General features: G+C 39.0%; 3 protein-coding genes across 4 annotated transcripts; 2 read left to right on the top strand and 1 right to left on the bottom strand.

The window, feature by feature from the left end:
• Positions 1 to 420: 420 nt before the first annotated feature.
• PIP4P2 (phosphatidylinositol-4,5-bisphosphate 4-phosphatase 2) lies at positions 421 to 20,633 on the bottom strand. Of its 2 annotated transcripts, XM_053467241.1 has the most exons (8): positions 20,493 to 20,633; positions 11,069 to 11,217; positions 9,840 to 9,946; positions 8,818 to 8,941; positions 6,976 to 7,028; positions 3,290 to 3,380; positions 1,823 to 1,936; positions 421 to 820 (listed from the first exon to the last, which is right to left on the bottom strand). In XM_053467241.1, exons 1-8 carry the CDS (start codon positions 20,593 to 20,595, stop codon positions 815 to 817), a joined length of 747 nt encoding a protein of 248 aa, XP_053323216.1. In that variant the 5' UTR covers positions 20,596 to 20,633; the 3' UTR covers positions 421 to 814. The 2 variants fall into 2 exon arrangements, with proteins under 2 accessions (XP_053323216.1, XP_053323215.1); XM_053467240.1 differs by lacking the exon at positions 421 to 820 and having other exon boundaries at positions 1,596 to 1,936.
• Positions 20,634 to 23,560: 2,927 nt separating this feature from the next.
• Positions 23,561 to 27,964, top strand: OTUD6B (OTU deubiquitinase 6B). Its single transcript, XM_053467278.1, has 7 exons — positions 23,561 to 23,719; positions 24,437 to 24,591; positions 25,578 to 25,670; positions 25,914 to 26,226; positions 26,611 to 26,672; positions 27,091 to 27,197; positions 27,612 to 27,964. The coding sequence occupies exons 1-7, from the start codon at positions 23,644 to 23,646 to the stop codon at positions 27,691 to 27,693; spliced, it is 888 nt and encodes a 295-aa protein (XP_053323253.1). The 5' UTR covers positions 23,561 to 23,643; the 3' UTR covers positions 27,694 to 27,964.
• A 2,043-nt stretch (positions 27,965 to 30,007) lies between these two features.
• On the top strand, positions 30,008 to 40,142 carry LRRC69 (leucine rich repeat containing 69). Its single transcript, XM_053467276.1, has 8 exons — positions 30,008 to 30,210; positions 31,319 to 31,445; positions 32,364 to 32,436; positions 34,826 to 35,021; positions 35,259 to 35,330; positions 36,617 to 36,718; positions 39,101 to 39,280; positions 39,839 to 40,142. The coding sequence occupies exons 1-8, from the start codon at positions 30,034 to 30,036 to the stop codon at positions 39,947 to 39,949; spliced, it is 1,038 nt and encodes a 345-aa protein (XP_053323251.1). The 5' UTR covers positions 30,008 to 30,033; the 3' UTR covers positions 39,950 to 40,142.
• Positions 40,143 to 58,143: the final 18,001 nt, after the last annotated feature.

A 58,143-nucleotide genomic window follows, 5' to 3' on the forward strand; every position in this document is an offset into this window, starting at 1 on the left:
GCTGATCAAGAAGACTACAGAACATTAATGCATGCTTGTCAGACTACATCCTAATTGGCATAAAATGCTCTGGTATAATATAAGTATAGGACACATTTTGGTCTATTCACTAAAGGGAGGGTTGGCCAGAGAGTTGTGGTTTCAACTTTGCTACATTTCCTGAAAGTGAATGTTTCTGCAGGAAGAGCCTAGCTGTTCTAGTATAATGTACAGTATAAGATGGATTAAGATTTCCACACCCAATCAATCATGCATTATCCAGGGCCAGCTCAGCCCTTCCGTCACAACGAATACAGAAGTGAGGTAGTCGAAACCAAAACTCTTTGGACTCACTTTTCTGCCAACGATCCCTTTAATGAATAAACCCCCTTTTGCCACGTTATTTTGGATACAGGTATAACAGATTTCACTCTTAAAAGTGTCCTAAGCTAAAGGAAATGTATTCTACAAGATTTACCAGTAAAGATTCCCGCACACCAGAATGGTAAAAATGCCACCCAGTGTCCAAACACCACCACAGAAGACATAAAAAAACATTTCGCCCTCCCCCTCCCCAAAATCCTCCATATGAAACCATACAAATTGTAATCAGTACATTCCACGCATTGAGAAGAATGGCTTTTAATACTAGTAGAAAAAGAAAATTAAGACCCGTGAGTAATTATCGACTCATTTCTACAGTTGATCCCTGTTGTAGTGACGAAAAACACGGCGGTGCGCCTTAAAACAACGTTCTTACAATAATCTGGTTCAGGTCCTACATGCGGGTAGGAGAGTTTCTTCTGTGCTGATGGAAGTACTGTTGAAACAGGTTTCATACCTAAAAATTTGAAATGTTAAATTACAGAAAAGTACACTATTTTACATTGAATTTCCTGAAAGGGTCCTATCTAGGGTTTTAGGTAAAACAGAGCTAGGTGTATGTCAAGCAGATGCTTATTGCTCAGGGCTCAAAAAGGTGCATTCAACCTACTTTGACATTTTAGAGAAAACGAGACTTTACATCAACTGAAAAAATGAATACAGCTATTAGAGGATACTTTACATGGACTTTTCTTAAGGTTAGGGCAATACCTTCAACTTCTGCCCATAGCTGGATCATTTCTACACATTGGGAAAACATTTTAGACTATGCTAGTATATGGTATACTATGCCACCGGGTCACACTGCCTTGAATATGACGTTCCATTCAAAATGTTTTGAAGTAGATCAATTTCACTAAACATTATATCACAAAAAAAGAATATTTATGATCTCTAAAAATGGGGTATTCATTGGGATTTGATTATGACGCACCTCAGAAGCAAGCCATTAAAATATCAAGTAAAACATGAACACAAAACTAAAGCTGCGGTAAGTAATACACAAATATGAATACTGATTGCTGTTTTACAACACTTACAGAATGGCACAGATGGAAGATAAAATGCAAAAAAAAAAAGCGCAAGTGTTAAATATAACACACCGGAATTCCTGTAACGATGCACCGGACAGTTGTCTGAACATGTAAACATATATTATATATTCAGAGCTTTGAAAATAGCAGCAAAAATGAAAAATAACTTTGCATATAATGTAGTGCAATGGGTATTAAAAGTGTCCATTCCCCAGCCTTACACCTACTAGAAATGGATTGGAATCTCTAAAGAAAGAGGTTTAAGCTGCTACGGGCTGGAGAAGCCTGCAGTTTTCTGTCCTGAGGAAAATCCAACCATGTAGGGTTTAAACCCAATGAGTTATATGCCCAGAATCACCAGACCTTATCACCCGCTATATCCATTATAGACAAGTCTATGCAAAGCTGTGCTCTGGATAACTAACTTTTATGGCTCCCCAGTAACAAGCCCGGATGAGACACACTAATCCTAAAAGATAAGCAACTGCCCAGGACACGTATGTAGCGTGGAAACGTCGGGCAAAATCCTGTGTGCCAACCTGAAAAAGAACACAAGAAATAACCGACCATCACTATATATTTTCAACAAGAGTACGTTTTATAAAGCTATATAAGTTGCACTTTTAAATGCATACACAGGAGATCCCAGGAAATCAGGCATCCTTTTTTAACGTGGCCTTTACGTTGACAGCAAGTAAATAGTAATAACCCAAACCACAAACCCGTATCATGTTTATACACTCGGTTCCACCTTTAATGGGGAGAAGTACACTAACGTTCAAAAGTTTGGGGTCACTTAGCTGTTTTCATGGAAAACAAGGACATTTATAGCTAATAGCTATATTGAAGGGATTTTGGAATGATCAATTAGCCTTTTAAACGTTAACTTGGATTAGCGAACACAAGGTGCCATTGGAGCACAGGAGTGATAGGAGTGATAAAGGGCCTCTGTACGCCGATGTATATACCATATAAAAAAAATCAGCCGTTTCCAACTACAATAGTCATTTACAACATTAACAGTGTCTGCACTATATTCTTAATGGAAAAATTGTGCTTTCATTTTAAAACAAGAACATTTCTAAGCGGCCCCAATCTTTAAAACAGTAGAGAATATGAAAACATTGTTCCTCTGGTATACATGGATGAAGCACACTCGCCCCTGTGCTGCGCTATAGAAATAAGAGATACAGCTGCCACAGATTCTTCTGCCATATGTCACTCTTTACAAAGCAAATGCGACATTTATGTGCAGCACAGGGGATCCAAAAATGTAAAAACTAAACACGCAACATAACATAACATAGTTAAAAAGGCAAACATATATACATAATATGAATACTGTATATCATCATGGCAGCAGGAACTGCTTCACTACTTTAAGCGAAGGTAGGATATTCTTAATTTTCTCATCTTATCTGTCCAGCTTGGCAATGCAAATACAGACTGGATCTCATTTTCTTGGGTTTGCAAACTGGAGAAGTGAATTGGCATAGCAAAAAAAACCTACCGGCACAAAACACAACTATCGTATGCAGTTTCTACCTGAAATGTACTTTGTACGATAACAGTTATTGTGGAGGAAAAACCTGCTGTAATTCCTGTTGTGTCCAGCAGAGGTCACTTTTCTAAGCTCCGTTGCTCTTGTACAGCAACAAGGAAACACAAGCATCTGGTTTGTTAAAAATTTGTCTTTATTTTTACGCACATTTTTGGTTTTACCAAACTTGGAAAATAAGCCACTTCAAAATGTCCTCAAATGCCGTCAGCAGAAAAAAAAGACAGCTACATTTCCAAATGACCACACTGGGAATACTTCCTAAACATGTCTCCTAGACTTCAGAGTAGAAATAAACTATAACCGTGATCCTCTTGGAATCAGTGCTACTTACCGTCAGACCAACCCCAATAAAGATACAGATCATTCCCATAGTAATATACGCACAGCAGCGTCTGCGTGGGAGCGCACTGCCAACGGAGGAGCTGCAAAAAAATTAAAAAAAAAAAAAAAGAGCAAAATGTTGTTTGGTTGATCATTTCCACAGTTGTTCAAATAACAGAAAACCTTAACTGGATGTCAGCCAGTGAGCTATACATTCATAAGTTCATTTAACAGCATTCTCCTGAAATGGAATGTGAATCCTAATTATATGAGTGGTAAAACACAAAGCACTTTCTAGGCACCATTTGGGAAGCACAAGAATCTGCAACAGATTGTTAATTTATTGTTACAGACAATTCAGAGACTTTATCAAGTGTATACCTGCTTTCTAAACCATATTCTGCCCTACGGACAGTCAAAAAAGTGTGCCTAGGCAAAGCTTCTAATTATTTGTGAAACGTAGACATCCAGCTCAAATTGAGAGTCTACTGCATAAATCATAGGATTAAAAAGTTACTATATTATGTCATTCTTAATCCCAAGAAAATATAGGTAAAGAAATAAAGGTTTCATAACTACATAACTGTTTTAGGAGTATATCGCGGGATGTACACATGTACTACTCCATACTAATCTAACACCCACCCATAATCTTAAATGATCAGTGGCCCAAGATTAACAGAGATAAGAAGAATTTTATTGTGATACATGCAAACATGAAAAGATGTTGCCAAAACCTAACAAATTGCACAAAGGAAGTGGCTAGAGAGCCAGGAAAAAACAATTACGAAATGATACAAGCAGACGAACATGTTTCAAAGAGCGGTGCTGGGATGGAGAATCATGCTTTGATGCATAACAGAAGACACAAAGATACAAAATAACCTGAGAATGTCGAGGAAGAAATTAATTGCAAATGTAGCAACATGGGACATGATTTAAAAAATAATACATTTAAAAAAAATTTAGTTGAACATTATTTAGAATTTTTTGCAAAAAATATATGAATTTAATTATTCCCCCTTCAATAGGTTTGGTGATCTTTTAAAAGAAACTAAATATATTTTTTCATAAACTGATCCTCTTGAAATAAACACAAGTATTGTGTGTGAGCCATCAAACTAAGCTCGAAAATACACTTAACACAAGTTACAGAGGGATGGGAGTGGTGCTGGCGAAACAGGACAATTGGTGAGGATTTGTGCTGCTGCGGATGAACCGTGTGGGAGTTGGAGGTGTTAGTACGATTGTTTGTGGAAGTATGAATTGCCTACGGTGGCGCGTGTACCTCTGGAGCTTCCGGGAAGTCGCCATGTTAGTTCACGCTGCTGTAAGTTAGGGAAGGCCTTCAGAAAAGATGTGTGAACAGGAAAACCAAAGAAACTTAGAACATGCAAATGTCGGGAAGGATTTAATGCAATTATTTTACCATATAAAATAGATTATTATTCTGAAAATATGTACTACTTTGTGACTGATAATAAAACATGTTCTCCATAAAATAATGGACGTTAACCACTCTTGGAAAATAAAATCTAAACTACGGATAATTGAAATGTTCATAAATACTTAACAATGAAATAGTGATATTTAAGTGGACCCAATTTCCAATGAGTGTATTACAGAGTTAACCATACAGAAGAACGTGGGTTCACACTTCCAAATTGATCAGCTGCTGTGCCCTGCGTGATGTGATGTCACCTCAAGATCGTTCCCATGATTGATCACGAGGATAGGATTAGAGCTCATGGCTAAGCGGCTCGCATAAAACGCTGTAGTGTTAGAGTTAAACAGCCCTGGCATTTATCAAAGCACTCTAGTGATAAAAAATGTAATTAAAACATTACGACTAAATGAATACATGACCATAGTTAGTGCTTCAAACTCTTCACATGATTTCTGCATGATCGCTGAAGCATATTTAAGACCCGGTGAACTTGAACAGCTAACGTCTGATTTACAAAGCACCGCTACATGACACATTGCAAGGGATTCCAGTAGAATCCATTCAAGATTTGGATGGGTTCGTCTAGATGACTTTATTAAAATCTACATACATTTCAAAGGCAGAAGACTGGTACACAAAAGACATGATTATTTTTTATTTTAAAGTCATGTCATATGCCTTTCATATTTTGGATAAGGAAATCTGGAGAAACATTTCATAGAAACATACACACCATGAAGTAGGGTAACTAGTCAGACTCTATGGAGAGCCGATTTACGTGTATATGTTTCAATAAGCTGTGGTCTGCTTCACCTCACTTCAAACCATCATCTACCTTTAAGGCTGGAACTCGGTGGTTGAGATGGAGTTATGCTCCTGGCTTTTGGGGACTATTACATTTTTACATTGAAAAGTAACAGCTAAATTATAAAGTACGCAGCACTGGTACAGATGGAGTAGAGGGTCCTGCCCTTTCCATCTTACAACCTATTAGACTGTAAATAAGACTGAGCTGGCCAGAATGTATCCTCCAAACATTTTTCATTAATATATATTCGGATTTGTATGTTAGCTATGCATAACATGTCATAATGCATGCTTGGAAGGAAAAAGAACCTGAAATAGTGTGTCCCTCACAGGCATCAGGGGAATACTAACCAGTCTTAGATATTGCATTGCTTATCCACCAATGACACAAGAAATACTGTACATGCACACAGAGGAAGCGGGGTGTGCGCCCCCAACGCCGAGTCAAAGGGGAAGCCAATACTGCCGCTACATATATTCTGTGCGAATGGCATGCGAGCCTACTGAACAGGCCCAAATGCCATATAACAGTGAATGAGTTGGAGACAAATGGCTATAAGAGTGTTTCACGAAGAAAACACACAGACTTATGGCCCTTCATTAAAAGAAAATCTAAAACGCAACTTAGTCTCTAAGACCAAAAAACAATATATATATTTTTACAAAGTTGCTTTCAGTTTGGTGCCGTAACCCTCGGCACTTCTTTTGTGGCATTATTGCGATTGGAAAGTTTGGCGTGTTTGGCGACTTCCTGTGGCCAAGACGTTATTATGATTGGCTAAATAGCAGCTATTTAACCCCTTAATGACAAAGCCCGTACATGTACGGGCTCAAAATGCATTGTTTTCAATGGGTTTAGGGACCGCCCATTGTCCTTAAGGGGTTAAGGACCTTCCCGAATACAAATACCGGCCTTCCATCTACATTACGAATCAGCAAAGGAAACCACTGAGCCTGGCTATGTCACGACTCTAAACTCAGGGGCTCATACATAAGGGTACATTTTATATTAATACATATTATATCTATCTATATATAATGTGTGTGTGTATTAGAACACCTAATGAAATGCTGGAAATTATAAAATATGCATATTTTAAGTTTCTTATTCTGCTGGATCTCTTTAAAATGTAAAACTTAGTTCTTCAAACTGTGTATGAGAAAAAAAAATGACACTGCATAATGTAGGTAAACAAAGTAGAATAAAACACTAACTTTCCCAGGGAATACAAAAACTGGGAGGGTGCGGGAGAGGGCATCCTAACAACACAACTTGGAGATCCTAAAACTACAGATCTTAAATATTTATCACAGCAATCGATAATTTGTTGAAGGTCTAAAGCAGCTGCTTTCTAGGAGAAATGACTAATTATGGCGGAAACAAATGTATTTTTCACATACTGAAAGTTATGTTACTTAACACGATGTCGATGTCTACTTACATTTTTTTGCAATGCGGGCACTTTGCCAATGTGTTAAACCTCAACTCCATCCACTGCAGGAGAGGAAAGAAAACATGGATATAGATTCAATTACCTAGAATCAGCTGACGACAAGTTCATACTGTTAGGCGAAACTGACAAACACCCAAGTGACTGTATGTCCCCAGGAAGAGCATTATCTAGACATTTCATAAATTGGAATTCCCAAAAGGGGGAACTTCCCAGGCTCTGGTAAAAGCAAGTCTTCAGCTGACGTAAAACAGATACCGATAACATGTATTATTTAGCAAAGTTTATTGCAATTAAAGCACGAGTATTGCAACAAGAGAACATACTAATATTTAAAATAATATCAACGGCACACATATCTGAAACCGCATGTACTCAAATTCCAACGCATATCACAAAGACAGGGGAAAAAAAACAGATAGAATCATACCTAAAATAAAAAAAATATATATAATAAATATAAATATATATAATATATATAAAAAAAAAACCATAAAGCGTATAGTGTACCAGAAAGCCTGGAGCATTATATTCTTTATAGACATATGTTTTAAATTTTTTGTGTACCATTACAATTTATCTTGCTTTTTCTATACACACACACATATATATATCTATATATATATATATATATATCTATATATATATATTGTGAGATAGGTCAGGGATCGCCCATCTTCATTCAAACCAGGCAAACAGCAGTAAGTTCGTGCAATTAGAAAGGTTTATTAGAAAGGTTGCAAAGACAAAAGAAAGAACAACGCAGCAACAAATTTCCCAAGCCTGGTGCTAGTAACCAGCAGTTTCCATATAAAGCACTTTCAAAAGATGGTCAGCACTCCAGGTCTTTAAATTAACAATTTCAAAGTCAAGTTGACGTTTCAGTGATTGCTGACTTTCCTCAGGACATATATACACACACACGTGTAGGTTGCACAGCTCATGTAAATAACGGTACATAAGACAGGGTTAAACACCATAAATATAATACAGAAACACAATCTAGGGGGAAAATACACATTTCTGCAAAATCCCTGTCCATTTTTTAATTTCAAGAAGAAAAAAATATATATATATTTACACATACAAACACGTATGTGTGTGTTTTTATTATTAATTTGTAATTATTTATTGAGACAGGAGGGGGGTTTGAAAGGGGAGGCTTGTAGAACATTCACGCAATCATGCAGGATTCGAAGGCACAGTAGGAAGAACCCAAACTTCCAGGAAATCTCGCCTTTACATGTAATCATGCAAGGCGTCCAACCTTGGTGCTCAGTGAGGTCCCCCAGGTGTGAGGCTGTTCCCTGCACTGGGGACCATGGTGGTTTTTAAGTGCTTTTCTCCCCCATACTGTGTACCATGTCATCATAAAGGTTTAAAGCCCTCTCTTTTCATGATATCATGGTAGGCCATGGAGTGTAAGGGGGCAAACAACAGGCACTTATATATACTTTTCTCCCAGTGGGACTCAAAGCGCTTTACAGGGGTGTAATATATATATATATATTTATTAACTTATTGTAGTTACGTAATTGGACATTAATGTGTAACAAAAAAAGAGAATTAGTTGAATGCTTAGGAGAAGAGATGAGGTTTTTTTTTTTTTTTTTTTTTTTTTTTAAGGTCTCTAAAGATGAGGCCGCCCTGACCGAATGTAGCAAAGTTCCAGAGTGTAGAAGCAGCATGGCAGACCGCATTGGCGCCTAATTTTGTAAGAACTCTGGGCAGAGATAGATGTGTAGATAGAAGGGGGTGACTTAGTATGTAGGGCGATAACACTTTCAGGTAACAGGTGGTGGGTAACAAAAGAATAAAAAAATGTACACTTACTAAAAATGTATTCCCGCAATGGCCACAAACTACTCTGGTACCCTCTGGCTGAACTGGAATTGCAGGCTGAGCTGGCTGTTCTTCGGGAATTAGCATCACTGGACCAAGATTAATAATACGTCTACTGCGGAGAGAGAAAGACATTAATACAAAAGATGTATTTATCAAAGATTTCTTCTAACTTTCAGCATCAGAGGTGATTCAAGGTACAAGTCATCTAATAAAACTCTAGTTGAGTCAATGCCTGCCATGTACAAAAAGCTACATATGATGGCCAAGTAAATTTTTTTTTTTAAAGAAGACATAAATCCCACTGCCTGAATAGCAAGATGTGGTAGTAATTCCACCTGGCACCGACTACAGTCGCCTATAATCCATAAAGAGATAGTCTGGTGTCTATGTTTATTTCCCGGAGTCAATCATTTTCAGTCTCTGCATCCAGAAGGTTACAAGTTGTGTTGAGGAACATGAACGATCAGTGATATAGATCTGTATGGACGGTGGCATTATTCTCTGCTGCCTCACACTGAGAGAGGACCACGTGTGGTCTCCTACACCAATAACCCTCTAAATGCCACAAGTCTCAAATTACCATCCATACGCGACTTAAACCCGGGTGACTCTAGACAGGGTGGGGGGGATATGAGAGAAGGCTGGTGAATAAGAGTGGGGACAGTTAGGAAGCGGCCGAGATATCAAAACAGTGATGGAAGATGGATAAGGTTGGGGGCATGGGGGGAAAACATTCACAGTCTCTTCTAAATTTAATAATAATTAATCTATACCTCTTGGCAACAACTGCATATGTCAGTGTCTGGTTTCTCTCTCTGTTGTTAAAGACACCTTATCCCTGTTTAACCACTGAGAGGAGTCTTTTTTTTGTCTGTAATTTGGAAATGTCTCAATATGTCCTAGAAAACCTTTAACAGATCTACATTCTACTATTAAAAAGACAATAGCGCAGGTTTCTCCATTAAAATATCTAGCGAGCATCTGTTAATAAGTGTTAACATGCAACATACCAGTTGGGCCTTGGACATCCTATTCGCCGAGATGAATCCTTACATATGAGAAGGCAGTTACATGGACACCTAACATACTTCTTCCCTGGAGGAGGAGTTTTGATTGGCTTAAATAAAATAAAACACAAAATATTACCATATAACATGACAATAAAGAATAGTTTTATTTCTAATTTATTGCAGATTGTGATTTATAAAGTCTAAAGGCCATGACCCTAGGCTTGGGACAGTACCTTACCTAGACTTATCTATGTAAGCTACATTATATGAACAAAAGTACTGGAATATTGAGACATTACTATGAAGTTGGTCCCCCCTTTGCTGCTATAACAGCTTCCACTCTTCTGGGAAGACTTTCCACAACATTTTGGAGTGTTTCTGTGGGAATTTTTGCCCATTCATCCAGTAGAGCATTTGTGAGGTCAGACACTGATGTTGGACAATCTCTGTTCCAGTTCATCCCAAAGGTGTTTGATGGGGTTGAGGTCAGGGCTCTGTGCGGCCGGTCAAGTTCTTCAACACCAAACGTATCCAATCATGTCTTTATGGACCTTGCTTTGTGCACTGGGGGCACAGTCATGCTGTTCCCACAAAGTTAGAAGCATAGCATTGTCCAAAATGTCTTGGTATGCTGAATGGGACATACCAAGACACTTTTGACAATGCTATGCTTCCAACTTTGTGGGAACAGTTTGTGAAGACCCATTGCCATTGCAAAAGTCCCTGTGGGTGTAATGGTCAGGTGTCCCAATACTTTTGTCCATGTAGTGTAGCTTTGCCTACTAAAACTGAAATGTAACTAGAGGTTAACTTAATACAAATAAGAAGGTTTGGGTAGCTCAGCGGCAAATTGCAGCACTAGATCCCGATGAATGTACAATTACACTCACATCTTATAGTAATACCCCACTAGGCTGAATATAAGCCCTATTACTTAACTAAACATATCTAACTTAATATCTATATGCAGTTTGTAGTAAGTGGTGGGCTACACCGAAGCCAACAAGGTAATTGCTTAACATCAAAAAAATCTGTTGAAGAACATAAAAAACTAAGCTTCCTTCACTCAGCAGCCGAACTGAAAAGGTATGGAGCAGGGTTAAGACAGAAAGTGCTCAGAAATACCTAATGGCTGTTTAACATCATCTTTTATCTTATATGATTATTTGGATATATGTGGCATTGCAATGCTAGGTAATAGCATCACTCCATGAGGCTGTTCCCTTTACCGTTGCTTCATTGCAGACTGTGCATTTCACTACGTGCTGATGTAGCTTGCCATCCAAATTAATAAGAGACTGGCACACGCGGCAGTTTATAACAGGGACTCCGCTGGCATCTGGGCTGGCAATGGCTGTATACGGAGGCGGTAATTCAGCTGCAAAGAGACAATGTTTCACGCAAGCAGGCAGTCAGTGTTTGCTATAAACAATAAAAAGCCTCAAAACATAACACTGGCATATGATAAAGACAATAACTGTGAGCAATTGACTCAATTTGTTTGAAATTACATTTTATTTCTAGTCAAGATCTGTTTATTAATGATCAACACACAACAATCTCAGCCGTTCCAGATTATTGTTATACGCATTAGCTATAGCGACTGATCCAGAAAGCTCAGAATTAAGACTACTGCAACTCAATGGGACGTACTGCAATTGGATACAAATCTATTAAAATATTACATACAGATAACTGGAATAAACCAATCTATATAGTCACAATTAGCACACAAAGTTGCTGGATATACATTTCTTCCCTAAGGATTTGCATGATCTGGGATAATAGGCAAAGAGGAAAGGCAATCAGTTTGTGAACCCTAAAGGAATGTGGTTAGTTTTAGAGAACAGATTTCATTAACTATATTAAGACAGATTTATAATTAGTTAAAATCGATACAAACATTGAATCTAATTACTCACAAACATTAGAATTACAAACTATCACTATAAAAAATAAATAAAACTAGCATGTAAATGATATAAATATTATTAAAAAAATCAAAGTTGAGAAAGGTGCAAATCCCTCAGATTTTCCTCAATACGAGCCAATATCACACATAATAACACTATATTAGGACTGCACCCAAAAATTGTAATAAATATTTGTTATTACAATTTAAGAGCAATCACAAGTGCTTTGTTGCATTAAGGTAACGCCACTCTTTTTTCTCCGATGCCTCTGTTTTTTGCTATCCTTCCTCTCTTTTTTCTCCTCTGAATTTTGTTTTATCTTTCTTCTCCTTTCTCACTTTCTTGTACATCCATTTTTTTCTTATTTCCTTTCTCTCTACTACACCAAGTCCATGCCCAGTCACAGCTTCAGGCATAACCGCTCAAAGAGTGTCCTAAGGGTAGTGACCCTATTCACAATAGCGTTTCCTGGTGCCCAATTTATATAAGCACTCTTAGGGTTTCACCGTGAGGCTCTGAAAATTAGAACAGACTATCAAGCCTCCTGGTCTGTGATTAAACTCAAATCGAGAGGTCCCACTCCCCACCCATGTTTCAAGTTTCTTTGGAGCTACTGAAAATCCTAATCTCAGCCATTGTTCTCTCCCTCCCTACTGTATGGAGGAGGACAGGGAATGTTTGGTGGAAGCAGTAATGGGAAGTTCAAATAATCACATTATACAAAACCACTGCTTGAACATACTTCCCACTACATAAAAAATACGCACAATGTTTGAATATTAGGACCAATTGCGAGCGTTAAGGGTTTTTTTTCTTGATTCATTCTGGATAAAGTCGTAGCATTTCAAAAATCACACGGTTCACTGTCCATTGGACTGACACAACCTCACAAGATATTAACGTCAGCACAGGGGGAAGAGGCGACAGCAGGGGATTTAGGCAATAAACTGTTGAAATTATTTTGTTCTTCAGTGACATGCACGTCAAAAGCAAAGCGGCCACAAGCTCAGGGAAAGAGACTATTTCACAAAATTACAGAATTCCATAGGGGAAAAAAAATGCAACGCAAGCTCGCAGACATCTGATTTGCATACAAACTGTATTTTATTAAATATCTACACAGTATAACTGCTGGACACGCAGAATACATATTAACAGGCAGTTGTAATTCTGCAAGCAAAAAAAAAGCTATGGTAAGCACACAGATATTTTAGTAGTTTGATCACTTCACAAAAACGATAACATACATTGTATAGAGGGATTCCTCGATCATCTCCATACATTTAGTGGCCCCAACACAAGCGTCCTGGAGAAGATACGTTTGGCCAAACATATCCCCTACTCAGACCTGCCCAACTGCTCCATTATTGACCTCCAGTTGTTCCAGTGTTCATTCATGTGAGATATCAAGGGGGTCTAATGAGGCCTCCCACATGTATGTGGATTTGACACTCAGGAATTTCAATATTCCATTTCTGGATCAACAGCAAGAATTACTTTGATACATTTGTATATTTTTCAACCTAAGGTCATGGTAATTTTACAATGGTTTAGTAATTTTGTCATGGTTTACTACGTTATAAGAAATAAGGTATCTTAGAGTGGGGTATAAGTTGCAGCATTTTCAGAAGCTATATGTTTTTTTTCTCACCAAAATTACACATTTTTATTAAAATTACTTATCATTTATCAGTTGAGATAACAGCTAGAGGAGACCCTAGTTCTCTAAAGTGGAAACATTAAGATTGTTCTATGTTTCTATGAGTTTTGATGTTGAAGTTCAACATCATATTTTTAATTGTTCCTTTTATCAATAGTGTAGGAAATTAGTGACTTTGCGCGCTTTTTGCGCACTTGGCCTTACCTTTTCCAGAGTGTGTAACGGTTTATGGATAGATATTTGTACCTTTTGTATTTTGTATTATCGTTCCATCATTGCATATTATGAATTTTAATGTTATTGGTAATTTTGTATTCTCTCTTAGTGCTACAGAATCTGCTGGCATTCCAGAAACAGTTGACTCCCACTGACTGGCTGTTTCAAGCAGCCAATCATTGATGAGAATTGACACATTATGGAGGAGGCGGGGAGCCGCAGCTGTAGAGCACTTTCTACCTTTTTAAAAGAATCTATATTATTATGTTATCAAAAAAATAAGCATTATTTTTTGGTGAGGCTGTCAGGGGCAGTTTAATGTCCCACTCAGCTTGTAATATATTTGAGTCATTGGCCCTCTAGGAGGGGAATGAAAGCAATAGTCATTGAATAATTTCTACTTTTGTAAGCCATTATTAAAGATTTGTGTGTGTATATGTATATTTATCCATTTGGCTTCACATCGAAAGGTCATTTACATTTTATAATATCCAATGCATCACATCAAAGCCTTCAGCAGATATGGGTTTCCCTAGTTAAGTATTCGTGAGCAGAAACTCCTCTATCTGGTTTATGAAACCTGAATGTGCAATTTGGTTTCCAGGCTTCTTCCGACACACAGCTATCCTGGAACTAGAGAGGAATGGATAGTCAAACCTGTTCATAAACCCTTCTCTGGAATTCCCTTCCTTGTTCTGTCAGACTTTCTCCCGTGTAAGCGACTTTCAAAAGCTCTCCGACACAGTTTGGGGCAGACACAGTTTGGGGCAGACACAGTTTGGGGCAGACACAGTTTGGGGCAGACACAGTCTGTAAAAGACTGATTCTGTGAGTATTTACCCCGAGAGTTTGCCTCTAGTGAGGGGGAAGAGGATATTGGGAGAGAGAGGATTCTACCAAGGCCTATGGAGAAGTCCCACAGACAGAGCTCAGATAAACTCCATCCCCTCAGATAACTCTTGAGTATTGCTCATTGATGTTATTGTTTGTGTTATAGTTATTGTATTCGTTTATTGAAACTGTAAGGCTGTTACATTGGGCTAATTTAATATACACTTGCGTATGTGTTTTGTTCCGTCATATGTTCCCTAAATAACAAACCTCCAAAGAAGAATGCTTAAGTAATTTAAAGTAAAAATCAGTGACCTCCAGAGCGGCACGTAAACCTCTTCTGCTGTGCACTTTAGCCAATCACTGACAGCAAATGCTAGTCGGGCACAACTCTTGCGCAATACAATGCAGAAGCTGGCTGATATCGAGTATATCGCGCATGCACATTGGTAAACAAGAGACGTCTTTGGCCAAATCTCATGCAACTCAAGCAGCTGGAAGGTGGAGAAAGAGGGCTAAATGCATGGAGGAGGGAATCAGATGAATCCCTCCACACATTTGTAAGGGGAAAATGTGAATTTAAACGGGACATTCAGCTAACCCTTTAACCCTTTGAAAACCAGTGCTATTTTACACTACTGGACCAAAGAATTTCTTCAATCATTATTTCGCTCCTTCTCGTTTAGTGTACCCACACAAATTACGGTATATGTACATTTTTGAGAACCACTGTATATATATATATATATATATATATATATATATATATATATATATATATATATATCACATTTTTTAAAAGGTTTTTATTTATTTTTAACCCCCCATTTAACCCTACCGAATGCTTCACTAACTTTAAAATATAAACGTAAACCTTTATAAACAAATAAATAAATCAACCTGGATCTTGGGACCAAGTGAATCACTTTTACTTAGTGTTCTTCACCTCTCTCCAACTCACAATCACAGCGAGAAGGAGAGAGGCAGAAAGCAGAGACATTTGTCATTTGACATGCGATTGGCTGTAGACTGACCAACAGTGGTGATTACGGATGATGCAACAGGTACAAGCGTTCCTGTAATCTTCTAGGTTCCGGCTACCAGAGACTGATAAAGTAGATGGGTTAGGGTTAAACCCCAAATTCTTTAACTTTGTAGGAGGTAGGAGGGGAAATTGGTGGGGGGTGTCTAAATGCCGATCCCATGATGCAGATAAGAGGAGCAAAACCCAGAGTTTCCAGGTATGGTCACTGGTCCTCTAGGGGCATCTTTTTATGACGTACCTGGTATGTCATTGGTCACTAAGGGCTAATGGGCACATTAAAAGAAACACACTGGGAAAAGCTTGTGTAGAAGGTCTTTACAAAACATTTTTTAGATAAGTGAATTAAACCTAACAGTATTTTTCTCTTTTTCAGGCATTGGCTGTTAAGGAAGACTAATTTAATTAGTTAATGAGTCTCTAATTTCCTTGAATCCTAAGTGTAACCAAATTTTTGATAACTGTGAAAAGCTAATTACCAGTAACAAGATGAAAGGCAGCAAATGTCTCTCAGCGAGATTGCCTTGAGCTCCCATATGCCATGTCAAAAGCAGTGTCAAGTGCTCATTTTTGGAGAAAAATAATGGCTCCAAATCTAGAGAAATCTTATTAAAAAACTAACATACTCTGTGGCAATGAACAAAAAAATATTTAATAATAAAATATGAACACTGTGGTGGGAGTAAAAACAAGCAAATTACCCACGTACAAATACTAGAATTACCAGAGGTGATTGAACACTCCAAGCACTTGTAAAAAGCTGTAATAGTCGCCACCATGCAGGCCATTCATAGGGCTTCCATAACGAGAAAGGCACCAATTTTGTGGGACTTGCTGCATGTACCAATCCCGTATGGGAGTTAAAAACAGAAGGATCAATTCACTAAACGGAGAGTTGATTGAGTTCCTTTACTATAAGGCCAATTCCAAAGAAGCATACCTGGGAACTCTCCCCGGTTTGAAGCGCCGCTTCTCCAGGTCAACACCTGAATCCTCAGGGTCGGAGAAAGCGGGGTCATGACATGACCCACTCCCCACCCATTTCTCCTTTAAATGGGTTTTTTCCCTGCAATGTCACGGCGTCAGTACAAGGGTAGGCTCCGAGTAGCCAGAGCCCACAAGTTCCCAGGCATTCAAATAAGCTATTGCAGCAGGTACAGCTGGACTAGCTCTATATAATGTATGGTCAAGCCAGTGAGATTTCTTCAGTTTCCCTACACATTGATTTATGCATTATACAGGGGAGCTCAGCCCTTCATGCTGGAGGAACATGCCAGTGTGGGTCCTTCATAATGAATAATGATGCGAGAGGTCAAATAAAAGTATTCAACAAAACACAGCAGCTTCTGCAGTAAAACAGGGACATGTAGCATTATACGAATATAATGTGGCAGTTTGGGTTAGAATTACATGAAGCTGGATTGTTAGGAATAGGAATGAGATACCTCTGGCCATATAGCCGTGAGGGAATCACCCCCATGATGTTCAGTCAGCTACATGGTTAATTGCACATCATAGCAGCTGGAACGCTGGATCCATGTGTTGAAATCCGTGCTGCCCTATATATCCGTCTGGGTCTGACACGTGCAGTGATGCTGAAAACTTGCCCACAGTTGGACCTCAGTTAATGTCAGCAATGTTTGTTTCAGAAGCCACACGTGTGAAAGGGCTCCCCGAACAACATTTCAAAGAAAGCACAAAGGCCAGTGCACAAGCAAAAGGCCGCTAGACATATTTCCCCAGAGGCATGATCACCTTGCCAAACCCAACATTTTACAATAGTTTGTACTGTAGTGAAAACATAAATGATAACGCTAAGGAAAAAAGATACCTTATAGCTATATGAAGAGGAATCTCTTAAACTGAGAGCCCCGAGAAGTTGCTTAATCTGATTAAAAAGTTGAGTCATTGCTGAGTATCCACATAAACATTATCTGTACGGCTTTGGCAGCAGAACACTTACAATGGAAATGTCATCCACCAACTGCTGTCACATGTATGTTTAAGCTTGATATATGTAGCGGTGATCATGGAGAGCATGTATGACGTGTGTAGCTGAGAGTGATGTGTATGTTTGAGTGCATGTAGTCTGAGAGCAGTGTGTGTGTGTTTAAGTGCATGTCAGGAGGATTGATAGCGGTCAGTATGTTTGATTTTACACTAATATGGCTGAGAGTGGTCAGTGTGTTTAGATCGGTGTGTTAGCTGAGAGTAATCAGTGGGGCTCAGTATAAGTCAGTGGGGGTCCTACTCTAAGCTGTTGATTGAAGGTTGTCCTGAAAGGCATTTATTCTCAAGAGATCATTGAATGATTCACTGTGATCACAGAACAGGAATGTGAAAGCAAAGCTGTACTGAATTGGGAAAAACATCTACATTGTCAGCTTGTGTTAGCGTAATACAATTTATTTGCACCGTTAAACAGACCAATTATAGGAACCAACCAAGGATCAAAGAAAAAAAAATACTGACTCAGGAGACTAAATTCCTTTACTTTTAAAAATATTTTTATCTGCATCAAAAAGTGCCCATTAACAGGAATACAACAAAAACTGATTGTGTGTCAATGAAAGGGTTAAACTCCAACAATTACACAATTTTGCTCTGGGAGCATTATCTGGCATGCAGGGGGGAAATCATTATCAAGAGAGCGGCTGTGTGATGTCTGAGTGAAACATGGAGCTGTAATGACAGTGCTTGCAGAGAGATAATCTGGTCACCTTGCTTCCTCTCAACATCTTTCTTCCCTTTGCACTGGTCTAATGATGGGAAGAATGCATTCACAAAAAACACTGAAATGTAAAATACTTCCATCAACCTTACATGTTTTTTAACCAACGTACAGAAACACAACTGGACAGTAGATAACAACCAGCTAGTCTGCCCATTTTTTGTGACGTAAAGACAAACCTAAACCAACCCTTGTCTCATCTTATATTCAGGACAGCTTAATGCTGTCCTGAATATAAGGACAGCATAAGCTTAATGCCATGTTTAAATTCCTTCGCTGTATTAACCTATACAACTTCAGCTGGGAGGCTGTTCCACTTATCTACCACTGTCTCAGTAAATTACAAGTTAGCCTTTGACCCTCTTTTTAAGCTTCTCCTTCTCTTTGTGGGAATGGGCCTTCAGCTTATCTGAATAGCTTTACACATGGTGTTATATTTTGTTTCTAAACGCCATTATTATTATTATTATTATTATTATTATTATTATTATTATTATTATTATATATTAGTATGTTTACATTGGAATTCGAAAAAGGCAACAAAATTAACTTATTAAAACACTCACAGAACTCGCTACATTACAGGAGTTCATCAACAGTTGCCTTTCCTGAAGGTCTGAGGCTATTGGCTGATGCTAAACTATGAGTGCAATGCATTGCTTAAAGGTGCTGTTCCACTCAAACGTCCTATTGCATGAAAAGTCCTCTTAAGAGGCACTGCTAGACCTTCCTTTACCTTTTTCACATGGATAAGGCTATACTCAACATACCAAATATGTTTTTACAGCAAGGGGTAGAGCAACCATTATTATATGATCAAATTCTATTTTTCAATCCTTTGTTATTATACCTTTTTCTGATATATAATGTGATGAAAGATAACGTAGGGAAATTAAACCTTATATTTGGGACTAAATCTATAAGTGTCCTATACAACTATTGGCATCTTTAGTGTAAGTTGATAACTTTTATTTGGTCAACACAGAAAAAAGATGTAAAGTTACATAAACTTTCAGGACCTCAGTGGTCTCTTTATCATGTACAACTATTGTACTACCATCCCTGGAACAATGCAATTCAATGATAATATATATAATACATCTCAAAACATTTACATTTCAGGCTTTTTGTTATGTCCCCATTGCATATGCATTTGGCCCTTTCATCAGCTATGTGCAGGAGATGGATTCTAATTTCAAAGGGAGCCCTTTTCTGACTGGCTGCTTGAAGTAGGCATTCAGCGGCCCTGCAGCTGCAACTTCTACCAAAGGTAAGTGAATTTTATTTTTATAAAAATCCATATTAAAGTACATTTTTCAGCATTACTCCACTAAAATACACTATCCTTCTGCCAGTTCCATATATGCAAGAATATGAAATCCCCCCCCCCCCCCAAAAGGGTGAAAAAAAGACACAACATGCAAATAATTGTTTACTGGCAATGCAGGGGCTTTACTGCTGCAGTTCAAATCTAACAAAGACATCTCTGATGTATACATCCAAGTACAAGGAGTAACAGACCATCAATTAACCATCTGGATCTGTAAATTAAGGCACTTAACAGCTTTTAAACAAGCACCTTGATTTAATAGTCAGGAGTGTCAGAGGGGTGTGTTCGTTCAAGGTAACCCCCTTGATCTATTTGGGGTTAACCTAGACACAGGAATAGTCACTCCAGGTATTTATACTTATTCTGAATATTTCCTATTTCATATAATCAGATCTGATTAAGATCTTAATCAAAGAAGCTTACCAGGGCTAAGCAGTACTCACCAAGCAACCAATCCCTGAATATATTCTACCCAGTTTGTTCCATACACCAGTTTAGCGGCTGGATCTTAAATACAGAATGTTTATAATCTGGTTTGCAAGTGCTAATCCTCAAATCAGATCTGAGCATTCCCTGGACCACAAGGCCCACATTAAGTGGACACATGTGCTCCAAGAAGTGCTTTAATACAGATCCCTTTACAGATGACATTGTTTTAAACTGGATCATTCATGTTAAATCATCTGCAGATCATACAAAGAATGCAGGGTGTTGTTTCTTGTTCATCACATACGGGCACTGTGTACTTTTCCTTGTTAATAGCATGAACACAACAAAGCAATAGGGTCTTACAATAGCCCAAACCTCTGCAGTGTATCACATATCAGTATGATTCAGCCACTCTGCAGAACTATCTCCTCCCTCCAATGAGTTTGAATTGCTGGAACACATGCACACAAACACACACTGCTTGGCTGGGTGATCCCTTACCTCGCAGGTTACTCTCCTGGGTGTAAGGGGGAGCAGTGGGGGTAACATTGCCAGAAGTGGGGGAGATCAGAGGGGAGCGTTCATCAATCCCATCAGCAGCCATGACTGCAGAAGCTGCAGCTAAACCAGAGGGGAGGGAAGGAAGCTTCTCACAATGTGCATGTCACAGGGCTGGGAATCACAAGGAGAAGGGAGGAGACTGCCCAAGATACAGCCTCCCAGCAGACCCCCCCTGCGTGCAGAGTGGAGACAGACAATCACATGCATTCCCATGTACATGATCTTATGGACACATGCCTCATACACTTTTTTTTAAAAAAAAGGGCATTGAAAGAACAATTGTATGTCTTACTATAGCACAAGATGAGCATATGAATATTTATATAATATCCCATATTTATATATATATATATATATATATATATATTTATATAAATCAAGCATAATAAAATACATTTTGGACAATATGGGTATGTTCTGTATTCCAAGCTTTGTGTTAAGTAGCAGGCATATACAAATAAGAGAGCATATGTAGCATTGGGGAAGGAATCAATAAGGGACATACTAGGCATAGAATTCAAGAAATATACATTGTATCTTTATTATTATCTTTATATAGCGCCAACAATTTACGCAGAGCTTCAGCTACATGTTTGTGAATAAAATTCCTAGAGCGCTTTGGAAACTGCACTTTTATGAACTGAGAACAAAATAGTTTGCAGACATTCTATTATTGATATGTGTTTTATGTTGCTTGCTGCACATATATATATATATATATATATATATACAGCTCGTGTTAAATATAGGAAAGTTGTATACTTGAATTTTGTCATGGGCATTTGTGTTTTTATCATAAGTGCAATTGATTTTTAGGTAGCAGTTGTTGCCTCCAATAGCAATAGCCTCCTATTTTTACATTAAAAATCCTAGTGCCTGACCGAATCTATTATAATCACACAATGTCTACACTATATTCTTCATAAAGGGCAAAATGATGTTAGCTGCAGCACAAGGCATGCATTAGATGAGGGGGGAGGGAGTGAAACCACCTGAATCACAATATGGTCTCCAGCTTCCCATGTCTGCCGACACATTTGGAGTTTAACATTTGTCAGGGTGTTTAAAATAAGATTCCAGTGCGAGGCATGCATTGATATAGTTTGCCAATACATTTCATAGTTGAGTTGAAAAGGACATTTCCTTGTAACCATGTTCAGTCTGTGGGTGCAGGTCAGACCCGGGCTAGTGTGAATTAAAAAGCTTCAGGACTGCTAATCTTATACACTCAATGTAATACATCTAATTTTATCATATATCAGAGCAGCGCCGACCTTCCCCTACTGTCTGATCGCCTCATTCGGCGATTGTGCCGAATTAACCCCCTCAATGCTGTGATTAAAGTATACATTATGTAGGGCCAGCTCAGCACTTTTTTGCTGTAGAAACCTACCAGTGTTGGCCCTTCATAATGAATGAATAAAACCCTTTGGTTTTCAAGTGAGACAAGTGCTTCAACATCCATAAAGACACCGTGATGTCACTATCATACCTTTTACCCCTGGCGAATAGGGTTGCTGGGGGAGCAGAGCTTGGGAGGTAGCGTGACTGGCAGCGCTACTGTGTGTGCACACAATTCTGCGCATGCACACAATGCATTCTTTAGTGACTGCATTCTCTAGTGTCCCGATAAAACAGGACAGAGTAAGAGCTTGCAGGGACAGTGGAATATAGAGGCAAAATTGGGACTGTCCAAGACTGTCAAAGTGGCACAGTTGAGAGGCATACACTATGGCTACGGTTATTCCCAAGAACTCCAAAACCAAATTTGGAAATATCTCAATATCTCAATTATAATGCCTGGGAACTCTTGGATTTGCCCCACTCCCCGCCCATTTTCCCTTTAAATGGGGTGTGTTACACAACGTCAGCAGGACCACCGATGCCAGCGGGTAATCTTGGCCGTATCCCGCAAGGGGGGCTCCAGGTAGCCAGAGCCTAAAAGTTCCCATGTATTATGTTTATATTAAACCCAGGCAGAAATTCCAGGAGCCTAATTTTCAAACTCAAGTGCTTGTAAGAAAAAACACACAACCTTATCACAAACAACCCCAAATCTTAAGACCCACCTCCTGCTGTCTGACTCTAAATAAACGCCTAAAGCAGTTTAGGAATGAGCTTGAGGCCACACTGTACTTGGGAACAATTCAGTTTATGTGGGCTAATGAACTTCAATCCTATTATAAATGAAGACAGAGACTAAGATGACCAGATGTCTACTTTAACTGGAAAGAAGTCTATAAAATGCATACTATGGGGCTGCATCAAAACAGGCACCAGATGACTGAGCCATATAGCCTGCCTAGACGATATCCATATGATTAACCCGGAATTTGAAAGCGAGAATAATGGGTCATATACAAAGGAAGAATGATGTCACATCATTTATGTCATATGCAGCTCTCTGGAAGGGGCCGGTGTTTGAAGCGGTTTGCTAAATATTTCTGATAAAATCAGGCACTACTTCCTTGGACACACTTCTAATAGTTTTTTCATAGTTGTTCGACAGCCCTGAATGCTGAACCAACTGTTTCTTTCTCTTACTATATGAAATATATACTTTTTCTTTCTCTTACTATATATATAATATATATATATACTGTTTGTTTCTCTTACTATATATAATATATATATATATATATATATATACTGTTTCCTTCTCTTACTATAAATATATACTGTTTCTTTCTCTTACTATATTACCATTGCTCGCTTATAATTCTCCAGATTTCAGTTGTCATACTGTCTTCTGTCCTGTAAGATTATTATTATTATTTTTTTTAATGCTCCTTATTCAGACGAAGGCTTTATTATAAATTAAGTACTATGTTTTAACAACGGTACGTTCCAGGCGCGGTATGATGACGTCAGCTGATCGCTTAGCCAATCGTTATACAGAGGGAGCGTCAGCGAGTCAAAGGTGAATAATAGACCAATAAGACGCTGACAAGCTTAGACGTAACCAGTAGAGAGTTCAGAGGATTTTTATGCTCGATCCCGCTGATTGGCTCCTTCTCGCCAAAATGTTGAGGTCACAGTCGGTTCGGTCTGTCAGTGTGGGGATGTGTGGAAGGTGACGCGCCCTGCAAGCATGGACGGGGAGGAAGATACTACCGGCGAGGCGGCGCTGCTGAAACGGCACCGGAATGAGAAGAAGGAGCTGCAGGGTGAGTGGGGATTGGCGGCCGAGGCTGTGATTCCCTGCTTTATCTGCAGAAATAGCGAATGGGTGGAAGGAAGATAAATGCTTAGCCCTGTGCGAGCCATATAATATATGATACAGCCATATAATATGTGATGCAGCCCTGTGTGAGCCATATAATATGTGATGCAGCCCTGTGTGAGCCATATAATATGTGATGCAGCCCTGTGTGAGCCATATAATATGTGATGCAGCCCTGTGTGAGCCATATAATATGTGATGCAGCCCTGTGTGAGCCATATAATATGTGATGCAGCCCTGTGTGAGCCATATAATATGTGATGCAGCCCTGTGTGACTGAGATAGTATAATCTCTTTCTCTCCCCCCCCCCCAACATTTGAATGGTAGGGTTTGTTCGTGTGTGTAATTGTATATGTGGGCTCCCCTCTATTGAGTGCACAGAGGAGTCGATTTCCTAGGGATCCTTTTATCTCACTGTGAAATATAGAGGGCTGGGTATGATGCGTTCGCCCAGTATGCTGAATAAATAAATTGGTGAGATTAACTAACATTAACTTAAAAAGTTCTTAGTCACTCCAGTATGGAGTTTTTTTTTTTGTTTTTGTTTTTTGCTCCTCCTAAACCAGGAAGTAAATTTTCTATAGCGGAACAAATTTTTTTTTGTAGAGCTTAAAGATTTGTGACATTTTATTATCTTTTTATATATATTTATACATGCAGCTAAAATCCAGAGCATGAAAAACTCTGTGCCTAAAAATGACAAAAAGCGGAGGAAACAGTTGACTGAAGATATTGCTAAATTGGAGTCTGAAATGGATGAGAAACACAAAAGGGAACTGGAGGAATTGGCAGCGAGCCAACGTGCGCAAACACAGGTAACTTTTTGTTTGTTTTTCTTGTCATATATTTATTTTTCCTCCTTTCCTTTCATTTTTTTTCAGTCTGCAAACTGAATAAAATACAAGATTGGCATGTCTAAGGCCCTTCATTTGCATAAGCCTGATTTAGACACATCTTCTGAGCGCAGCACAGGGTTTGGAATCACGAGCAAGCATTCCATCTACAGTCTTCAAGTCTGCACAGGGAGTGATTACACTAGCTAGATGGATATGTGACCCCTTCTTGCCTTCCCTGAAGAAAGCCTGGATCTTTTTGGTCCCCCATCCGAAGTCTTTAGAAGGAGATGGCGGCCAAAGGGCCAGCCTACCACCCCAACAAAAAGCTAGATCTTCAGCGACCTGAATATCCAGTGTTCACAACCACATACATTAGGGAATGCACAGATGGACAGTAATATGATATTGGAATAAAGTGTGTTCAATCAAAAATACAAACATCTTGGTCACATGTGCACAAACAAAGCGTGGCCAATGATTCTAGATTTATTAACATTTTCTTCCATGCACCAGCCACAAGGTAAGCCAAGTGAAATAAAGTGTAGATGAAAGGCTCCAGAACCACATCTCAGTAACATTCCCACATGCAATGACTGATGTACCCTCACCAAACCAAAACAGTGGAGCTGTCCCAGGTTGGACCTCGCTGGGCACTCTGAAGCCAAGAAGCGTTGGGAACACAAAACACGTTACATGGGCATATGCAAAGGAAGAATTGATGTAATTTTAGCATTACTGATTTGTTGAACAATTTCATAGGCTCTAGATTTTCCAGGAATTTCATAAACTGGGCTCTCCGTAGGCCTTTAGAATTGGGGAAAATCACCTTCACGACAACTGATTAAAGTTCGTTCCTAATTTTAGCACATTCGGTTTTTTTTTTTGTCCTTATATAGTAGTATTAGGATGCATACTGTACTATATTAGCCGCTTTTTATAATGACCGCTATGTTTCTTTTTTTCAGACAGAAAGCGTTCTTAATGGTATCATAAGTTTAGACCTGGAAAACACAGAGCCTGTCCAACAACCACGTGTCACCAAAGCTCAAAAGAGGCGGGTAGGACTTCTCCTTTTGCAATATAAATTTGAGTATCTATGAATGAAGTCCACAATAACTATACATAGAACACAGTTGTTGTGACTCACGCTTTAATTGTAAAAGTTTGTTTACATGCTCATAATTTTTAGTGTTTCATACACGGCTCTAGAAGCTATATAAGATCGGAGCTTTCAATGCTATTTTACCAAGTGTCACATTGGTTTGCCTAGGCTAATTATATCCGTTTTCCGATCCCTTTAGGAGAAAAAGGCTGCCTTGGAGAAAGAGAGAGATGAGCGCATAGCTGAGGCTGAAATAGAAAATTTATCTGGAGCCAGGCACCTGGAAAGTGAAAAACTCACGAGCCTCTTGGCAGACCGCCAGCTGCAGATTAAACAGATCCCATCAGACGGTCACTGTATGTACAGAGCTATCGAGCACCAGCTGAAAGAGCAAGATAATGTCCTTACGCTTTCAAACCTCAGAAGCCAAACGGCAGACTACATGCGAAATCACGCAGATGAATTTCTCCCGTTCTTAACAAATTCTGCCACAGGGGAAATGTATACCCAGGGTAACTAACATTACACTTTTTGTGTATATTGTTTACATATTTCATTAACCCTTATAATTGTCCTTTATTGATTCTGGGCATAGTGAGCTAATGTGGGTGGAAGATTGTATGGAACAGAGAAAAGTATTAAGTGGCTATGCCCACAAATAGAATTTCTCAGAGCTGTGTCTGCACACCAGGTTTTAATGATACAAGTCATGTTAGAGCAAAAAAGGGCATCTAATCTTTATGATCCGAATTATTGCCCAGGATAGAAATAAAAAGTACCAAATGATAGCTGTGTGAATTCCCGATGCAGGTGCGTATGCCCATAATTGTTTTTGCTATGTCACAGAATGTCGTGAGTGCATTTAACATATGCCCCCCCCCCATTGTTTTATACAGAGGAGTTCGAGAAATACTGTACTGAGATAGAAAGCACTCCAGCATGGGGGGGTCAATTAGAGGTAAGTATTTTATCTATTTGGTCTTTTATCTATTTTTTTTTTTCCCTCACCAAATGAACATATCGGGCGGCCACTTAATAGCCTGCGTTACAGTGCATCCCCACCCGGGAGCGTCTCAATTATTTGTTCAATTCTGCCATTACAGAGGAAAAATCTTCATGCACATATCCATCTGATCCTGCCACAAGGGCAGTCTAGAACTGAAATTCTAGATACATATATATTATATAATTTAAAACTTGTATACATTTCTGTAGAACATAAATATTTAAATGGCACTTGCTTTTTTTTATAACATGTTCGCTTGTTAGAGAGATAGGTATGATTTTTGCAGTTTGTCTTTAATTCATTTATTAACAGAAGCATCTCACAGGTTGACATTACAGTTTCTTACAATCTATATTTTCCCTCCCAACAGCTCAGAGCCCTGTCTCACATACTGCAAACTCCTATTGAGGTTATCCAAGCAGAGTCCTCCCCCATTTACATTGGTGAGGAATATTCAAGCAAGCCTATAACCTTAGTGTAAGTAATTATTCTTCTGGCATAAAAAAAACTAAGTTTTCTTTTTTTTGTTTTCTTTTTCTCTCTATTGACTACAAAGCAATACCAAAAGTTTGCGATTATCCCAATAACATTATATATGTAAACTTCTAATTTGTGGAGACCTCCGACTTTTATACCTATGACCTTTAAAAAAAAAAAAAAAAAAAAAAAAAATGTATGGTTTGTTTAAATCACACCTCTCATTATAATGTTTTTTATTTTATTATTCAAGCATTTTGTTGCATTTACCTGCTCAATTGTTTGGATCCTACCTTAACTCATTTCTGATATGCAATATTTGCTAATAAATCTGAATTGTTATGGATACAAAAAAGCTGTAATAGTTCTATCATTAAAAAAAAAATGATCTCTATACTTTTTTGTTTCTTTTAGATATATGCGCCACGCTTACGGACTGGGAGAGCATTATAACTCAGTTGAACAACTAAAGGTGGCATCTCTGGAAAGCAGCTAGGGGACCCTGTTACAAGTGGCCATTACTATTGTTATTGTCAAATACTTTACAAAACTGTTAGCCACATTAGAAGTGATACCCAAAAAGAATGTTGCCATATTTTTGAGAGGGTTTGGAATAGTTCTCACTTGTGGGCAGTAAATTGTATGACTTTAGTGCTACAAACAAAGTAAAAAAAAAAAAAAAAAAAAACCCTCCATACTTTCAACAGTACAATGTTCTGTCAAAAATACACAGTTTGCTGTTTAAAGATAAATTGTAAGTCCTCTAAGCTTCTTGCATGTTTTCTTTTGTGTCTTTGCTTCTTTTACTCTTTAATGTGTGTTTTTTTTGTTTTTTTTTTGCATTTTGATGTTTAATGAGTGTTTCCTTTTTAAATTAGCCATTTAGCCAAATAAATATTCTGCTTAACAGCACACGTTATACTCGTAGCTACAGTGCTGGCTCGCGGAAGAGTTCAAGACGTAAGTGCTTTCCGGGCACATCAGATGGGGTTCCCCCATATAATATTACCTACAACACTGTCTCTTAGATCCCAAAGATGCAAACATGGTTAACAATAATCACAAAAGGTACACACCTACCTCGAATGTGTTGCAGTTGTGGCAGCACTACAAGATTTCTGGGGGAAAACATGTCTTCTGGCCTGTCTGGTTGGTGTAGACTAATGTTTAATATTGCCTCTGTACGCTGTTAATTTTAAGTGGATTGGTTTTCCATCACCTTTACCCCCCACCATAACCTTTGTTATGCACATGTTAAGCGTACATGTATTAAATGCTGAAATTAGTAGAGTGACAAGGCAAAGAAGAGTTTAAAAGATGATGAAAGCAGATGTATGCTTCGTTGATGTTCAAAGAGCATTCTCCCTTTCCTGAGGGAAATTCCCCTTTTTGATATTTTCTGTTTAAAGTAGAAAAATGTGATGTGTTTTCTGTTTGGCTATATGCAACTTTTTTTTTTATGTTCTAAATTGGTGCCATTTATACAGGAACAGCGTGGCTATAAATACTCTAATGAACCAATACAATTCTTTGCTTATTTGCATCGTTTTTCTTGAAGTACACACATGTAGAATATGATGCGATATAAATCAAGAAATCAAACAAACAAAATGTGAAAAGGATTCTGTTAACCCCTTCCTTACCCTAAAGACCATACCCTTTTGCCATTTTTACCATATGTTGGTTTAATCAAGATTCCTATTTTCTGTGTTTGATGTTCCCACACAAATTAGATATGTTTTTTTTTTTTTTTTTCAGGACACATAAGGCTTTCTTTTTGAAATCATAGAAACACACAAAACATAATAATTGAGTGCTAATATGTAAACAATTTATGTTCGGCAACATCAGCGGGGGGAGAGATCCTTTGGAGTCTGTCTTGTACCTCCTGTAAATTTCATTAAAAGAAAAAAAAAATACTTTAACCGGTTCACCCCTTTTACTTCCTTGGACCATTTGTGATAGGTACTATAGGTGTGTGTGTTTTTTTTTTTTTTTTTTTTTTTTTTTTTTTTATTATGGAGAACTGTATGAATGGATGGGGTTCTGCAGGTCAGTGACACGTAGGACAATCTTCATAACTTATTCTTCAGCTGTTCTTCAACTAAACTGCGCTGTGGAAACTGCTCAGAAGTGGTAGATGGTGCACCAGTGCTTATTTATAGGGATTGTAAGTCCAGGTCGCGGACCGTAACAACGCTTTGCATTCAGTGGTGTATTCTGGCCAACCAGGGTGGCAGCTCCTAGGGAAAACCCAAGGGCTTGTCGCCCACTTGGGCACCGCAGCGCTATGTGTTTAGCACGCAACAGCGTAAGGGTGGGCTAGTCAGTAAACAATAACACTGCAGTGCCCACTGTAGTGCATAATACCATGTTCTCCCCATATTCATAAAGGATAACGGCCTTCACCTAAGCACTGCTGGCTCAGACCCGGGTTATGTATCAAAGTAGTTCAGGTGCAACGTTTAAAGACTTGTCAACACTATCAAACTGGGAGCGTGAAGCCCTGCTGTTGGCAACACAAATATGTAGGTTGGTTTTCAAGCTGGTTTCCCTCCATCCCCCAATATAAGCAGATATGCAGCCCTCAGGTTTTTTATGCTCTTTAGTGGAAATCCTATAATGTTCCCCTGATCTCAAAACAGTTGATTTTTGGAACAGCGTTCCTATTGAATGTTTCAATAAAGTTTATTGCTTTAGCCCATAATAAAAATGGCCGCTAACCAGCCGACTATACTTGCGTGCGGTCGTTGCTATGGTAACGGGTGGCTGGCGTCCATGCACTAAACACTTACACGGCTGTGGCACCCTGTGCCGGTTATAGAGCATCGTGCCCATGGCTGACCTCCTGGTACTCAGGGCCGTTAGGGGAAAAGCCAGAACTCTGAATCTGAACGGCAAGAGACTGCAGCGGGTTCCCGGGGCCGTGGGCAGCCTTCATTTACTGACCGCGCTGCAGCTGAAGAACAACCAGCTGCGCCAACTCCCGGAGGAGATGGTAGCGCTACGCAATGTGAGGACCCGGGCTGTGTGTAAATTCTATGATAATAAACTCCGCAGGCTCCCTGCGTGTAAATCCTACGATAATAGTCGTACCTACATACCGGGGATGTGCTGCCACCAAAGCAGCTCGTCGTAAAGTTTGCAACATGTACAGGGCCTTTCTCTGGCAACATACAGATCATACAGAAACTAAATTATATATATATATATATATATATATATATATATATATATATATATATATATATATATATATATATATATATATTGTATATATTATGTGTATATATAGAATATACTGTGTATGTATATATTATGTGTATTTATAATATGATATATATATATATATATATATATATTAAAATAAAGGATTCTGATCAGAGGAGTCTATATAAAGATTAAACTCACACATAGAATGAAGCTGCTGATTCCATACTTTGGATTCTGTGTCCTCGCTGCCTTGGTGAAGGTCAAAGTGATCCTAAATACTGACTTCAGATTCACTTGTTGGGAGTCAGCACTGGCCACGACAAATATTAAATAGCCACAAACAAAGCGGATCTGTACTTATTAATATTTTTATCATTATTATTTTAGAAACATTATTATTTAAGAGGCATAGAAATTGAGGGCAGGTAACAACCATTTGGCTCATCTACTCAGCCCATTTGAACTTACCGTATGTATAGGCTCAGGCCTTAATCACCTTCTCAATAAAGTAAAACCTTACATTATATAAAAGCTCATAAATTCACAATTTAATCTCCCGAGTAACTGGTTGCTCTGCAGTCCAAATTCATATAAATGTTTTCCTGTATATTACATGTAAAGTGAAAATTGGAGGTTTACCAGTTCATTTTAAATGTCATCGACCTGCGTACTCTCTAATATAGATTGATTAGAGTTTGGCCTGCTAGATGATGTCATAACCCATCAAATGATAGCCCGATAGTAACCCGTGGGTTTAACTTATGGAGAACAGATGCGAGACCCCCCCTTGCAATTGCACAGACTTTAAATGAATGGGAAGAATGTTAAATATATGTAAAGAAAACAAGAGCTAAAGATTGTCTGAAGACGCAAGATTGCCGGAAAAATATTTTATGTCCCTTTTATAGCTAAGAGTCTTACATTTGGGAAATAACCTGTTTGAAAAAGTCCCAGAAGAAATACAATACCTCCAGTCTTTGCAAAGACTTCATCTGTTTGGGAACAGGATTACTGAAATGCCACCAACCGTATGCGGTAAGTATGAGCAATGAATGTTACCTTAACCTTTAAACAAAATCTTATTTTATCTTATAAATCTTTCTGCCAAATTTTAGGACATAGGGCCCGTTAGCCTTTACTCGCCCCTCTAGGCACTTTATATATTGCATGAGCAAATCATTTTCACAAGTTTCCCACAAGGGGGCGCTGTAACCACACATAACATACCTGTCCAGGTTAGACTCCTGCATTGGTAGATGATATGATTGAGTCATATCATGCAATAATGGAATTATAATCTCTAAACTGATATATAACAATCTGTATTACATAGAAGGATATCTGTTACTTGCAATGACACAGCAATTGTGTCCTTAAAAAAAATCCCAGTTAAAATATAAATGCAGCGCTTTGACATACACATGTTCAATGGGTTTACCCATCTAAAGCTACTGTGCACATCGTATAATATGTGCATATTAATATATTTTACTTTACTGAGAGTTTGATAGATAAGTGGAACAGGCTCCCAGCAAAGGTGGTAGAGGCTAGTATAATGAGGGAGTTTAAAAATACCTGGGATAGGCATATGTCTATCCTGAATCTAAGACAGGACCAAGGACTGGTTAAAGTTCTTTATATCAGGAAGAACAACTAGGTGGGCTGAATTAATCTGATCTGCCTTCAGTGTTTATGCTTCTGTCTCTGATGCATGAATCCTCCCTCCTGAGGTCACTGCTGCTTGATCTACAAAAATAACATTACATCTACTGTCTGTTTGTTCAGCTCTCCAAAAAGCATTGACATGTATTGACATAACGTTTTTACAGTAAATTTAACCTTTTAAGGAAAAGTTACTTTTACGTTTGTAAAAAGTAAAGCATATAATCATAAATTTGGAAGTTTTCAATCTAAAAAAAACCAAACATAATTTGGGCTTAACCTTTTTTTCAGATGGGCTAGAAAATCTGGTATCTCTTAATCTGAACAACAACCTCATTGAACATATTCCTGGTGAAATGCACAAGTAGGTATCCTCAATCTGAAGTCCTGCCTTAGTCTCTTTTACTTTCCTCCTGCATAACATGTAGAAGTATTGTTCATACATGGCTATGGCATAGTCATCATGATAAAAAAAAGAGTGAAATACCTAAATACTTTGGGTGTCTACATTCGCCATTTTTCCCGGATATATAGACATTTGACATATGGCGGACCAGCACCTGTAATGTTCTGCCATACAATATGTTGGATGTGTAACTGAGTAACCCTTCTTTAGGTTTATACCTCCCTCATACTGCCGGGGACAGCACTGATGGGCAAAATGTCAAATGTAAATGTATCTTGGAAAAAAGTGAATTCCGAGACCCTACGCTTTCCTGCGGGGGAATATACTGTATACTGTTGTCTTGATCAGTGTGTGTATGTGTAAATGTATAGTGCTGCAGTCAGTGTGTGTGTAAATGTATAGTGCTGCAGTCAGTGTGTGTGTAAGTGTATAGTGCTGCAGTCAGTGTGTGTATGTGTAAATGTATAGTGCTGCAGTCAGTGTGTGTATGTGTAAATGTATAGTGCTGCAGTCAGTGTGTGTGTAAATGTATAGTGCTGCAGTCAGTGTGTGTATGTGTAAATGTATAGTGCTGCAGTCAGTGTGTGTATGTGTAAATGTATAGTGCCGGAGTCAGTGTGTGTATGTGTAAATGTATAGTGTTGCAGTCAGTGTGTGTATGTGTAAATGTATAGTGCTGCAGTCAGTGTGTGTGTGTGTAAATGTATAGTGTTGCAGTCAGTGTGTGTATGTGTAAATGTATAGTGCTGCAGTCAGTGTGTGTATGTGTAAATGTATAGTGCTGCAGTCAGTGTGTGTATGTGTAAATGTATAGTGCTGCAGTCAGTGTGTGTGTAAATGTATAGTGCTGCAGTCAGTGTGTGTATATGTGTAAATGTATAGTGCTGCAGTCAGTGTGTGTATGTGTAAATGTATAGTGCTGCCGTCAGTGTGTGTGTAAATGTATAGTGCTGCCGTCAGTGTGTGTGTAAATGTATAGTGCTGCAGTCAGTGTGTGTATGTGTAAATGTATAGTGCTGCAGTCAGTGTGTGTATGTGTAAATGTATAGTGCTGCAGTCAGTGTGTGTATGTGTAAATGTATAGTGCTGCAGTCAGTGTGTGTGTAAATGTATAGTGCCGGAGTCAGTGTGTGTGTAAATGTATAGTGCCGGAGTCAGTGTGTGTATGTGTAAATGTATAGTGCTGCAGTCAGAGTGTGTATGTGTAAATGTATAGTGCTGCAGTCAGTGTGTGTATGTGTAAATGTATAGTGCTGCAGTCAGAGTGTGTATGTGTAAATGTATAGTGCTGCAGTCAGTGTGTGTATGTGTAAATGTATAGTGCTGCAGTCAGTGTGTGTGTAAATGTATAGTGCTGCAGTCAGAGTGTGTATGTGTAAATGTATAGTGCTGGAGTCAGTGTGTGTATGTGTGTAAATGTATAGTGCTGCAGTCAGTGTGTGTGTAAATGTATAGTGCTGCAGTCAGTGTGTGTATGTGTAAATGTATAGTGCTGCAGTCAGTGTGTGTATATGTGTAAATGTATAGTGCTGCAGTCAGTGTGTGTATGTGTAAATGTATAGTGCCAGAGTCAGTGTGTATGTGGGTATAGTGTTAGAGTGTGTATTTTTATACGTGTATAATGTTACCCAGTGTGTGTATGTTGTTGGATAGTGTGTACATGTGTATAAGAGTGTGGTGTTTATATGGTGTTGTGTATGGTATAATATGGCATTGTCATGAGTGTGTTTCAGCATATAATGTGTGTGTTAGTGTATGGTGTTACCGTGTGTGTACGTGAGTGTACAATGATAGTGTGTGTGTTACTGTAAGGTGTTAGTCAGCATAAGATGTTAGGATATGTCTGTTACTGTATAGTGTTAGTGTGTGTAAGTGTAAGAATAATGCTTAAACACACAAGCTTGAGTCTTTATGGTACGCTAAGCTTGTTGTGTACACGCAGTATCGAGCTCCTCATATGCCACGTGAAACCATTGCGCTGAGTGTGTGAGATTTGCTGATCCAAGAACCAAGGGAAAAAAATAAATCTAACTGCTAGGGACTAATGCTTTCCCTGGTGAAATAGAGCGGGAGAGATGGCAGTGAACAGATCTTCTCTTGAAACCCGCTCTAGCATAGTCTCTCTGTATTTTCTTCTTTTCTAAAAAAGGAAATATCCAGAACCCTTTTTGAAGGCATCTATTGTATTTCATAGAACCACCTCTCTGCAGCGAATTCCATAACTTTATTGCCCTTACTGTAAAGAAAACGTGGGTTTATCGAAACAAAAGGTCCCCACTCAAGCCAGTTTATAATCTAGATGCTCAGAATACATTCAATTACACATTCCACTATTTCATTTGTCTAGGATGAAACGCCTCGAGAGCCTTAGCATAAACCATAATCGCTTGAAAGCCTTTCCAAGAGAACTGTGTCTTTTGCAAAATCTTCGCGAGCTCCACCTTGCAAACAACCAAATAGAGGCCTTACCCGAGCAGATGAGCTACATGATTAATCTGACCGAGCTGCGGATCTCTAGGAATAAGCTGAGTAGTCTCCCAGAGGTAAGCAAAAGGGACAGTTGACTAGTCTTCAAGAAGCAAGCAAAAAGCCTCTGAAATCCAGATAATGCCGGCCAGAAACGTTTTATTGGACCAGGTTAAATCTTAAGATTTACATAAAAAGCGTGGTTATACAGAGTGTCTGACTACATGTTAAAATAGATGTCTTGAATAGATGAATTTCATTGCTTTGTGTTAAATTTGTCGTTATTATTTATTATTTTTATTTATTTTAACCAGGGACTTTGCAAACTTAAAAAGTTAAGAATTCTAGATGTGGCAGGAAACCAGATTCAAGTGTTTCCATCTACAGTAAGTATGCATTATATTACATTACACTTACTCATAGCATGCCAGCAGATTCCGTAGCTCGATTACAACAAGGGGACAGTTAACAATAACACAAAAATTCACAATACACAACTTGACAATAAGATTAACACATATTAAGGACAACCCTGCTCTTGCAAGCTAACACCGCATTGCGTATTTATCTTTTGGTCGTAGTGATCGTGACATTAAGTTAAGTATGCATTAAGCATTCTAGTTGCCCTGAAATCTTTCTTTTTATGTTGCATTTATAATTTCAATAATATGATCTGTAGATAACCTTTACTATGTTGTAATAGGCCTTCCCAAAATATAACATATAAAATATGTATATTATATACTGTATTTGCTCGATTATAAGACGACCCCCGGACATTTTAATATGTATTTAGGAAAAAAAGAAAAACCCTGAATATAAGACTACCCCATAGGAAAAAAGTTTTATTATTTTTATTTGCCCCCCAGATATCACTTATGCCCCCTGAAATAAGTCCTCCATGCTCCAGACTCCCTGGTGTCTAGTGGGGGCAGGTGGTGGACATCTGCATGATGCGCGTAGACAACCTCCGCTGCTGCCCGGCACTTCCTCTGGGGCTTCTATGATCCAGAATGCCGGCACTCGGTCAAGAAGCCCCGGCAGAAATGCCAGCAGCAGTGGAGGTTGTCTACACGCATTGCGCAGATGTTCACAGGCTGCCAGAGAGGACAATCCAGGTCCCCTGCAGCGCTGCGGGGGATCTGGATCTTAGTCTTATAGTTAGAGCTCTATTTGAGGTCGGATTATAAAATGACCTCAAATATAAAACGAGGGGTATTTTCAGAGCATTTGCTCTGAAAAAAACCTTGTCTTATGTTCTAGCAAATATGGTAATATGATAGAAATTGTATGTGGATTCATAAGTAGATTATACAGATGCATCAGTTTATGGGTGTAGAACCTCTGGATTAGGTTTACTGAGCCAACATAAAAAGTTGTGGGATCTCCATTTCATCTCTTCATCTCCATCTGAAGTAGAGACCTACGAGGTACATGAAAGCTTATGTAACATTACATCTTTTATTGTTGGTCCAGTAAAATACATCAACTTCAACAACAGACTTAAATATTTACAACATTGGCTATGAAACTCCAAAGCTATATTTGTCTTTTAGCCCACGTAAAGTAATAAATATCCGTAATGACATCATACTAAATGTGGTCAGCCTATGCTTTTACTATTTATTCTTTGTTTTTGGTCTGATAAACACAATTTGATTTTCTTTGGAAGATGCATGAGGTTCCACTGCAAGAACTATACTGTGAAGAAAACCCCCTGCTTCAGAAAGAACCTTTGCCTGCTGTACAAGATGAGGAGATCTTGTCACTGAAGGTGTTAAACTCATTCTGCCAGAAATAGTTTAATGCGAATGGCGTGATCTATGTCAGGGGTACAAACTCTGCTGCAGGGTAGACATGGCCAGATCCGTGCACATTTGTCTAAGCAAATAAATAGGTTTCATAACAATAACAGTCCACCACAGCACACATTATTTACCTGATACTGTGTATCGAGGGTAGTATCCTCGACTCAAAACATGTATATATATATATATATATATATATACACACACTGTATTGAGGAGGGCTTTTCTCACTTTTATATGTACAGTGGCAAGAAAAAGTAAATTAACCCTTTGGAGTTACCTGGTTTTCTGCATTAATTGTTCATAAAATGTGATCTGACCTACATCTAAGTCACAAGTATAGACAATGTGCTTACGCTAATAATACAATGCTAATCTTTTATGTGTTTATTGAACACACCCATTAAACATTCACAGTGTTGGTGGAAAAAGTAAGTGAACCCTTGGATTTAATAACTGGTTGAACCTCCTTTGGCAGCAATAACCTCAAACAAGCGCTTCCGGTACCTGCAGATCAGACCTGCACAAGGTTCAGGAGGGATTCTTCTTCCTTACAGAACTGCTTAAGCTCAGCCATATTCTTAGGATGTCTGCTCTCTTGAGGTCATTCCACAGCATATCTAATGGGTTAAGGTCTGGGCTCTGACTGGTCTACTCTAACAAATTTTCCTTTTTTGAAATAATTCTGTAGTATATTTACTTTGATGTTTGCGTCATTGTTCTACTGCATCACCCAGCTTCTACTGAGCTTCAGCTGGCGCACAACCACCCGGACATTATCCTGTATGATATCTTGATAAACTTGGGAATTCATTGTCCCCTAGATGATGACAAGCTGTCCATTCCCTGAGGCGACAAAGTAGCCCTAAAACATGATGCTCCCTACACCGTAATTCACTACTGGGATAATGTTTTCATGTTGGTATGGGGTGCTGCTTGTTCTTCCCAAACAATTCAACCTTAGTTTCATCATTTCATAACACTTTTTCCTGTTAATGTTGTGGAGAGTCAATGTGCTCTTTGGCAAACTTCAGGAGTTAATTTGAAGAGCAGTGGCTTCCTCTATAGTGCCCTGCCATGGGCTTCATGCCTGTTGAATGTTTTGCATTTGGTAGACTAATGAACAGAGATGTTAACCAGTTCATGACATTCTTTCAAGCCTTTAGCTGTTGCTCTAGGGTTCTTTTTTTACCCTGTTGAGCATTCTGTGTTGTGTCCTTGGAGTCATCTTGGGTGGGTGCCTGCTTCTAGGGAGAGTAGCCATGGTACTAAATCATCTCCATTCATGAACGATCTGTCTAACTGAATATGTAAACTCTTTGAGATTACTTTGTATCCCTTTTCATCTTTATGTGAATCAACAAATCTTGATTGTAGGTCTTCTGGGATTTGTGTTTTTGGGAGACATGGCTCACATCAGCAGCTGCATCTTGAGAATAGCGAACTTAAAATGTTTGAGTGTTTTGTTTTTGTCACAGTAGCTCTAAAGCACACCTCCAGACCCGTTTCATTGATTGGACTCCAGGATTTCTAACTCATGACTCCAATTAGCTTTTGTTGAAGTGATTAGCCTAGGGATTTACCTACTTTTTCCAACCCACTGTGGATGTTTGAATGATATACTCATAATTCAATACAAGAATAATACAATAATGTCTGTGTTATTAGTTAAAACTGATTGTGTTTGTTCATTGTTGTAACTTGAAGATCATATCATATTTTAAGACAAATTTATACATAAATTCTGGTAATTACAAATGGTTCAAATATGTTTTCTTGCATATATATATATATATATATATATATATATATATATATATATATATAATATATATATATTATCCTTGATTTATTAAGGCCCAACATATTACACAGTGCTGTACAATTTACAGCATTTGGTGTTACATGACAGAAGCGAAAGAGCTATACCTTCACTAACTATGGTAATGCAACAGAAAGGTTAGCCTAAGTGTTTGTATTTGGGGATTTATGCATTGCTGTATTACACGAATATAAGTAATATACAGAATAACAGCATAACAGGTAGCATAATGCATTCTATTTACCCAGTCACTTCTTCAGGACTACTATGGTATGGATTCCACAATGCTATTGTAAAAACACCTGATTTCATTTTTTACTATCTCTTAGGCTTTTTCTAGTATTTTTTATAACATTGTGTGTTCACAGCGTTAATATTTATGTATCGTGTAATTTGCATCTAATAATATACTTTCTATAAGACTATTATGTCTGATTTGTGTATAACTTGGTCTTACTTGAAAATAGCCATGTATAATACAGATAATGATATCTATCAGAGATTTAAAATGTACAATTTATTCTAGGAAATAACAGCAAGGTTAATTTTACGCCATCTACAAAGCAGAGACTCTATCTTACGGCAACAAATCCAAGACTATCCAGAGGCAAAATCCATCCTATCAAACAGGAATGTCTGTGCTCTTTGTGGAGAATGGTTTCTGGACATGTGGCTGGATTGTGTGAAGTTTGTTGATGTTACAAAGGTACTATCTCTAAACCCTCAAGAGAGAGATACAGAGAAAAAGAGGGGCACACAAAGCATTTCACACGGCAGAGACGACACACATCAGAAAAACATGTGCAATAAGGGAAGACAACACTCATTCTAGTAGTAGTAGTAGGGGGATAGAATAAGACTGCAACCATATTCTTATTATCCAATGATGCCAACAACAGCATCCCATAGTAGAAATGCATCCTCATGCAAAGTAAAAAAAAATACATAATACCACTCATCGCCCCAGTGTTAATTGGTGGTGAGTATGTTCACAACATATAATAGAGTTATTCTATAATGCAATAACAGTTTAGGGTTGCTTCATAATGATGCTAAAATATATTAATGTGAATATCATTACTGCTGCATCTCCACGGAAGGTTCTTACTTATTACATCACAGTAACATTTCGCACCAGGTGAGTGCTTTATAAATAAGGCTTGTTTTGTTTTTTTGCTACCAGAGCCTACTCTTTTTTATATGTTTTTCATATGTATCATCATTCAACAATGACTATTTTTCCCCTTTTCTTTCTATGTAACAGAAAATGAAGACTTCAAGCAATGTGAAGTTTTTACCAGTCAGAATTTTATTATGTTCGTACAAATGCTTTAATCAGAGGAACGGTGACATTTTTGGAGTGGCAGTAGCATGACTCAGGCCACAAAATTCTCCAGTCATGTGTTTGAAAGCAGTAATAATTTATTAGTATTCAACTCACAGTATTTATTGTTTTAAAGTATTATTTACAAGTGACCTATCTCTTCAAACTTGATCAAGCAGCATTGTTGTTGGGTTTTTTTGTTATCATTCTAAATAAAATATGGTAATACCTAGTTTTGACACCACATGCCTTGATGTTTCATCGTAATATTTAAAGTGTATTTGAAATGTAAAAACTGTCAGTGTAATCATAACTATCCGTTTGTGGCTTAGATCCCAAGCAGTGACCACCACCACCATTAAAGTGTAAAGGAAACATGGCTGGACTGGTGATGACACCTTACATTACATTTATTTATAAAGCGCCGGCAGATTCCGCAGCGCTGTCATAGCCCAGTTATCGGAAGTTCTAGATTTAGAGTAGAATTTGAATACATTTTCTGACTGGTTGAAAACACTGTAAACTAAACATATGGGCCAAAGATGATCCGGACAAACTTTTTGGTTCATTTTTGGCCTATTCATTTTCAAGCAACAAATTTTGTCCCTTGCTCATTTGGTTTGACCAACAATTTTGGGGGGAGGGCATCTTTTATTACATTTGAGGATCAGGGAGATGATATCACCGGAAGTGCCGTTATATTGCCTTGAGTTCAAGTTATGGCAAAGGAAGGTACTTTCGGTGAGGTCCTCTCCCTCAATTGGAGGATTGGGGAGAGGACGTCACCAGAGGCACCACTTTTTGTGTGGAAATTCCCGTCGGGTTATGTCCGCGGAGATGAGGACAAAGATTGAAGATAGCAGATTAAAGATAGATGAAGGGAGAAGATAATATATGAATAAGATGCGGAAGCAAAAGTGGTCTGCAGCGAAGGTAGGGAGAGCATGAGAGAGAGAGAGACTAAACAAGAATGAGAGTGTAAGAGAGTGTGAGTGAACGTGGGCAAATGTATTTTGGACAAAAATACAGAGCAGTAGCTTTGTTTTCATCCAATTCACGGGGAGTATAGCCTTGTACTTTTTCTGAATTTACCAAAATTCTGTAAATTTCCAGTTCCTACGAATCCGAATGCATAAGTCCACTGGAAACCCAATCTGTATTTAGGATTACTATTGCATTTTATTAATATGGCACCAGCAGATTCTGTAGCAGTATTACAGAATTTACATACATAACATTAAAAAATAGATAAAGTTAAGAATAAAGTGAACCAGTAAGACAAACTGGTACAGAAGGAGAAGAGAACAATCCCGATGACGCAAGTGTGAAGAAATAATGATTGAGGAGAGTTAAGTCATCAAAGCGTGCATTGTTGTTAAGGGCTCTTTAAGCAAGGGTCAGTAATTTTATTACGGATTGTATGGGATAGGGAGGCAGTGGTGAAATTTGTAGTGAGCTGTAATAATCCATATATATATATATATATATATATACCGTATATTCCGGCGTATAAGACGACTGGGCGTATAAGACGACCCCCAACTTTTACAGTCCAAATATAGAGTTTGGACTATACTCGCCGTATAAGACTACCCCTCTACCCAGCGTACAACAACCAGCCAATCACGGCAAGCGATGTACCTTACCGGTGATTTGCTGGTTGATTTGCTGACATATACATACATGCACTGCCCTTACACACACACACACATATATAATATATATATCTATAGATATATCTACACATATGCCTGTCCATACATACACATTTATACACTGCCCTCACCACACACCCCTGCCTTTACACACACATGTATATATATATATATATATATATATATATACACACACACACACACGTATGTATATATATATATATATATATATACACACACACCAGTATATATATATATATATATATATATATATATATATATACACACCAGTATTTCTCCCCCCTTTCTCCCTATCTCTTACCTTATCTTCTGTCTTCTTTCTTCCATCCAGTTCTGGGAGCTCGAGGTCTGGCACTTGAGACCTCGGCTTCCCTGCTCTCTAATCACTAGGCGCCGGCTATTGATGCCGAGCGCCGGGACATGACGTCATCCCTGCGCTCGCCATCAATAGCCGGCGCCTAGTGATTAGAGAGCAGAGAAGCCGAGGTCTCAAGTGCCAGACCTCGGGCTTCCATGCTCCCTCATCACTACGCGCCGGCAATTGATGCCGGGCGCCGGGACATGACGTCATCCCTGCGCTCGGCATCAATAGCCGGCGCGTAGTGATTAGAGAGATTGGTGGCTTCGTGGGAACCTCCGGCTTGGTAAGTACCCGGCGTATAAGACGACACCCCACTTTTAAGAAGATTTTTGGGGGTTAAAAAGTCGTCTTATACGCCGGAATATACGGTATATATATATATATATATATATATATATATATACCCACTGGCCACTTTTTTTTATTACGTACACCTTGCTAGTAACGGGTTGGACCCCCTTTTGCCTTCAGAACTGCCTTCATTCTTTATGGCATACTTTCTACAAGGTGCTGGAAACATTTCTCAGAGATTTTGGTCCATATGGACATGATGGCATCACGCAGTTGCAGATTTGTCGTTCGTACATCCATGATGCGAATGTTGCCTTTCTGTCATGTCAAACCAGTCTGCCCATTCTTCCCTGAGTTTTGACATTAACAAGGCATTTTCGTACACACAACTGCCCGTTCACTGGATGTTTTCTCTTTTTCGGACCATTCTCTGTAAACCCTAGAGATGATTGTGCGTGAAAATCCAGCAGTTTCTGAAATACTCAGACCAGCCTGTCTGGCACCAACAACCATGACACAAAGTCACTTAAATCCCCTTTCTCCACTGGTTTGAACTTCAGCAAGATATCTTGACTATGTCTACATGCATTGAGTTTCTGCATGTGATTGGCTGATTAGCTATTTGTGTTAACAAGCAATTGAACAGGTGTACCTAATAAAGTGGCCAGTGAGTGTACAGTATATCACAAGTAAATGAATTCATATTTCAGTAGTGTCTTATGTGAGAAAAGCACACATTTGAGATAATTCTCAGGTGGAGGCAGCAGGATTAGGTGGGTGACTGGGTGTTTGGAACAAAGAAAAGAGCAGAGCCAAGTGTATCTCCAAGGCAGTAAATGTGGGCTATAGTGTAGATTTGGGTAGTTGGATGCCATCCAACTGATTTCAAAAAGACAGTTTGTGAATGGAAAAAAAAGGTCAGAGAGCAAAGAGAGATGAGCAAGCCGTCAACATAAAGGTTAAACTGTAATCAAAATGAACTATAACTTCACCAAGAGAAGATATTTAGTCAGAAGAGAGCACAAGACTCAGAAATGGGCTCTCAGAGACCGCAACTGATAATGGTAGATGAGTTAAACAAGGAGAAAGACTTACTTAGTTTTCAGCAGTAAAGAGGTCTAGTCCTGAAAATGTTGGTGTGCTCTTTTATATAAATATGCTTTGTGCTAAACCTTTACTGCTCCTTTAAATGATTAAGGTCTGTGTTTTAGACACCATCAGGGCCGGACTGGCCCACCGGGATACCGGGAAATTTCCCGGTGGGCCGGAAGGTCCGTGGGCTGGGCGGCCGGCAGAATAACCATGAAGACAGCCGCTGAGCGGCTGCAAATGGCATTGAACGCCTCCCTCGGTGCCAGGGGCGGGCTGGGCAGGGGGACAATTGCCCCCCAGGCTGCCCGAAATCTAATCAAAGCGGCCGCTGGGTGCTGATGCGGCCGGCCGGCATCAGCACCCAGCAACCGTGTGCGATGGCCGTCTAGTGATGGGAGCAGCGTGAGGGGTGAAAGCTCCGCCCCCTCGCACTGACCTTTCACCCCTCACGCTGCTCCCATCACTATGCAGCCATCAGACTGCCGAGAATGTAATCTAAACGGCCGGTGTGTGCTGATGCCGCCGGCCGCCTCTGCTTTAATACTTTTTTTTTACTTTATATGGCAAGCCGATCCAGCTTACCATATAAATAAAAAAAAAGTGTTAAAGTAGCTCCGGCCGGCGGCATCAGCACGCATCGGCCGTTTAGATTACATTCCCAGCAGTCTGATGGCTCCATAGTGATGGGAGCAGCGTGAGCTTGCAGAAAAAAGCTCACCAGCATTTTAGTTTCATAATTTCATAATTTCTACTAAAATCAGGGAGTTCAAATTACAGACAGAATCTTAACTCATTGATGACATCAGTGCTTGGCAGATAATATAGGATAGAATCTTATGTGAAGGGACTGGAAGTTCCTCAGTACACTAAAAAAAAAAGTTATCATACACGAGACATGTACTGCCCCTAATCCTTTTTAATAAAATATGCAGATTGAAATAGAGTAAATAACACAAAATTTACTTTTACTTTTTACTGATTTCTGGGCCAAGAATGTTGTTCTCTGAAGTGACTACAAATTCAGGAGGGGGTTTTATCTCTGAATAAGTAAAAATGAAACAGTTCAATTTATTCCTACAGAAAATAAAGTACCAGAGAACAGATGGCCAAATACACACCAGGACAGGCTCTGCCACACCGACACCCAAACACACACACACCAGAACAGGCTCTGCCACACCGACACCCAAACACACACACACCAGGACAGGCTCTGCCACACCGACACCCAAACACACAGACCAAGACAGTCTGGATAGGCTAAGCTACAACAATTTAAAAAAATGTATTTTCCACACTGCTTTGTCATTCATGTGATTTATGTAAATTAAAGCCCCACACAAATGTCTACCAGCAAAACAAGGGGTTGGCTTCAATCTCGAAAAATCACCCTCACAATCCTAAATGTTGGAATTTGCAGACGAAATATAATAAACTTTTTAACTTCACCAGGAGAAGAGGGTCTCAACAGCAAAATAGAAATACTAAAAAAGCCCTACATTATGTACATACATCAGCGCTACTGGTACCATAGGGAGCACTCCACTGTCTTTGGGTCATTGCATTTATCTGGATCTTCCATATCAAGTAACTGGGACTGACACAGGCTCTGTTCAGAAAGCTTAGATTTGCTTTCTGGCTTGTCTCCAGTTCATCATACACAGCATTTCTTGCCCATCTCTTTTGACTCCAGTTTATGTATTTGTAAACATGTTCAAAGAGGCATTACAATAATGGAAACCCAGCATATAGCTACAGCTGATGAACCCAATTTTGTGGATTTTTGTAAATGTCAACTTGAATGTAAAACTGGGAAGAACTCTAAGGCTACCATAGAGTACCTGTAGATGGACATTTTGTCCATTCATGAAACTTTGTGTGATACATCGGCACAAAGCGTAAATGCCTTCTAATTGTCTCTTTTCATCGTAAAAATGTAGTATTTTCTATGTTGTGATTTTGTTCTGTGTTATGTCTCATCAGAGCCGGCCTTAAGTGTTCTGGCGCCCTGTGCGGACTACTCCTCTGGCGCCCCCCATCCCAAAAAAAAAGAAAGGAAAAAAATCTCCCCCTCTGCCCCCTCTCCCTATCCTTACTTACCTTGTTGCCGGAGTCCTGCGATGGGAGCCGTCTTCCCGCTCTGCCGCGGTGTGGCATAATTCTAGCACTCAGCATGAAACGCCAGCACCGCAACGGAGTCTCGGAGAGTGAGGGGCGCCAAATGGTTGCTGAAAACTTCACGAGCGACCGCCCACGACTTAAATTAAAACACAGGTTTTTTTTGTTTTAACTTTATTTAACATCCTTTTAAAAAAACACTTTATTTAACATGGAGGATGTTAAATAAAGTTAACCCCCCCAATGTTTTAATTTAAGTCCCGGGCAGGCGCCCCTGTTGCCATGGTGCCCTGTGCGCCGCACAGGTTGCATTCCCCTAAGGCCGGCCCTGCACAGAGATAGCATTACACTTGGACATAGCATTGAACATGGACATAGCATGATACATGGATGTAGCATTAAACATTGACACGGCATATATAGGGGGTATAAGGCATACCAGGGAGGCAGAGTGGCATATAGGGGTAAAATGCAAATCTGGGGGACAGAGTGGCAAATATAGGGTATAAGCATATCCGGGACCGGAGTGGCTTATAGGGGGTGTAAGGCATATCTGTGGGGCAGAGTGGCGTATAGGGGGTATAAGGCATTTCTATTCTATTTTCTATTTATTTATTTATTTTTGGACATTGTGTTTTTTTTGCTAAAAAATATATTTTTTAGTCGGACCTATTTGAGGTCTCATTATAAGATGGCCCCGATTATAATACGAGGGGTATTTTTCAGAGCGTTTGCTCTGAAGAAAACCTCGTCTTATAATCGAGCAAATACGGTAGGTCATCCAATCTATCTTTCCATGTTACCAAGCGTCCAGCCAGGGGAGAGTGACATCAGACAGTTTCTCCGTTATAGATCAAGGGGAAGAAGACACAGAACTTCCTTAGGAAACCCGACAATTCAAAGGAGTGTTTCCGAAAAAATACAAATGCATATTTATGTATCTACATTATAGTAAAGAATACCTAATCAATTAATGTATTGTATAGTGATAATTTATATGTTAATTTAGAATAGAAAACGAATGTACAATAAAATATCTGAAATGCTTTCATACAAAGAGTGTCCCTTGACATTATGTATTATTTATGAATTTTATAATGATATTTACGTATATATATATATATATATAAATTTTTATATACGTATAGGGAAAATCTAAATAAAAACATAAATAGAATGAATATGGCTAATGTATGTATATTTACATTTTTTATGTGTGTTTATATGGAAAATCAATGAAAGGAATATAATGGAAAAGAAATATCTAAAATATCTTAGGGAGAAAGAGATATATAGTGCAATGAAGGTAAATGTGACAATGCCTACTTTAAATTGAAACATAGGCCAAGAGAAAGTATTATGTGTAATAATACATGTATTTATAGTGTCTCACATATGGATATATATTGGCATATATTAGAACTGAATCACCAAAAATAATGTTGCGATGTAAATGTTACAGTTAAAATTAAATGCTGTAATAGTCTAAATAAAGGATATTATATTTAAATCGGTGTTGAGCCCTCCTTTTTGATAGGTCCTAAGTTTAAAAATCCATTCAGTTTCTTTTTTGGAGATATTCTCTACATAATTGCCCCCCTCCAATTTGGTGGCACTACATCTATCCCCACAATATTAAAGGTTTCCATGGAGAATTTTGTACATGAATTGCAGTGTCTTGGTACGCTGTGCTTCACACTTGTATTTCTAATATTTCCTAAGTGTTCCCAGGTATTGCAGTTAATGCTTTTTTATTTCATATGTTGTTCCTGTTTGTGTGCAAGTGAAACTGGTGGGTTTTTTTTCGGTAAGTTGACACACATCTTACACCTTCCAAATGTATGAAAATCTTTTGGTTTTTTGCTAAGGAGGGAATTCTGTTGCCCAGGCATGGGGTTTTTCATGTCATCTTAAGGTAATCGTCCACCACACTCATGGGGCAACAGAAGAGGTCTAAATGACAGATAATAGATAACAGACAGATAATAGAGAGGTAAAGAGAAAGAAGAGGGTTACAGAGGAAGAGAGATAAAGGGGAGAAGAGAGAGCAGGAGAGATAAACTGAAAGGGGGAGAGAGATGTGGACAAAGGGTGAGGTATACAGAAAGAGGAAGAGATGTATATAGATGAGAGATGTAGGGTGAAAACGGAGAGAAAGAGAAGGAGAGATAGGGAGAAAAGCAAGAGATAAACAAATGGGAGAGATAATGAGAAAGGGGAGGATCAAAGAGGCGCCTGTCTTCTTGAATATAATTTCTGTAATATTTTGAATCAAAATGTAGTCTTACATAGAAATATGGTAACATGTAAACCGCTTCTTAAAGGCAGAAAAAAGTCCAGTGCAATTATAAAATATCGTATTTTTATTATATACACTTCTTCACAAACCTATTTACAAACAAAAAAACACAGGTGTTTGATATAGTTAATATATACATTTGTAGGTTGGTTCTGTATATTAAACTTCATCATACGCTACTTGACAACAGTCGCGTTGGCGGGGGGGCCAGAGGGGGCCATGGCACCCCCTACATCATGCTGTGCCCCCCGGTGTGCTCCCCCAATTGAAACGCCGTCTTTTTTTTTTTTTTTATAGATCCGGAGGAGAGAGAGAGGCGCCGAGCGGTCGCTGAGGAATAAGTTCTCATCGACCGTTCGGCGCCTCTCACTCTTCTCCGCGACCGCGAGGCCTCTGCCTTGGTCGCAGTGCCGGCATTTCAAGCCGAGTGCCGGTATATGATGTCACATCCGGCGCTCAGCAATGAAGCCGCACACACTGCGGCAGAACCAGGAAGACAGAGACCTCGCGATCCCGCCGCTGGACTTCTACAAGCCCAAGGTAAGTGAACTTCAAAGGGGGGGGGTAGAAAGTTAGGAGGGGGTTAGAGAGTGAAAAGAGGTAGATAGGAAATGAGAAGAGGTAGATAGGGATAGATTGGGAGGGAGAGAGGGGGTAGTTAGGATAGATTGGGAGGGAGAGGGGGTAGATAGGATAGATTGGGAGGGAGAGGGGATAGATAGGATAGATTGGGAGGGAGAGGGGATAGATAGGATAGATTGGGAGGGAGAGGGGGTAGATAGGATAGATTGGGAGGGAGAGGGGATAGATTGGGAGGGAGAGGGGATAGACAGGATAGATTGGGAGGGAGAGGGGATAGATAGGATAGATAGGGAGGGAGATGGAGATATTAACATATATTGGCAGCAGGGGCTAATATTAATATTTATTGGCAGCAGGGTCTAGTATTTATATTCATATTGGCAGCAGGGTCTAGTATTTATATATATATCGGCAGCAGGGCCTAATATTAATATATATTGGCTGCAGGGACTAATAATATATATTGGCAGTAGGGGCTAATATTAATATATACTGGTAGCAGGGTCAAATATTAATATATATCGGCAGCAGGGTACAATTTTTATGTATATCGGCAGCAGGGTATAATATAAGTATATATCCGCAGCAGGGGCTAATATCAATATATATCCGCAGCAGGGGTTAATATTAATATATATCAGAAGCAGGGTGTAATATTTCTATATATCGGCAGCAGGGTCTAATATTTATATATATTGTCAGCAGGGGCTAATATTAAAGAATGAGAAATAACTGCCTAACGTGTGTGTGTATATGTGTATATATATATATATATATATATATATAGTGTATATGTACTGTTTTATAATTGGCCCCCCTACTTTGGTCCCTGGCCCCCCATGTGCCCCCCCTAAATATGAAAGCTGGAGACGCCACTGCTTGACAAGCAAACGCAGCTTGTGAGTTTATCGACCTAATGTATACAATTGAAACATAAATGCCTCGGTTTTCTTTCAGGTTAATATTCTCCTGTATCTTATGCTTTGTGATAAGACAGAAACGGATAGACCATGGACGAGAGGTATTGTGTAAGGAAGCAATATTGATAAATACAAAGCGAAATGTCTGTGTAAAGGCAGGATGATTTGAGAGGCTTGAAGACTATGATTACATAACAGGAGTCCTATAAAGAGACACTCTACTCGATAAAGAGTCCTCTAAAACAACAATACATGCAATATGGTGTCCCTATTCAGAGAGACATCTATTCAAAATGTTTTATCCCTAAAGGTGATATTCCACATATGGTGCTGAGTACAGGCAACACCATGGAAGCTTCCAAGAAAAAAAGTAATGTAACGTGAAATCATGTAAGCGGAGTATAACTTTTCCATAGTAACAAATGATATCAATGAGGTTACATTCTAGGCTACATATACAGGTTTCTTATAGAACTGACCATACTAATGAAAAGGCAGTATAAACCTCAGCAGCCATGATGTTACTTTAGATTAAGTCTAAACGAGAGGCATTACCCGTGAATAAATCTCTCTCTCTCTCTCTCTCTCTCTCTATATATATATATGTATAATATGTGTGTGCCTGTATGAGCATTCCTGTGCACGTGTGTGTGTGATCATGGATGTTAACTTGTGGGTGTGTGTGATCATGGATGTGTACTTGTGTGTGAAAGCATGGATGTGTTCTTGTGTGTGTGCGTGTATGTGAGCATAGATGTATACTTGTGTGTGTGAGCATGGATGAGTAATTGCGTAAGTGGGGTGAGATGGAGTGTGTGTCAGTGAGTATGAGTAAGTGTATGTAATTTGTGTAAGTGTGTTTACATATGTTGGAAGGGAGGGTAAGGGGCAAAGAAGGCACAGACCAGTTGTTGCAGTTGGGGGGCCTGCACCAGTGCCCGGTGGTTTCTATTTATGCCCCTGGGAAGGCCCTTTCCTATCCCAGTTTGGCTGTGCCCAGTGCACAAAGCAAGGTCCATAAAAATGGGTTTAGTGTGGAAGAAGTTGACTGACCCGCACAGAGCCCTAACCTCAACCCCATCAAACACCTTTGCGATGAACTGGAATGGAGATTGTGAGTCCGGCCTTCTCGTCCAACATCAGTGCCTGACCTCACAAACGCTCTACTGGATAAATGGGCAGAAATTCCAACAGAAACTCTCCAAAATCTTGTGGAAAGCCTTCCCATAAGAGAGGAAGCTGCAAAGGAGAGTCCAACTACATATTAATGTCTATGTATTTAGAATGCGATGTCATAAAAGTCCCTGTTGGTGTAATGGTCATGTGTCCCAATACTTTTGTCCATATAGTGTATATCCAAGAATGTAATGTAAGTATCACCAAGATGTTATTATTCAATTGTTTTCCATATAGCAAGGCTTTTATAAAGAGGATATGAAAAACAACCAGTACTAGAATCTTACGATAAAGATTTTTATCACTATCCCTGGAAGCTTTAGTCTGATTTACTGATATATTTAATGCCATTACAAAGTTTTTGATTTGCGTTCCTGGGTAACTGGAGTAATGCACTGTAGACACAAATGTGTCAAAATGCATTATTTTAAACTACCTATGAAGCAGATTTTTTTTTTTTTTTTTTTACATACAGTATGTTTGCAACTTTTAGTACATTTGCTTAGTTTAGAGTACAAGAACATCACAGAATCCACCAGGAATTTACAAGTGATTATCTGATGTTCAACTGATCCCTGCAAACATGCTTAAAAAGATACTCTCAATCCGCTTGTTTTACATAGAGAGAGAAGTATGAATTCAGAGTTGGTTTATCTTAACAATCAGCTAAAACTCGACCAAGCACAGTGACTTCAAATGGCCATTCCTTCTTTATCAAATAAAACTTCAGTGTTACATGTTACACACATCTTTAAGTTAGCTATATTGGCAATGAGAGTTACTTTTCTGAATAATAAATTATGTCTTGTTCTTAGCAAATACATTAATATAAACATTTATATTGAAATGGGTCACTAACGTGGACTTTGTTTTAGGTATCACACAGGCTTTTTGTTCACCTGCAAACATGAGAATTGGGGCAGAAGATTGGCCTGGATTTTGAAAACATAGCAGCAACTACATGCAACCAACAAAATGGTAGAAAGCTATGCGAGTCTGGGTCCAAGATTCCTGGATCACATGTTGGATAGTATGTGAATAGTGTAGAACTTAAGGGGACATTTTACTAAAAATAGTAATATGCCACTTGTACTTATTACCCTATAACTTGCAAAAATACAAAAACATTGTGTATTTCTAAACTCAGGGCAAATTTTAAAATCTATTTAGCAGGTATTTTCATTAGTTCTTGTAGTAAAAAGCATTTTCAATTTTTACTATATATATATTTTTTTTAATACATTATATGATATGATCAAAATAATGGACTCTTATATTTTCTTGTCCTGAACCCCCCCAATATATAATGTGAGTGGTTACAGTACATGAGAAAAACAAAAATCATAGCTAAGCACAAACACAGCAAAAATGTTAAAACAGCCATTGTCGCGAAGGTTACTTTAATATGCATTCATCAAAACTAAAATGCAATAGAGCACTTATATGACCTAGATGTTGTAGCCCTGTTGCTGCAGCTTTCCTCCTTGTCTGTGGTCACTGTTTGCCACTGATTCACTCAAATCAATGGGAATGCTTGTCGTGCTTGTGCATGGGGGTCTGAATAGACCCTCTCCTGCAGTGTTCACCGATCCAGCGCTAGAGCTGACTTGCTGTAAGTATATCACATTTTCCCCCTACATCTCTCATCTATATACATCTCTTCCTCTTTCTCCACTTCCTCTTTCTGTATACCTCACCCTTTGTCCACATCTCTCTCCCCCTTTCAGTTTATCTCTCCTGCTCTCTCTTCTCCCTTTTATCTCTCTTCCTCTTTAACCCTCTTCTTTCTCTTTACCTCTCTATCATCTGTCTGTTATCTATTATCTGTCTTAATTCATTATCTCCTTTTTTTGTTATTTCTATAACTTTTCTCCATCTCATATCTTTCCCATTATCTCTCCCCTTTCTTCTCTCTTCTTTCTCATTATCTCTCCCTTCCCTCCCCTTTCTTTCTTCTCCTCATTATCCATATCTTTATTCCTATCTCTACATGTTCCTACTACCCCTTTCTTACTCACTTACCTTGCAGAAATCCTGTGTGTGATCCTGAGGCGACTGTCCCACTGCTTCACACAAAGATATGACATCATAATATGTATATACATAATATATATATATACATATATAATCATTATATGTATCTATGTCCCGAGCAAATTATAAAAAAAAAAAGGTATAGGCCTTGGGCTAAAAATAGATATAGTGGTTTTGACAAAATATGTTACTCAATTATATCCTTAATAAAACCATATAAAATCAACGTATAAGTAGGTCCAGTGGCTATTAATCATTCACTACACTCAGCCTATTGTGGTTTCTATTTTATTGCTTCAAACATAGTAATGTGTAACTAATCAAAACAAATGGCAGGACCCATAAATCTGTTTGAAACTGAACGTTCTTCCTCGATTCCTTTAGCAATGCACATGCCAGGCCTGACACAGGGCAGCACATTACCCACATCCTGCACCGATGCAGCTGCCATCCTCTCTGCAGGGCACTGTAATATAATAGTGTTGGTCTCTTAAGGACCTGTAGTGTTGTGGAAGCTTGCCATAGGGGGTTATTCCAGATGTAATTGGGCCGGTTACAATCGAGATCATTGATTTCCCCAATCAACCCATAATGCTGTAGTCCATAGGGGATCTGGCTTGCTCAGTAGGGTAATCTACTCCCGGTTGTGTTAAAAGGTTTAATGCCTCATGACCTGCTGCCCTGGGCATATTCAGCCAAGGCTAGAACAAGTCACTGGTATATGTTGTGGAAGAATACCATATTATTTTATGTGACCTTTGTATTCATACTTTGTATTCATATTTTATTTACTGCACTGTGTCATGCATTATTTACCGTATGTTGCGTTGCTTAGGTGCTACATCAAATGGTCTGTAAACCATGTGTTGTGTGTTTGACACCCCAGCGGGGTCATGTAATGCATGTTATGCGACCCTGCTGTGCGCCTCATGGCACCTGCTTGACTACAACCCCCCCCCCCCGAAAAGCATATGTTGCCAGATTCACAATGGACAGCAGCATTGCCGTTCTCTACGAGGCGTATGTGTGTGTGCGGGTAATGCATGAATGTGTATACTGTAGTGTCAGTCAGTGTGTATCTGTATAGTTACTGGGGTCAGTCTGAGTGTGTGTTTACATTGTTATGCCAGAGTCAGTGTGTATGTGTGTATATGTATAGTGCCAGTCAGTATGTCCACCATGTTGGCATTATGTCAGCATATGATGTGTGTATTAGTGTATAGTGTTAGCATGTGTGTACATGAGTGTAGCACACGCGTGTCAGTTACTGCATGTGTTAGTGTGTGTAAGTGTAAGAATAATGGTTAAACATACAAGCTTGAGTTTTTATGGTGTAAAATAACCCTTTATCATAATGGGGTTAACTGCAGTACTGTACAAAGTGATACAGCAGACCAGGAGGTAATAAATGAAAAGAAAAACATGTTTGGGGAAGAAAAAAACGTTGGCTCCTAAATTTTTGTTTGGCTCCTAGATTAGAACCAAATTTGTCAACTCATGCTTTAGGTAATTCACTGAAGCTTTTTTGTGTTCGTTTTTCAATCCCCCACACATCCATTGTGATGCCTAGTGTAAAAAGGACTAAACGCAGCAGTTCCATCACAACTGGATCCTTTCTATGTGACTTGTATTAGTTTTCTATGTACCCCCCTTCTGTAAATGTGTTCCAGCTCCCTTTAAGAAATAGACCTAGGCCTGGACTGGTCATCTGGCATACGAGGCAAATTCCCAGAGGGCCACTGGTTTACAAAGCCACACACTCACCATCCTGTGCAATAGGAAGTTTTTATGGGTGTTTTTTTGATCCAGTTAATTTGGGGAGATATAGTCAGTAAAAGCTGGAGTCTGTGACCTTAGCAAAGGCAAGATGGCCAAAATCCTGACTAAAGCCCCAAATTTCCTTTAAGCATCACTTTAACAATACAAATCCCTGATTTGTGACACTTGAAATAATCTCACCAATAGAATGAGATTAGGATACCTCCGGGGCATACATTTCTCTGACACTTTACACTTACACACAGGAAGAACACATGCATTGCAGGGGAGTTGTTATGTATTGACCAATCATATGGTGCCATACAAAAATAACTCCAGAGCTGAACAGTGCAGCCAATGGCAGCTAACATTTTATTTGTACCCAGGAAGAGAACCTCGTATGTGCGCTGCGCTTGTCATTGTTCAGCCCGTGCTGCGAAGAAGGAGAGAGATGCGATGTGTAAGGCGGTAGGAAGGCTGGCATGTATATGGGAGGTCTGAGGGCAACTCCCAAACTCGCAGCTACGAGGAGCCCTTCCCGGGGCACCCGGCCTTTCTGCCCGCTTTGGAAATAGTTGTGTGGATATGTGGAAATCTATAACCGTTTACTGGGCGGTCTGGACTCCTCTTGCAGGTAACGCTGAAGGGTATTTACATACAATTTTAGCAAGCTTTATTGCCTATATATATATATCCGCACAACATACATAGAGCATACATATCACACAGCAAAGAGTTCTAATGCTGTCCCTAAGCCGTGCAATAAGTTTAATGTAGTCATTTTACTCATGGAGTTGGATTATGACATCAGATTTGCGATTCAGTTTATGAATATCACTTGTTTAAATGGTTCTTTGTCCTTCGCACAGGCGTTGGGGTGGCTGCGACTCCTCTTACAAAGAGTACGCAGAAGTACTTAAGTGTCAACATGAATCGGAATAGCATGGACCTGGTTAAAAAAGTATAAAGATCAGTGGGTGCAGGGTTATGTAGCAAGAAGGAAAAATAGGAAACTAGAAATGTACATACCTTTGGTATCCAGGTAGATAATTCCGATACCAGCCTGGAGTTGTTTAATTTTTTTTATATATATGACACCCCAGCCTAAAAAGCTTCCATCCACCAATCGGTGTACCCAAAACAAAAGTGCTCTGTGAAGACATGTAGAGTATGTTCTCTCCTCCATACACAATGAAAGTTTGGTACTGGTACATGTCAGAGGTAAGGGTGATGCACAGTTCCCAAAACCACAGTGCATTATCAATAACAATAAAACATGGTGAGGTATACCTTTCCGATCAAAGTCAACAGCCCTACCTAGTGTTAGGCAAGACCACAACATGGTATACAAAAGTTGTGATCTACCTGACCCAAATTTCCGTGTTTAATGCATAGGTGCTTTAAGATAAATTTGGAACTGGAAAGAATTACACTTTTCTACAGTTCCAGCTAAAGATTTTGAGAAACATCCTCTCATCCAAAGACAAAAATTGTATTTTCCTTGTACAATCCCCTCACCAAACGCACAAAAAGTCTGCTATAAAAAAGGTATTGGGATAGACTCCTTAGGTACCACTGCCCTTCCTGTCCCTTTCTACCAGGTCTCTGTATCATACAATAGGGAATTGGAAATGTTTTCAATAATATATATATCGTTCTGCTTTTGCTTTAACAGTAGGATTGCAATGACATCCTGGAGTGTTTTGATTCTGTTTTAGTTATGTTTATTTTTTATTAATACTGCTGTATTTTTGTAGTACTGTATTTTCTGACATGATCATAGTATTTTGATCTCCTCTCCGTATCTGGTGTTGTTCACTCTCCACTGTTCATTCTAGAGTCTTTCGGACCCTGGTATGCTTACCGATTTGTTTTAGCGGACCGTTGTTTTACTGTGCAAACGTGGGAGGCGTCTCTCATTCCTCTAATGTACACACTATAACTTGTCTTTACGCATACCTTGAATAAACGGAGATTTTAATTGAGATAAAAAAAAAAAAACAGACCATAGGATTGCTGCAACTTAGTAGATTCCATTTACAAACCCAACATACTAAATGTAAAAAAAAAAATATACACCTTATAAGCCCAATTAAAATGCTCGAAATGCATATACAATCTGGACACCTGAATTGTTGTTGGGGGTATGTTCTGTGAATTTAACTGATTTAGTGAGGGTTTAGATATATATGAAAAATATGGGGTTTTAGTATTTTGTATAACATTACTCATTCTAAATGTTTAACTATGATGTGTGTGAAGATGTAAGTGACGTCTAAACATGAGACGCACTGATGCAAATTTGTAACCTTTTAAATTCATACATTGTCCTTTTTGTACACCTGTGCATTGATGTTTTTTAATAAAGCATGAAATGCCTGGCAAAGGGCCCTGAGGAAGCCAGCCCTGCAGCTCTTTAGCGTACACACTGGTTGGGCCCGATCCATTGGTCTGGATAAACTCCATTCATTTTTGTTATTACATATGGTTACAGCTACTTTTAGTCAATAGTATAAAAAAAACACAACAGAAACTGATGGTCATTTAATTTATTTATTATTAATTACAAAATTAATTAATAGTTCAATTAATTAGGCCGGAAAGCAATGATCATGGTGACAGCTACCTCGAGACTCACGAAGAGTCACCTTTCAGCACGCAGGAGAGGAAAAACCTCTGGGGAACCATGGCTTGAAAGATTGTCCTTCCCTCTGGACACTAAGAGGTTAACTGTGTATTTATACCTGTAGAGAAGAAAAGGCAAAACGTAATTGACAACACGGAAGCACAAAGCTTCTGCGGATGATTATGTCTCCACCGCAAGCTCTTTCCCTTTAATAGACTGCCTTAACATCATCAGTTCAATATAAATGGACATAGCATTAAAGAGTGAGATGGCTTTACACATGGACATAGCATTAAACATGGACAGAGCATTTCACAAGAAGATAGCATTAAACACGGATGTAGACCTACTCACGGACATAGCATTAAGCATGGATATAGCATTTGTCACGGAGCCGGCTAGTCCAGATCCTGGCTGTCAGCTGGAGATAATCCCCTCAGCCAGTGATGAGATGATACTGCTGGGGGTAACCACAGAAGTCTTTACAAACCCAGGGCCCATAGTCAATAGGGAGGAGGCTGGCAGTTAGGCCTCTCCGGTGGTCCCAGTGATGGAGGGTTCCGTCACAGCATTACACATAGAGATGACATTAAACATGGACATAGCATTAAACATGGACATAACATTACAAGTAGATATAACATGGACATATCATTACATAAGGATATAGCTGTCCAGACTCGGGTGATCAGGTCGGGTAGGAGCCCATGCGCAGGGGATACTTGGGGTTCAGTCTGTAACCCACGGTGCATGATTATGCAAACAAAGACACCACAAACAGAAATCCAGGTAATGCAGTATATTTTATGTATAACAGGACCAGCAAATAAGGGTAATACAGGCTAAGCAAGAAACCGGACTTATGGCAAAATAAAATACCGGTAATAAGTCTTTTGGCAGGGAGCCCGCTTGGAAGGACACAAAGCAGGGAACCAGGAACAGTACAGGTGCAGAACCACAGCGGGAAGATCCATAGACTTCAATACAAAGGCACTGACTGAAAGGCAGGGCAGGTTCATAAAGGCAGGGTAATCCCAGGTAACAAGGCCCAGCTGGATGTATTGGCTAGGGCTCAACCCAGGTAACAAGGCACACCTGAGTTCTGAGTGCTCCAGAGGGCGGCCACTAGTGGTAGCAGATTTAAACAACACAGGTATAAAAAAAAAAAAGCCATGGTTCAGGCAGCGAAAAAGTGGTTCCTCCCCAAGGAGTGGTCACTGAACGCGAACAGTCTGAACAAAATCTGTACACCTTTAATAAACTGAGCGGAAGGGTGTACTTAACGTGATTTCTTCTTCTTTTTCGGTAAAGC

Source organism: Spea bombifrons, chromosome 5 (assembly GCF_027358695.1).
Source record: "Spea bombifrons isolate aSpeBom1 chromosome 5, aSpeBom1.2.pri, whole genome shotgun sequence".
NCBI lineage: Eukaryota > Metazoa > Chordata > Amphibia > Anura > Pelobatidae > Spea > Spea bombifrons.

What these genes read in the sequence shown, in the direction of transcription:
- LRRC69 (XM_053467276.1), top strand. Translation starts at nt 30,034, where the DNA reads ATGGCTGACCTCCTGGTACTCAGGGCCGTTAGGGGAAAAGCCAGAACT. An exon ending in AGATGGTAGCGCTACGCAAT is followed by an intron (nt 30,211 to 31,318) that starts GTGAGGACCCGG and finishes TCCCTTTTATAG; the next exon opens with CTAAGAGTCTTACATTTGGG. An exon ending in AGGAGATCTTGTCACTGAAG is followed by an intron (nt 36,719 to 39,100) that starts GTGTTAAACTCA and finishes AATTTATTCTAG; the next exon opens with GAAATAACAGCAAGGTTAAT.
- OTUD6B (XM_053467278.1), top strand. Translation starts at nt 23,644, where the DNA reads ATGGACGGGGAGGAAGATACTACCGGCGAGGCGGCGCTGCTGAAACGG. An exon ending in TGAGAAGAAGGAGCTGCAGG is followed by an intron (nt 23,720 to 24,436) that starts GTGAGTGGGGAT and finishes TTATACATGCAG; the next exon opens with CTAAAATCCAGAGCATGAAA. An exon ending in CCAAAGCTCAAAAGAGGCGG is followed by an intron (nt 25,671 to 25,913) that starts GTAGGACTTCTC and finishes CGATCCCTTTAG; the next exon opens with GAGAAAAAGGCTGCCTTGGA.
- PIP4P2 (XM_053467240.1), bottom strand. Translation starts at nt 20,595, where the DNA reads ATGGCTGCTGATGGGATTGATGAACGCTCCCCTCTGATCTCCCCCACT. An exon ending in GGATGTCCAAGGCCCAACTG is followed by an intron (nt 8,942 to 9,839) that starts GTATGTTGCATG and finishes CTCTCTCCGCAG; the next exon opens with TAGACGTATTATTAATCTTG. An exon ending in TGCCCGCATTGCAAAAAAAT is followed by an intron (nt 3,381 to 6,975) that starts GTAAGTAGACAT and finishes ATTTTTTTGCAG; the next exon opens with CTCCTCCGTTGGCAGTGCGC.